The sequence below is a fragment of the Topomyia yanbarensis genome, chromosome 3, assembly GCF_030247195.1.
Source record: "Topomyia yanbarensis strain Yona2022 chromosome 3, ASM3024719v1, whole genome shotgun sequence".
NCBI lineage: Eukaryota > Metazoa > Arthropoda > Insecta > Diptera > Culicidae > Topomyia > Topomyia yanbarensis.
Window position 1 is genome coordinate 161885164 of NC_080672.1, and position 70521 is coordinate 161955684.

At 36.4% G+C, this 70521-nt stretch overlaps 3 protein-coding genes and 1 long non-coding RNA gene across 4 annotated transcripts; 2 read left to right on the plus strand and 2 right to left on the minus strand.

The window, feature by feature from the left end:
• Positions 1–4919: 4919 nt before the first annotated feature.
• Positions 4920–7167, minus strand: LOC131691320 (2-(3-amino-3-carboxypropyl)histidine synthase subunit 1). Its single transcript, XM_058977612.1, has 3 exons — positions 6736–7167; positions 5751–6529; positions 4920–5688 (listed from the first exon to the last, which is right to left on the minus strand). Exons 1-3 carry the CDS (start codon positions 6986–6988, stop codon positions 5356–5358), a joined length of 1365 nt encoding a protein of 454 aa, XP_058833595.1. The 5' UTR covers positions 6989–7167; the 3' UTR covers positions 4920–5355.
• A 31424-nt stretch (positions 7168–38591) lies between these two features.
• LOC131691692 (uncharacterized) lies at positions 38592–39508 on the minus strand. Its single transcript, XR_009305829.1, has 3 exons — positions 39337–39508; positions 38868–39108; positions 38592–38810 (listed from the first exon to the last, which is right to left on the minus strand). It is a non-coding gene; the product is annotated as an uncharacterized LOC131691692 (long non-coding RNA).
• A 1503-nt stretch (positions 39509–41011) lies between these two features.
• On the plus strand, positions 41012–41428 carry LOC131687352 (DEAD-box helicase Dbp80-like). The gene has a single exon (XM_058971432.1). The coding sequence runs from the start codon at positions 41012–41014 to the stop codon at positions 41426–41428; it is 417 nt and encodes a 138-aa protein (XP_058827415.1).
• A 17526-nt stretch (positions 41429–58954) lies between these two features.
• LOC131694168 (protein hold'em) lies at positions 58955–60572 on the plus strand. Its single transcript, XM_058982647.1, has 3 exons — positions 58955–59871; positions 59927–60080; positions 60146–60572. The coding sequence occupies exons 1-3, from the start codon at positions 58983–58985 to the stop codon at positions 60513–60515; spliced, it is 1413 nt and encodes a 470-aa protein (XP_058838630.1). The 5' UTR covers positions 58955–58982; the 3' UTR covers positions 60516–60572.
• The last annotated feature ends 9949 nt before the right edge of the window (positions 60573–70521 follow it).

Consider the following 70521-nt stretch of genomic DNA (forward strand, 5'->3'; position numbering starts at 1 on the left):
AAGCTAGACAATTTTGAACAAATATGATTTTTGTTTCCCGAAAGAATCAGTCTATCATCGATATGAACTTCTTACATTGGAAGTTAATCATTATCATTGATTTATAAATATGACTATCTCAATACATTTCGCTGGGAAATGCCAACGAATCGTTAATAACTAAGTATAAAGTTTAACGTACAACAGAAGAAAAAATTCTCTTTAATCTCTTTGATCTTCCGATTTATATTTGGCGAATAACTTACACACATAAGGAGATATTTTATATTGTGTTTTTCATAAGTTAATCGCGTTTCTTCATCAAGAACAATAAGGTTTCCTGTAAATTTTCCTGTAACTTTCCTTTTGACATCAAGGTGATATTGGGAACAATATGAAAGCTACAAGAAAACAATGAATATTTGTAAATAGTTTAACCATATTTTTATTTTCTTTCATGTAAATCTCAAAAGGTTTACAATATCGCCTCGATGTGAGAAGGAAAGTTACAGAAAACTTCATGAACATTTGTATAAACCTTTTGTTCTTGGTGGAGAAATGCGCATAACTTATGAAGAGGTCGTCATCAATAGAATAGAATATTTTGTATTTCAGTTTATATAAACTTATTTGTGTTTATGAAATATGTTACAATCTTTTTTCAGTGTAAATTTTTAACATGCAGAACTATTCACGGTAATCGAGCATTTTTTTTTATGGAAAACTGCATGCAAAAACTTCTACGCCTTGATTATTTTTCAGTCAAAATGATCTCATTGACTGTGGAAAACGTGTAGTCTTCCATGCCGGTGAAACGTGTAAAGTTTCATTGGAATCGAAGATGGTCAGTAACGAATTTAATGATTTTTGGACGGATCTTCGTGGAATTTCACTGGTAATCAATTTTTGGAGAGAGGTGCTGCAAGGAATGGAAAAGGTTGAAAACAAATGTGCGTGCGGCTTGTAATAATCTAGAAAAGCGTTTACGAGCCGTTATCAAAACTAAGGGAAAAACACTTTCACAGAACTAAATACATTTCAACTTGACTGCCTATTTTACTTGTAGGTAAAATCCGGTTTGGGTTTAATGAGTTGTTTAAGTGTATCACTTTTACATTGCTACCCCATAGAATAAACATGGCGCAGCTCAATTTACAATCTCATTGTGGGATCATAAAAAGCAGAATCTGTAACTGAATTTATGTTCCCAAATAAATACAAAACACTATAAAAGCGGGGAAAATACAAATAACGATTATATTATAAAATATATGATACAATTGATACATCGTAAATCATTTGAATTTTGAATGCAACGAGTAGATAAGATACTACTGTACTTCCTATAATCGATGATTAATTGTGTTTGAATGCGCCCTGGAAAATTATAATTTAGCTGATTCATGCACCAAACCGGATTAAGCATTCGCGAGGGCAAGCGTTCCTCTTCTCTTGCATTCTCATTGTTGGGTGGTTGTGGCTGATACGAATACAATACGCCTGAGACGCAAAGTGCGCAGCGTCAAATTAAACCAATGCGCCTGCGAGGAAGCAAAGAGCTAATAGTATTTCGTTGCTGAGTGGTAATTTAATCAAAGACAAATATTTTAATTATTAAGTTAAATAATTTAATGGCGTTTTCGATTGACCCCGAAACTGAGTCAGGTTCTAACCCCAGCCGCTGTCAGTTCATACATTTTGACAGCAGTTTGGCTTTGATACTAACTCAGTTCCTAGGCTTACCACCACTCCGGGTTTCACCCGGACTCTCCGGTTTTCGGGAGCGATCTCCGGGCCTCTGGGTTTTATATCAATTTCTCCGGGTTTGGTGGGAAGAAGCATAATTTTAACTTTTTTGAAATTAGTCTTTACAAAATATTTAAAAAATCTATGTGCTCTGGTTTAGATTTATTTTGTCCGACTAACCCTTCGTTTCAAGGTGGCGAAGAGGATTTCACCAAACATCGCAAACCAATGAGAATGAAAAACAAATCAATTTTACTACAAATTAAGGAAAGTAATATTTCGCCATATGCTAGGTCAACATTAAACGATTTTTCCGGTGTTGTTGCTACTCCTGCAGCGACCCTTAACTGTTGGCTAGCGACGTGAGTTTTGCCTCTTTGTTGGGACCTCTGGTTATCAATGTCCAACACCACATAGTGCAACCTATGTGATGCCGACGCCCTGCCTCCTTTGCCCTTCCTTTCCTATTAGTTGTGAAGGAGAGCAATGCTCATTCGATTAATCTACCACAGCGAGAATAGCTGGTGCTTTTGTATTCTGGGCACTTAGCCGGGGGAAATGAAATACTACACTTAATTAAACCGACAAAACCGTTCTCAAATATAAAAAAATGTAAAGCTTTCTTTTAACGCCATGTAAGAGTGGTGTGCAATAAGTTTGGCAAGAACATAACACTCTACGGTGATTGTAAGACAAGTTTGGTAATGTAAGCGTACATTTTTTACTCTGTTTAGATCATTAGGTAATAAAAAGCGATGAAAGCGTTCTAAAATGTCGAGCAATCGCTTTGATTTCAATTTCTGTCTAGTTTCACTCATGATCTACCATCCCCCAGGTCAGTGAAAATCTCCGAGTCAAAGCTACTCCAGAGGTGGCAAACCTATCATTTCCGCTTCAAGCAAAAACGACATAAGTAATTCTTGAAATTTGAATCAAATCCTCCATCCAAATCCAAATATTTTCTAGTGCGTGATTTTTAAATATTCATCTTATGCTAAAGTGGCCAGATCCTATCTGAATGAATACGGGACTCGCTCAAGAAACCTATTTAAGATGTACTCAGATATTTGCATCTATTATTACAGCGATATATTTTTCGCAACTAGGGTGGGTGCTCCTATAGTTGAGGTGTACCAATAGTTGCACTAGTGGGTTGTACTCCTAACTAAGGTACCAACCTTCAACAAAATTTTTTTATTGATTCGTAGCACTGCTCGCATTATAAGATATCAAAGCTCTGTATCAAGAGCGCTTCGTACAATCTTTATATTTCGAGATATTTTGAATAAAAATCAGCATTCTAGGAAATTCGGGAACCTTTCCGTGATGTCTAGTCAAGCGGGACAAGTTGTTTAAACCCGGCACCGTCTCGCCTGTCATCTTGTATATCCCAAAATCTGCAGATATATTGCTTAAGGTGTGAGGATCAATATTGCCGAAGACTGCAAATTGATCCGAGTTTACAGCAAAAAGATATTATCGTATAAAATTATGTGTTGCCTGTCTTTCTCGCACAGACTCAGAATAGGCAATTTTTAAAAAATCGGTTAGTCTTCAAAGTTAAATAACTTTGTTGGGGAACCTCCAATCAATATACAATCTTCAACAAAGCTGTTCGTTATAAAATAAGCTACGCGACCGTAAGTTTCGAGGTATGCAGAATTACTGTGGATTTTTTATTGGATTTTAAGTTTTTGTTTTCGAGATTCCATATGTATTACCATAGAAACTTGAAATCTCTTGCGGGTGAACTAGAGTTATTGAAAAAACTCATATTTAGCATATGATCTGTGCATCCAATTACCATTTGAATTAGCAGTGTTCCGGAAAAAAAGTCAAAATTGTTGCCTGTCTACTGATCACTTTATCTTTGGCCACGCTAGTACAAAAATGATTATAGAATTTGTTATGTAGGAATTTGTATCGGAAGTTATGGAAAATCCACCTAGAGCAATGAGCCTATTTTCGGCATGTTTCTATAATCACCCTGCCCATTTGAAGTCGTTGTTTAGAGCAGAACTTGCCATCTTTATTCAACACATTGAGTCAAATGGTAGGGTAGCAATAGGGGCAGTCGAGTTTTCAGGGCAATCGTGCTATTAACTTGGTTCTAAGCAACAAAGCGAAGGGATTGAAGCACTAACTACGCTACCAATACTAGCCAAACATGTCAAATGGTCCTAAGTGCAAATGACAGTTTCTCTTTGTTTACTTTCTCTTTCGCTAATAACTCGGTCGTTTATACGTTTGTTCCTTAATTTTTAGCATAATATGCTAGTCGAAATCAGAGTTTTTCGATATATTCTGAAACAACATTAAAAAGTTTTATGATGAAGCCGTAATAATCGAAAGAAAAAGTAAACAAAGAGAGGCTCTCATTTGCACATAGGACTATTTGACATGTTTGTCGAGAATAGTCCAAATTTAGCAATGTGTCGTCGCTCAACGAGTTTGCTAAAAGTTCCGACTTCGTCATGAATTCTTCACAGTTTCGTCGTCGTGTATTGTCACTAGTTTAATTATGTTTTGTTTAGCTTAGTAGAGTTTAGTTCAAATACTTGTACGCATCCCATCGATTGTAGGCCGCCGAGCGAGGCACTCTCCCTAATAGGGTGAAAATAGGCACTGTGCCCTACGCAGGGAAAAACGGAAATACACGTAGCATCCGCTTGGGTTTTAGACAAAGCCCCTCTGCTGAAAGTGTCAACTTTTGTATCATTTTGCCAAACAAAAACAAAGTATTTAGGATGGCAGAGCCGGCGAATAAGGTTGAAAACACGTGTGGTGTAAAAGGCAGTACCGTCTTTACGCATGGGCACACTGGGCCAGGGCCAGGGGCCCCCAGCTTAGGGTGAATATAGAATCATTCTGAAGGCTATGTTCCAAAAAATAGTAGAACTTAATAGTTTATAACTCTTTAGCGTGTGGGTAACCGTGGATCACATTCGCACATCGCACCTTAACCCATGTGACGTTTTAAGAGCATCAGAAAATCAAGCGGAGTGATGCTAGGAAACGAGACACTGCATGACCAGGATGGCATTGGACCAATTCAACAGTTGAAGTTTCAATTCTTTTTGAGCAAAAACAATGAAATGTTTTCTAAGCCGCAGCGGCAACCGACAAGGTGCCAAAATTTTCACAAGGAAGCTATACAGAAATTCGGAACACAATCCTTGTTTGGCAAACGATCCGCGCATGTTTTTTTATTTCTTTATCACATCAGCGATTGTGAAAGGACAAATCTGCATGAATTCAGTTTAAAACTATTTTTTCTCCACTGAGGAGAAAATGTTTTAAAACCGCGTTTGCGCGTGTAGAGCACAAAACCTATACCTAACTAAATTAGTTATGAAATTTGCGTTTTGACTTCGTCTCACACAGAACTCGCGTTTGCTCAGGAAGTGTTTACATTTTTTGCAGCTAGCGTCGATCCGGCGCTAGCTTAATCCCTTCAGTAGATTTGTTGGATTCTGATGAGACGAAGTCGAAACTCAAATTTCAAACCTAATTTAGGTCCATTTTCCGGTTTAAATTTACTGGGGAATAGAAACAAGAAACAAATTTACTCAATCGTTTTTATAGTTTTGAAATAAAACTAAACCTGGTATGCGATATCAGATAAATGAACTAGACTAAATCCTGCACCTTTGCTTTATTCTTTTCCTCTGTACATCTCCCACAGCAACCTCCATCCACCGAATTTTCGCAGATATCTAGAGGTTTGTGATTGGGAGTCCATTCGCCTAAGCTTTTGTTAGCGTAAAAGTCCATCGGGTAGGCATCAGAGCTTGAGCGTGGCGGATGATTGTCCTTGAGTTGAGTTTCTTGTCCATTAGCGATATCTTGATCGTCCTGCAGCTTCCATTCGACGTCTCCCAGGGCTACAGATAGCTCGTACGGCGACAGGAGAGGCTTCGGGAACGCGGAGCCCCAATCTATAGAAAGCCGAGGACATGCAACCTGTAAGTGGGTGTAACCATTTGTCTTCGTTTTCCTGTATTATGATAATACAAGAAACATACCTGTACGAAAGCATCGATGTCTTTGAACAACTCCAGCTTGTTAGGGAATATTTCCGACAGCAGAATAAAAACCGCCTGCTTATTATGAAACTGCAGTCTTCTTTGTAAATGCTCCATCACCTTGGTCGAACCCTGTCTTCCTAAAGTTCCAAGAATTAGACCAAACTTTTTGGCATCTCTACTGATATCAATGGCTTTTTTCCTGGTCCTTCGCATTTCGCCATGATCATAATACTCCCGCGTAAATTTTTTTTCGTAAGGATCGTACTTGTATGCTTCGAGTGACGGATTCGCAATCATTGCAGCTTCTAAATGAAACCGGCCATCGCCCAAATAGATAAGCACTCGCTCGTCAGTAAGACGAGGAGCTGTACAACCTAAAATCTCTCCAGGGCTTAGTGGTTTAGATTGTGGAATCGTTACGTCATATTCCGCATCACGAAGCTCTTTGGCTACAGCGTGAAGTGTGGCAACAAATTGAATAGTACTAACCAATGCTAGTTTGTGGTCCTTCGTAAAATTAATCTTTACACTTTCGACAAAGTGAAGAGCGTCTATTTTGATATCTACGAATACATACAGCACTTTAATTCCAGCTGTTTGGTCTACTGGTATGAGACAGCTATGACCGTAATGCACTAACAGATCTGCTCCCAAGGCTTTGGCAGTAAAATCGTCAACACAACACGCTCCATACGTAACATCTCCCATAATTATTGTGTCTGACTCGGTAAATCTTTCAATTATGTCACTAATTACTAGCGAGAACATTAAAAGACCTGCAAAATTTAAGAACACTAACAATATATACATTCGTACTTTGTGAAACTATTCCTTGACCTAAACTACACATGTAACAGGATACCGCACGATTAATGAATTACAGATTGTAAACGAATCTGCTAGGATACACTGTAGATCCGGCCAAGGAAATTACCGCAAAATTACTTCGTTTGCTTAATCATAATTGTCCAAAAACACTGACCTTCGGGCATTTGTAGTGCCACACGCTTCGCCTTCATTTCACGGATACGCCAGATTGTCTTGTGAATTTCGAAGTTGTAATTTGATGGCAGCACGCTAATGGCTGTATTTAGTTCCGAATCGTTGATCAGCGACTGTGGGATTTTATTGATCATTCTGGTCGCCCCCTTGAACACTTTCCTGATTGGTTTGGCTTTTACGATCTTTACATCCGGCGAAATGTCCACAGGATGTTGCACCTTTACAGTTGCCATGTAAGCTATTCAATTTGAGCGTAGCGTAGCGTCCACTTGGTATTTTCTAGATTTCAGGTTTTCCTATATTTCTGAACAACGGACGTCCGATCACTAGAATCTTTTACAAAGCTAATGTTTGCAAATTGACATGGCATACGTGAGCTGATGGCCACAAGCTATGACGGCAATGTGTAGTCAAAGACGATGTTCCAATTCCAAATATAAAGACACGCGGAGAGAAAATCAGTCTGCACGGTTTCAAGCATAATTTTTGAATACAGCGAAACAAACATTGGACCCAAACAGAAAAGGCGATCACATTATCAAAGTTTTGATTTAATTGTTATTTAACCCGAACAGAAAACAATATCAAAATTGATCGTAGAAACGTTGAATTTACAACAGATTTATTTGTTAACAACAACTTTTCTTGTAACATCGATGTACTTATGATTCAGTCCTTCATGCTTCCAAAATCTACAACGGAACAACAATGTAAATCGATGTTTTTGATTTCAGAATGTATGGGAAAAGATAATTTTTTTCATTGTTACATACCATAACGACCCCCCTTTTCCATGTAAAAATCGGGTTTACAATGAAATTGGATGTAGAAACAACAAATGTGATTATATGTCCATTGTAACTTTTCCAGAATAACATTGTTTTTCGTTGTAAAGTAACAATAAAAAATGATGTATTACTGATGTGCATTTCTATTCGGGAAAAACCATACCGATTTTTGCATCAAGGAACGAATAATCGCGATCAAGATCAAGAAATCAGCGTTATAAAGAAAAATAAAGTTAACATGTTACCTAAGACATGACAATAGGGGGAGGGTCGTTTTGGTTCAAAATTTACGTCAGAATGTTCCAGCTTTAGGGACAGATCACTTGCGATACATTTTTAAAAATCAGCCAAATTAAACGCATTTCTTTCCATCTAAATAGAAATTCATAATGTATTTTGCGTTGCGTGAAATGTATTTTGCGTTGAGTGTAAAACATCAAAACCCTACAAAAAAGTTAGCCCTACATTCAACAAAACGTCGAACAAAGTTAATCAGCGTAGGATGTTTGTTAAACAAATTTTTCTGAAAGCGAGTGAAAAGTTCATTGAAAAATGGAAATTAAATATATTTTTTTCTAATTTTATGCAAATTTGTTATTTATTCCTAGAGTGATTTGCTTCAAGTTCCAGTTCCAGATTGGTTGATTCTGACTTTTTGCACCGTACGCAATGTTACCACAGACTAACAGACATAACACAATGAGGGAATTCTTCCAAAATCGATCCGGCAATTTTCGCAGAACACTAGCTCCACCTTTTATTCACGGTGTCAAACACTGACTCGCTGGTGGGTTACCCCTCAGGATTGGGAACAATTTTTCACTAGTGGTCTATCCCCCATGTTCGGACTGAAATCGAACTCAATTTTTGTAGCAGCCTCGTCGTGCAGCTCAAACTGCAAATTTATTTTGAATTAGAGTTCACATCATAATAATTAATCAACGGTATAAACTTACAAGAAGTAGCTCACTCAATTCTCGTACACACCGTTTGCTGACTTCTATACTAGATTTAGGTTTTCTTCTAGAAATTTAGGGTTAGTTCTCGATGCTGGCAAAATGTAGTTGGTAAGTATCATTATATAATTTTAATTTCTATTTACTTACAGGTAACCTCAATATATTCCACCACCTAAGCTTTTATCCGAAATACTGAATGTTTAGTACATTAAATATAATCAAATGTTCGTTTGGCTAGCTAAACTGCACCTAGCACATTTGTTATTATGGTTCTTGCTCCTATCTAATTATCAACAACTTGCGCATCAACTGTCAACTCGCATTGACCGGGGGAAACACCACTTGCATTCTCGGGCTGCCCAGCGGTGGTAACATACCCCTGCCCGTAACATCCGGTATTGTCCTCAGCATTTCCGGAGTTACCACTTTGAATTTCGAGAACCGCAAGATTTGCCACGGCCCGCCTGTAGACTCCACCCGAGGTCCTCACCATAGCCTGCCTGATCTTCCCATCGGATCCTTTCAATACGTTTTCCACAATACATTGTTTACGATTCTTTCCATCAACCACAAACACCAGATCGCCAGTTTGCAACGGTCGTTGCTCTTCAAACCATTTTGAACGTTGATTAATTGTCGGTAGATATTCTTTGTACCATCTTTCCCACATACGGTCTGCTAAGTACTGGGAGCGTTTATAAACGTCTCTTAGGGCATCCGCGAAGTCCACCGAGTCATCAATTTTCAGGTCTGCGCTTGTCACCGAACCTCGCAGGAAATGATTCGGAGTAAGTGATTCCGCTTCTGCCGACTCTTGTGGAACGTATGTTAGCGGGCGAGTATTTATCATATCCTCCGCTTCCGCTAGTGCTGTCGTCAGGATTTCATCCGTCAGCGACCTTCCGTAGTTCAATCCGGTCATTGCCTCCTTGACCGATCTCACCATCCTCTCCCAGATTCCACCCATATGAGGAGCACCAGGAGGGTTGAAGTGCCAGGTCGTCGTGGAACTTGATATTTTTTCTGCACATCTGCTTCCGATTAGTTTCTTTATCCTTTGCATCTCACTATCAGCTCCCTTGAAACATGTCGCATTGTCTGAAAATATCTCGTCCGGCATACCACGTTTACAAGCAAATCTCCTGATGGCCATCAAACAAGACTGCGTTGTGAGACTGTGTATCACCTCTAAATGAACCGCTATAATCAAATGTTCGTTTGGCTAGCTAAACTGCACCTAGCACATTTGTTATTATGGTTCTTGCTCCCATCTAATTATCAACAACTTGCGCATCAACTGTCAACTCGCATTGACCGGGGGAAACACCACTTGCATTCTCGGGCTGGCCAGCGGTGGTAACACCCCATATGCTTGTTCATATGTCAGTGACGCCATAATTGCAAATGTGGCCACAGTCCCAACTATAAATATATTTAAAATAACCGTTAAAGCGGGCGAAGCATTGTTTTCGAGTGTTATGACTGTTAGTCTGTGATGTTACCACCGACAGGCCGACATGACAACTAAAACAACTTCGCTGAAAATTTTTGGCAAATAATCTCCATTTGTATAATGAGTTACACATCATTACGTAACGTGTCTCTCGTAAAAGAACACTAATGTCCTCTAGTAAAAGTCAAGATGAGTTTGACTCGAGTTTGATATACAGTCGTGATTCGTTGGTTGGGCCACACCTCTGTCCATCTAACGAATTTGATTCGTTAGTTGGACCAACTGACAGACGTCAAAAACTCTCCAAAGGAGACGTTAGTAGTGTAAGTGCATCTATTCACATCTCTAATAATTGTCAGATTGAATGTCAAAGTAAATTTGGCATAAGATTTTGACAATCAGATGCTTTTTAGTTGGACAATGGTCCAACTAGCGGATGTCCAACTAAAAAGCGATCTAGTTAAAAAATGTCCAACCAGTGAATCACGACTGTATTCAAATGAGCAGAAGTTTTTCGTATTCAAATAAGCGAAGCATCTTATATTATCGTTTCAAGTAGAAAGTACATGACTAATTTTGTGCTCCGGTTGACTTCATGAAAAGCAAATAAAAAAACACATTTTTCAAACACATTGATTGATAGACCATTCCATTTTCGTCGTTAGAGAATGGAACGATTTACTATCAGATTCTAGGGGCAGATCACTCTAGGAATGTATAACAAATTTGCATCAACTTAGAAAAAATGCATTTAATTTCCATGTTTGCATTTACTTTGCACTCCCTCGCAGAAAAGATTACTTAACAATCGTCCTACGCTGATCCACTTTGTTCGATGTTTTGTTGAATGTAGGGCTGTTTTTTGCAGGGTTTTGACGTCTTACACGCAACCGAAGACTGCATATCAAGAAGACTGGCAACTCTGTCCAGAATCTGGAGACAGTAACAGCAACGCCACTTGCGGGTAAAGGTGGTACTTCCCATAGTGATGCACACACACATATACACTTTTACATAAAGCTTCCTACCTTCCTCCAATAGAGGCGCTGTAACCTCTGTCGCTTCTCGATTGTATGGGGGAAAGAAAGAGATATCAGTCTTCTTAATATGTAGTCTTCGACGCAACGCAATATACATTGCACGCAACGCAAAATGCATTACGAATTTCTATTTTGATGGAAAGAAATGCATTTAATTTCGCTGATTTTTAAAAATGCATCACAAGTGATCTGCCCCTAGATCAGATTGCAAAGATTTTTCGTCGAAAATGCAGTGTATGCTAGGGGAAGATCACTCTAGAAATATATAACAAATTTGCATCAAATTAGAAAAAATGCATTTAATTTCCATTCTTGCATCAACTTTGCACTCCCTCGAAGAAAAGTTTGTTTAACAAACGTCCTACGCTGATTCAATTTGTTCGACGTTTTGTTGAATGTAGGGCTAATTTTTTGTAGGGTTTTGACGTCTTACACGCAACGCAAAATATATTGCACGCAACGCAAAATAAATTATGAATTTCTATTTTGATGGAAAGAAATGCATTTAATTTAGCTAATTTTTAAAAATGCATCACTAGTGATCTGCCCCTAGAGTGTATGTCATTTATACTGAATTTAAAATATTCCCCAATATTTTGTCAAATATCGTTCTCTCTCAGCTTTCAATAAAACATTTTTAATTTCGTAAATTATCTTTTAATTTCAATAAAAAAATAAAGAGGGGAACCTAGAGGAGAACGATAATTTCCTTTATTGAAACAATAAATAAACTTTATTGAATTCAATAAATAAATTTATTGTCTCCCGACCAATAATTTTACTTATTGAATTTGACTGTGAATAAAATTGGCGGATCGATGTTTTTGGCAGAACTCCCTCACAGTGTTATGTCTGTTAGTCTGTGGTATTACCACAGACTAACAGACATAACACTGTGAGGGAGTTCTGCCAAAAACATCGATCCGCCAATTTTATTCACAGTCAAATTCAATAAGTAAAATTATTGGTCGGGAGACAATAAATTTATTTATTGAATTCAATAAAGTTTATTTATTGTTTCAATAAAGGAAATTATCGTTCTCCTCTAGGTTCCCCTCTTTATTTTTTTATTGAAATTAAAAGATAATTTACGAAATTAAAAATGTTTTATTGAAAGCTGAGAGAGAACGATATTTGACAAAATATTGGGGAATATTTTAAATTCAGTATAAATGACATACACTCTAGGGGCAGATCACTAGTGATGCATTTTTAAAAATTAGCTAAATTAAATGCATTTCTTTCCATCAAAATAGAAATTCATAATTTATTTTGCGTTGCGTGCAATATATTTTGCGTTGCGTGTAAGACGTCAAAACCCTACAAAAAATTAGCCCTACATTCAACAAAACGTCGAACAAATTGAATCAGCGTAGGACGTTTGTTAAACAAACTTTTCTTCGAGGGAGTGCAAAGTTGATGCAAGAATGGAAATTAAATGCATTTTTTCTAATTTGATGCAAATTTGTTATATATTTCTAGAGTGATCTTCCCCTAGCATACACTGCATTTTCGACGAAAAATCTTTGCAATCTGATCTAGGGGCAGATCACTTGTGATGCATTTTTAAAAATCAGCGAAATTAAATGCATTTCTTTCCATCAAAATAGAAATTCGTAATGCATTTTGCGTTGCGTGCAATGTATATTGCGTTGCGTCGAAGACTACATATTAAGAAGACTGATATCTCTTTCTTTCCCCCATACAATCGAGAAGCGACAGAGGTTACAGCGCCTCTATTGGAGGAAGGTAGGAAGCTTTATGTAAAAGTGTATATGTGTGTGTGCATCACTATGGGAAGTACCACCTTTACCCGCAAGTGGCGTTGCTGTTACTGTCTCCAGATTCTGGACAGAGTTGCCAGTCTTCTTGATATGCAGTCTTCGGTTGCGTGTAAGACGTCAAAACCCTGCAAAAAACAGCCCTACATTCAACAAAACATCGAACAAAGTGGATCAGCGTAGGACGATTGTTAAGTAATCTTTTCTGCGAGGGAGTGCAAAGTAAATGCAAACATGGAAATTAAATGCATTTTTTCTAAGTTGATGCAAATTTGTTATACATTCCTAGAGTGATCTGCCCCTAGAATCTGATAGTAAATCGTTCCATTCTCTAACGACGAAAATGGAATGGTCTATCAATCAATGTGTTTGAAAAATGTGTTTTTTTATTTGCTTTTCATGAAGTCAACCGGAGCACAAAATTAGTCATGTACTTTCTACTTGAAACGATAATATAAGATGCTTCGCTTATTTGAATACGAAAAACTTCTGCTCATTTGAATACAGTCGTGATTCACTGGTTGGACATTTTTTAACTAGATCGCTTTTTAGTTGGACATCCGCTAGTTGGACCATTGTCCAACTAAAAAGCATCTGATTGTCAAAATCTTATGCCAAATTTACTTTGACATTCAATCTGACAATTATTAGAGATGTGAATAGATGCACTTACACTACTAACGTCTCCTTTGGAGAGTTTTTGACATCTGTCAGTTGGTCCAACTAACGAATCAAATTCGTTAGATGGACAGAGGTGTGGCCCAACCAACGAATCACGACTGTATATCAAACTCGAGTCAAACTCATCTTGACTTTTACTAGAGGACATTAGTGTTCTTTTACGAGAGACACGTTACGTAATGATGTGTAACTCATTATACAAATGGAGATTATTTGCCAAAAATTTTCAGCGAAGTTGTTTTAGTTGTCATGTCGGCCTGTCGGTGGTAACATCACAGACTAACAGTCATAACACTCGAAAACAATGCTTCGCCCGCTTTAACGGTTATTTTAAATATATTTATAGTTGGGACTGTGGCCACATTTGCAATTATGGCGTCACTGACATATGAACAAGCATATGGGGTGTTACCACCGCTGGCCAGCCCGAGAATGCAAGTGGTGTTTCCCCCGGTCAATGCGAGTTGACAGTTGATGCGCAAGTTGTTGATAATTAGATGGGAGCAAGAACCATAATAACAAATGTGCTAGGTGCAGTTTAGCTAGCCAAACGAACATTTGATTATAGCGGTTCATTTAGAGGTGATACACAGTCTCACAACGCAGTCTTGTTTGATGGCCATCAGGAGATTTGCTTGTAAACGTGGTATGCCGGACGAGATATTTTCAGACAATGCGACATGTTTCAAGGGAGCTGATAGTGAGATGCAAAGGATAAAGAAACTAATCGGAAGCAGATGTGCAGAAAAAATATCAAGTTCCACGACGACCTGGCACTTCAACCCTCCTGGTGCTCCTCATATGGGTGGAATCTGGGAGAGGATGGTGAGATCGGTCAAGGAGGCAATGACCGGATTGAACTACGGAAGGTCGCTGACGGATGAAATCCTGACGACAGCACTAGCGGAAGCGGAGGATATGATAAATACTCGCCCGCTAACATACGTTCCACAAGAGTCGGCAGAAGCGGAATCACTTACTCCGAATCATTTCCTGCGAGGTTCGGTGACAAGCGCAGACCTGAAAATTGATGACTCGGTGGACTTCGCGGATGCCCTAAGAGACGTTTATAAACGCTCCCAGTACTTAGCAGACCGTATGTGGGAAAGATGGTACAAAGAATATCTACCGACAATTAATCAACGTTCAAAATGGTTTGAAGAGCAACGACCGTTGCAAACTGGCGATCTGGTGTTTGTGGTTGATGGAAAGAATCGTAAACAATGTATTGTGGAAAACGTATTGAAAGGATCCGATGGGAAGATCAGGCAGGCTATGGTGAGGACCTCGGGTGGAGTCTACAGGCGGGCCGTGGCAAATCTTGCGGTTCTCGAAATTCAAAGTGGTAACTCCGGAAATGCTGAGGACAATACCGGATGTTACGGGCAGGGGTATGTTACCACCGCTGGGCAGCCCGAGAATGCAAGTGGTGTTTCCCCCGGTCAATGCGAGTTGACAGTTGATGCGCAAGTTGTTGATAATTAGATAGGAGCAAGAACCATAATAACAAATGTGCTAGGTGCAGTTTAGCTAGCCAAACGAACATTTGATTATATTTAATGTACTAAACATTCAGTATTTCGGATAAAAGCTTAGGTGGTGGAATATATTGAGGTTACCTGTAAGTAAATAGAAATTAAAATTATATAATGATACTTACCAACTACATTTTGCCAGCATCGAGAACTAACCCTAAATTTCTAGAAGAAAACCTAAATCTAGTATAGAAGTCAGCAAACGGTGTGTACGAGAATTGAGTGAGCTACTTCTTGTAAGTTTATACCGTTGATTAATTATTATGATGTGAACTCTAATTCAAAATAAATTTGCAGTTTGAGCTGCACGACGAGGCTGCTACAAAAATTGAGTTCGATTTCAGTCCGAACATGGGGGATAGACCACTAGTGAAAAATTGTTCCCAATCCTGAGGGGTAACCCACCAGCGAGTCAGTGTTTGACACCGTGAATAAAAGGTGGAGCTAGTGTTCTGCGAAAATTGCCGGATCGATTTTGGAAGAATTCCCTCATTGTGTTATGTCTGTTAGTCTGTGGTAACATTGCGTACGGTGCAAAAAGTCAGAATCAACCAATCTGGAACTGGAACTTGAAGCAAATCACTCTAGGAATAAATAACAAATTTGCATAAAATTAGAAAAAAATATATTTAATTTCCATTTTTCAATGAACTTTTCACTCGCTTTCAGAAAAATTTGTTTAACAAACATCCTACGCTGATTAACTTTGTTCGACGTTTTGTTGAATGTAGGGCTAACTTTTTTGTAGGGTTTTGATGTTTTACACTCAACGCAAAATACATTTCACGCAACGCAAAATACATTATGAATTTCTATTTAGATGGAAAGAAATGCGTTTAATTTGGCTGATTTTTAAAAATGTATCGCAAGTGATCTGTCCCTAAAGCTGGAACATTCTGACGTAAATTTTGAACCAAAACGACCCTCCCCCTATTGTCATGTCTTAGGTAACATGTTAACTTTATTTTTCTTTATAACGCTGATTTCTTGATCTTGATCGCGATTATTCGTTCCTTGATGCAAAAATCGGTATGGTTTATCTTTTAATTTCAATAAAAAAATAAAGAGGGGAACCTAGAGGAGAACGATAATTTCCTTTATTGAAACAATAAATAAACTTTATTGAATTCAATAAATAAATTTATTGTCTCCCGACCAATAATTTTACTTATTGAATTTGACTGTGAATAAAATTGGCGGATCGATGTTTTTGGCAGAACTCCCTCACAGTGTTATGTCTGTTAGTCTGTGGTAATACCACAGACTAACAGACATAACACTCGAAAACAATTCTTCGACCACTTTAACGGTCATTTTAAATAAATTTGTAGTTGGGACTGTGGCCACATTTGCAATTATGGCGCCACTGACATATGAGCGAGTATATGGGGGATAGACCACTAGTGAAAAATTGTTCCCAAACCTGAGGGGTAACCCATTAGCAAATGAATGTTTGCGACCGTGAATAAAAGGTGGAGCTAGTGTTCTGGGATCGATGTTTTTGGGGAATTTCCTCATTGTGTTATGTCTGTTAGTCTGAAATAATACAGCGCAAATTCGTTAGTTGGGTCACGACTGCGCCCCAACTAGCGAATCGTATCCGTTAATATCGCTAATCGTATCTGTAACATGCCGTTCACTGTAAAAGTGGTGTGGGTAATCTCCAAGAAGTTAGCAACCAACCAGTTAAACTCATTCCGGAACCGGTTCGGATTTCTGAATGGAATCAGTATGGTTTCCAACTCAAATGCAACAACAGATTCCGACTCAATCGGTTTCAGAATCGGTTGTTGCATTTTAGCTGGAATCCATACTGGTTCCATTCAGGACTCCGAATCAAATTCCTAATGGTTTGACCGGGCAACATCTCTGCGACAGAAACTAATTGATGCTAAATGAAAGAGGCGCAATATCTAACAAACCGTAACTCGCCGAGAATGGATGTTATTCTGGTTGCAGTTGAAAATCGAAGTGTTGAACTTGTGCCTGTCGCTTTTTTCCTATTTGCAGAGTGCGCATCTTGTGTACATGTTAGAGAATCAACTTGCACATCATCTGCACCAGTAGGGATCTTTAGTGGGGTGCAGGCTAAGGCATTTTCTGATGCAGATTAGTACCGTGAGTTAATATATCAGTCCTTTTTTCAATTTTTAGGCCCGAAACTATTGAAAAAAACATTTTTTAATTTGTTTCCTTTTAGGACAATAACACATTCAAACCCATGCGACTTGTACGACTCTGTATCTCCATCATTATCAGATCTACCATAGTTTGCAGATGAAACTTGGGATGGCAGGCTGCTAGCAGATTGCAAAAGTACCAGATCATAGACTTTTCTACGGCTCATGTACGTACACGTCACATGATACAAATACTACATCACGAGCTGGTGGAAAATAATAAACTAAGACGGCAAAAGCAAATGGGATTGTTTTCAACCAGGAAGCTGCATTAGTGTTCGTGAGGCCAGTCGACTAGAACTCAATGCTGTGTGGGGTGCTGTCCCGGTTAACAATGAGGCGAACGAGATATTTGCATATACGTCATTTAGTAGGACAACTGTCAGTTTGCTGGTTGAATTTAATTTGGTTTTTCTAAATTTAAAAATCAGAAAAGAATATTTAAGGTTTAAGAATGATATCAGTGTACTCGTAAGGACACCCGCTATCAATACATATGAAAAACTGACACAATTTTTCCAAATTAAAGATCCCTGTTGCGCTTTAGTTGCACAAGCTGAAAACAGGAGAAAAACCGAAAGGCGCAAGCTCACTATTTCGATTTTCAATTGCAACCAGAATAACATTTTATGAACGAGAAAAGTTATCTCTTTCGTCTACTGCTATGACTTATAATCTGTGATTAAGGGCAGGTTCAGGAGTGTTTTAGTTCCATAATTTTGACAGTTCTATAATATTCATAATTTTGACAGTTCTATAATATAAAACTGAAAATGTTAAAATTAGAACTTGCTGTCCCCAGCAGCAGTTTTGGCGGGTGTTCTATTCAGTTTAAATTTCATGTCTCGCCATGCCTTCAGCATTTCTGCATTCAAATTTATTTTTCCCCAGTCTATCGGGTCTAAGTGTCCGTGCTGAGTACTCTTCATGTATTTAAAACACAGTTCTAAACGTGTTTTAAAATCAGCAACAAATAGTACGGCATCGTATAACAGTTTTAAATTTTAAAACAAAACTGTTCGAAATTATAAAACAAAGCGCTCTGCTGGGTATGTGAATGTTTCAGTTCCAGTTCTACTTTGAAACTCCTATACAAAATAAAACGCTCCTGCCCTAATGGTTTGTCCGGAATTTCCCTTCAAAGTGAATTTTGACTGTATGCTTATTGGCCCTTTTCAAAAAACACGCGTGATTTATCTGTCATTGTCATTCCAATCGAGCAAGCGATCTGTCAATAGACTTATCCAGCTGCGTTAGTATTGTGCCGTTTTGACGTTTAAATTGGGAGGAAAACAAATCATTTGCACTGCGAATTGGGAGGAAAACAAACCGCTTGTGGGCTTAAGGGGAGGGCGGTAGTATAAAAATGCGAGATCTCGGTGTGCGTATTTTAAACGTCAGATATCTCAATGGCCCTCGTTCCAGCAGGTAGGGATGGGCGATACTGAAAAAAGTATCGATACTTCGGTATCGCGATACTTTGGATTATTACGATACTGAGTATCGATGTATCGGAGGAAAAGTATCGATACTTTCGATACTATCGATCGGTAATAAACAAATGCATATTTAAAATTTGTTAAAATCCGCAATTTAACAAAAAAAATAAGTTGTGTTTATCTATGAATGTTAATTGGAGAAACCTACAGTAATCCAAAATGATAATTTATTCTGAAATTTAAAAAAATGGGAAACTGCAAAATTAGAAAAATGAGGAAAAACAAACATTAGAAACTGTAAAGAATGCATGATGTCAACAACAGAAAAGATGTACCCGTTTTAGTTTACTTACTATGCAATAGTGCCTTTCATTAGGATTCCATGGTTGGCTATGTTTACTATAACTTTAAAATATTTGTATTGGACCACAGAGAACAGACATCCATGATCGAACAAAAATATTTAAAAAACGTGTGTAAACATTTGAATTAATATACGAAAAACACTAGCGCCGCCACACCAACCTATCCCAACTATCCGTCAAATCGATTCCGGAACCGGTTCGAAATCCTGGATGGATTCAGCGTGGAATCTAGCTCAAAGAAAACAACCGATTCCGACTCTATCGGTTGACACATTTGAGCTGGAATTCATGCTGGAAGTCCGAATCGGTTCCGGACTAGTTTGACTGGGTAGAGGAATAACCGCTGTCAATTCTGTCGAACTCAGCTACAAAAAAACATGACGACAGTAGCGCACCTGGTTTAGATATCCAAACTACCTTCGAAACCGTTAGAGATTTTACACAAGTTGAATGCTGAAGATGGACGTCTGTTCTCTGTGATTGGACTGTCACAATTTTTTTAACCATCAGTAATTGTGGGCTGCAAAGCCAAGCAATATAATATTAATTTCAAATGGTTTAATTTTAAAAGAATAAATTGCCACCCTGGGTCGGTGGTGTTCCTCGTGCTGTTTCCATAAAACAATTTTCTGATGTCCGTGCCTCATAAGGGAAGAGCAATAGTATCGTAGAGATCAGTCATTTTCGCACAGATCTGAAGTCAAAAAGCGCACCGCTTGCTAATAGCATACAAACAAACAATACTACCCGCGCCGCTCTAACGTGTACGCGTAACATATATATAATTCTCCCATTACGAGAAAACACAATCGCGATTGACTTTTGGCAGACCCGTCTTAGAGCTACAGTGCGCGAGGTGGAACAGTTAATCAAGGTGAAAATGGAACTTGTTCTTACAGAAATTTCACACATACAACTATATCATACGCGACAAGTAGGGCTAATAACGTTTAACTCCTTAGCCGAGGCAGAAAGCTTCGTAGCGAAGAACAACATGCAACACGACGGAGAACATCAAAACGTCAAAAACAAAATGCCCGTTTATATGGACCTTGATCTGACAGAAATTCGCCTTCACGATTTGCCACCTCGCACTAGTACTGGTTATATTAAAAGATTCATATCCGTCACAAATGGCCCTTTGGAGAAACTTTTTTCCCTGGCATTCTCAACGGTGTTCGGGTGGTGCGAATGCGGCTGAACCAACCTATACCGTCTTACTGGACTTTCGAGGGTGGATCATATCCTATGCACATATTCTAGGCAGACGCCCACGTGTCAGTTCTGTAATCAGACGGCACACTACGGTAAGCCATGTACCAAAATAATTAAAGAATTCATATCTTCTGAAACCAACACCGCCAAACAGCCTTCGACATCTGCTGATACACCACAGACAGCTGGCCAACAAATTAATACCGGACGAACAATATTCCACGATATCGCCAAGCTAATAGTTAACATACCTAGGGAAGAAATAAACAAGAAATAAGACGGCTATGCAAAGTGTGTGTGTGTATGTGTGTGTGAAACCTCTTCCATCTCCCACTGGCTGGCGGCGGTTTACAGAAAAAAGATACATGCATGCAAATAATTTGATTCCAGGGTTTGGGTAGGTGCTAGCTCAATTGATTTGCTGAATCCATTAACCATTTCGTATACAGGGCAAACCGTTTTCCGAGGCAATCGTTCCATCAACCAGCCCCGCCTTAATGTAATGTTTGTATCAAATGGATTTTAACATTACAATAAGACTTTCGATTCCTTACATGACGTAAGAAATTGACACGTATTTAGTGTATTTAATTGAATATAATATAATTCATATATAAATTAAATTATATGTATAGAACAATATACCAGTTTATCTATTTTACCAATGATACACAGAGAACTTCATGCAGTCTTCGACAGCATATCTCTCCATCCTCACCGCACGCATTGGATATACTCGGTCCATCCACCCGACGAATACTCACCTGAAGTATACTCCAGAAAATACATAAAAATCACAGCAGAATAAGAGGCCGAAATAGAAAACATGGAAGGTCTGCATATGTCTGTTTCAGTATGCACCGAGGAACAAAAACACGCAGAGCCCACACAGCCCCTAATCACGTCGCTCACACTTCGCCGCGATTCCCATGCACCCCACAGAATACACCTCCAGCAAGCACCCAACGAGTTAACAGGCTGAATACGCCCAACGCACAAATTCTACAGCGGAAAGAACGAGACAGGGAAAAAACTGCCATCGATGATCAAATAAAGCTCTCCGTGTAGTGTGCATACTACCCACTTTTCAGTGGGTTCGTCCGTCTCGCTTTTGTAATAGCTTGGTTCTTCTCACTCTCTCGTTCGCAGCAACAGCGTTCGTACAGAAGTAATAAGCGGCGGACGTGGAGGTGTATTCGTGATATTCGTACGTTCCGTTTGTCTCCCCTCCTGATGATGCTTCTACGAGGAAGAAAAACCTTCGAAAAACGCTTTTACGAGTCGTCCCACGTCAGGAATCTATGTTCTTCAACGTATCCCATATTGTCCGACGATCCGTTGGTACTTTTTCCCAGCTAATAAACACTCAGAAACGTCCCGAAATGGCAGCAATTTATGAAAGAGTTTTTCACTTCACACGCGACGAACCGACCGACTGAAGTTTCGAAATTTTCTCAATAAGACGGCTATGCCAAAGTCAACCGAAAACACAAAAAGTACCAAACATGTAACAGCGAAAATCAAAGCTCCAGCGACGGCGACATGGACGTAAACACGAGCGAGAGAGAAGGCAAATGGAATAATCAGCAAGCTGCAGAGGGCCAATCTGACCATTGCTCCTAACCAAGAAAGAAATTAATTCAAGAAACGGAAAGCGTGCGCTCGCAATAGACGGCAGCAACAATATATGGCTTTTTGTTCTATTAGTTTTGATGAATTGTAATTTATTTCCTGAATTGTATATTATATTCAGAAAAGTCGAATGGTCGTTGGGGTTAAAACCTTAATAAATAAATAAACAAACAAAAAATTAATAAATAAACAAATAAATCATTTATCAAAATCAATGGCTGTGGGTTCAGACTTGGGTTGGCCATCATGGTGTTGCACGTAACTCGTAGGAAGAATTCTTATTGCCAAGTATTGTGCCTATGATTGCTTCAAACACCAAAACTCGTTGGCGCTCAATATTTTCAATATGGTTTTAATGTTGGCCTTGGGAAAATTTACGGATCTGACTTATATAGATATTCCATAATTGCCCAAGACAACACAGTTCATTTTTCCGGAATATAAAATTATGAAATTCGATAGGAGTCTATGGTGAAATGGTATAATGCGACTTTATTTTTGCCATAAGGTCATTTCCACCGGAACTTCCGGCATTGTCGATACATTGTGTCCAAAACCTGTTTTAATCCACCTAGTGGTGCAATTGTGCCTTTCTCATTTGTCCAAACTACGATTCCATGGCTGGTTATGTTCAATAAATGGTGGAAATGTATATTACACATTCAGTACGATTTGCACATACATACCATGGATCGACAGCCACGATCTTGAGATGCTATGTGTCAACACTGAAACATCGCTTGAAACCAGCGGCGGATCAAAGAAGAGGATCCGGGGGGTCCGGACCCTGCCGAAAATATTCAACTTGTTAAGAAATTTTAAACTAGTTTCAATTTTTAAGTAGCAACCCCTCACTGGATACTCCTACCTACGCCTAAAAAAGTAAAAAAAGAATCGACCGGCATTAGCTTGACGATTTTTAGAGTAATTGCATAACCTTTCTATATGAGAAAGGCAAAAAGCTGCCAAAGTCCAAAAAAGTCAATTTTCGCCAAAAAATTTTTTTTCGAGTTTATATCAAATCTCGACGTTTCATTTATTTTAAAGACATTTGGCATCAAAAATACAAATTCGTTTTGGAAATTTTCCCCTATTCTCACCTTAGAGAATTTTTCATTTCAGTTTATATGGGAATTTGCTGTGTGGTTGCACTCTTCAACCGGTAATTCCGGAACCAGAAGTCCAATCAACAAAAAATTCAATAGCAGCCGATGGGAAGGTTGTACCTTTCATTTGAGACCAGATTTGTGCAAAGCGGTCCAGCCATCTCTGAGAAACAGAGGTGACATTTTTTTTCCACATACACACATACGCACACTCACACACATACACTCACACATACATTTTCCGATCTCGACGAGCTGAGTCGAATGGCATATGACATTCGGCACTCAGGGCTGGGATTAGGTTGACGATTTTTAGAGTGATTGCATAACCTTTCTATATGAGAAAGGCAAAAATACCTATTTTAATTGGTTTTGTACCAATTAGCTACCATGCCGTTTATATGAGAAATGCCTATATGACTGCCAACCTGTGACCAGAATCAAAGCTGAGTTCGGAATGGAATCTAATATAAATTTTATGGTAATATTGAATCTTTTATTTGAATTCAAGTTTGTGAAAATCGAACGTAAATTCCATGAGAAATAGGTGCGACATTAACTCAGGTATTTGGAACCAAATCATTGGTTTTATCTGGTTGGACGTCCTGGAAAGTGTCCTGGATAGACATTCTGGAAAGTATTCTTTATTTTGCAGTATGTTGACGTTTGTTTTAAAATATACTACGAACACATTGTAGAAAGAATTCATAAAAGGATTGAGTCGTGGTACCTAGTTTCCGAATAACGCGAGGAATGCGAACATTGAGCCAATTTATTCTTATTCCAGCGGTACCTTTCTCGACTACTCTTGAATCATCTTTGCGCAATGTTTCCCAGTTAGTGACGGAAAAGGGAGTAAACACAGAGAGGCTCTCATTTGCGTTATACCCATTTCACATATTTATCCAGAATTTACTGTTTGACCGCAGGCTTCAACTCGAAAGTCCGGAATGGAAACTTTGATTCAACGACCGAAAATAAAAGACGCAGGGACAGAACTTGCTTCGTTACACTTTAAATATAATAGAATGTAAGAATCGGAAATAAACTTCAAACGTAAAAATCGGACTTAGATCTTTCCGCATAAGAATCACTTAAAAAGTTCTCAACCGCAAAACTAGGCTGACTTGAACCTCTAGTATAAGAACCGGTTAAAATAAATAACACGTAGGCAGGGGCTTGCATATATTTTGACGTTCACGATTAAACAATACTTCATTGTAAGAATCGGATATAATTTTGCGGTTTTGATACTGAAGTTTTTTTTATCCGACGTTTACAGAGGAGAGCCCCAGTTTGATTTTTATGCTCGAAAGAGAAAAAAAAATCAAGCGATATCACGCGCAAGTATCGTTCAGAAAGTATCGATACCGATACTTTATGGCACATGGAAGTATCGATACAAAAATACTCGATACTTAGTAGAAAAGTATCGATACCGTCAATATCGATACTAGTATCGCCCATCCCTACCAGCAGGATTCGAAACGATTTTATTCGGATTGAGTGTTTTGACAAGTCTCGTGCAGCGTCTTTAGCGGCCCTTACACGTTCAATATTCCATATCAACATTTGAATAGGGCTAATAAGATTTGTAAACAAACTTTTGTTTTGCTGATTTCTCTTAATTTGTTATCATTTCAACACAGAAAACATTTGAAATTGATTCTACCAAGGGTAAAGATGTTGATTCATGTGTATTTTTCATGAAATTCAACTCGGTAGCGGAATAATAAGCGAAATAGGTTTGTTTACAAAAGTCTCATTAGCCCTTTTGAAGAATTACTATTGTATTTTTGTCAATACCAGTATTGACGATATTGTTGCAATATTTCAGTCCCGTTTGAAATCCACATCGTCAATACAACTTTTTTCCTTTACACCAGCCCGGGGACAACTTGACAGATAGTGCTTGTTTCATATATGTACCACCGATTTGATGGTGGCGCTAGTATGCCTTTTCTGTACGACTACCACGAACAACGACACGAAAAAGTTTCAAGAGAAAAGCGTGTTTCGTTACGTGTGTTATGAACGCCGTCAATGCGGCTAGAACAACATTTAGAAAAAGCGTATTCCAAAATGTGGATAAAGAAAAATATTATTAGAGAATAAATTTATCCCTGATAGGAAACCGTCAGCAAAGTTACATAAATCTTATTACAGATTTAGCTGGAAGGTGTTGTTTTTAGCAACCGGCTCTCTTCCTTCCTAAAAATGTTTTGGTTTTCTTGTTGTGTGAAGTTTGTAATCGGTAAATCATTGGTGTTATAAATGAAAAACTTTTTGGCCAATGAAAGTAAATCACCAAGCTTAACAATTCGTGAACCTGCGACATCTTGTTTCAAGTTCATTAAGAACGTCAAGAATCCTAGCATTTTGATTGGGAGAATAAACAATATATATAGGATTTTGTACACATTTAGCAAAATTGGTTTTGAATAAAATTTGTGTGCTTTTATCAGAATTCTGGCATCAAACCAGTAGTGCTCGGTTTCAGCAAGAATGCTGCCAGGAATGTACAATTTTGTTCGACTTCGGCCAGAGTTTTGTTCGACTTTTGCAATAATTCTGTCCGGAAGATGTTGCGATGGTTTTGGTATGGATCCCTTCAGAATTATTCTGGCATTTTCCTCGGCTCTACCGGAGGATTTCATGCCTTAGGAGATGTTGATTAGTTTCGGAAGATTTTCGGAAATTCCAATATAAGTGGTAGTGGCTTGATTTTGAAAGTCATCTTCTTGTATTTCCGAAAATCGATTTATTTTCTTTCGGATTTTTTAAATTCCAAATGGAATCTATGTTTCTGTTTAAGTATGGGGGAATGAAGACAGTTTCTAATGTGAACAGCGAAATAAATTTGATGAAAGAAATGCTTAAATTATTTTTTAGATATGGAAAATAGTAAATGGGATGCGCCTTTTTCAAATTTTGCTCCATTCGAGCCGCCATGACATCACCAAATCACCACAAAATTTGCTTATGAGTTCAATATATGGGAGCTGTCAAGTTGTCCCCGGGCTGCTTTACACATACAATACTTTTGTACTACCGTGAATTTACCTACCTAAAAGCTCACCTACCAAAAAGCTCACCTACTAAAAAGCTCTTCAAATAAAAAGCTCATTTGTCATGGAGTACCATCTTAAACAGTAGAGGCGTTAAAGCTGGTACTCTGAAAGTTGAGCTTTTTATTTTATGGTGCCATCTATTAACAGATAGTTCAAACACCAGGCATCTTAACCGACGTCTGCGCTACCTAGGAACACATAGATAAAACAAATTAAACACTATAAATGTTTTGTATGACCCCATTATGAAATTAATTAATAATTAAGAACCATATTTTTAATGTTGAATACCTAATATGTTGTAATGCGAATACTCAATCAACTTTATTTTTATAAAATTCGAATGCGTTTTGGAACGACACAGTTGAGCAAAATGAAAACCCAAATAAAAGCAATAAATTTGGTTGGATTTCTTTTGTAAAATACCGGACAAATGGACACGAGAGGTGTAAAATATGTGATACAGTACGAAAACATGAAAAAAATTGGTGAAACAACTGCGAAAATTCTAATTGCCTGCTTAGAACACTGAGGGAGTTCACAACTTTCTCATTGATTTGAGAAAGGTATCATTGCATCCGATACTAATAACTGTAGTATACGAATTATTGCTTGATTCTCAGCAATATATAAATTTAGGTAAATTCTCGTCAATTACATTGGATATTGTGCCAAATATAACGCCGGTATTCGTCTATTTTATCTATTGAATTTTTGGTACCCAGCGTCGGAAATTTCATATCTTAATTCTTTTTACAATGAAACATTCTAAAGTGCCTATTTTGTTTTCTCACACTGATTTGGGCATAATATAAGGAGTCACGAAGTATTACATAAATAACTAAGAGTTTCAACATGGTTTTACTATAATAGGTTAACAATGTGTTCTATACTGGAAGTGCATTATAAAGAATTCTAAAATGGTGTTATCGCGTATAAATAAATAACATTCCAGAAATCATTGGAACTAAAGAGACTAGAATAACAAAGAGACGTCATATTAATTCAGTGAAAGCAATTCAACTTGCAACCAAACTACGGGTCACGAGCAACACTGTAAATGTGCAAGCCTTCCAAAGCTTGCTTGTTGTTATTCCGTTTGTTTCTTCTAGCCAAAATAAGAATGTGCTGCGACATCTGGTCTGTTAAGTTTCTCGACCAGCTGAAACATAGTTATATCCGCAGGAATGGTATTTTTCAGCAGCAAAACCACATTAGGCCAAGAACAATTGCGATTTTTTTGATTGCAGACGGATCCACAACAGAAAGAGGTGTGGTTGAAGTCTTGTACATATGTTCCTGTCTTGTCAGTTTGCTGTTTTGTTTAGCTGATTCAGACCAATAACATAACTACTTTGATTTTAAATGTTTGCATAATTTGATATTCGTTACACTTTCTCCGAATTTCGTCCTCCCATAAACCATGCCATTTTCTCTTTAGCGTTTCTTAACAAAATGGTATTGCAATAAATTTGGTTTGAGGATATAACTTTTATCTTTAAAATATTTACTAAGACAAGAAAGACAAGAAGGAACTCGTAAAGAAAAACATAATTTCCTAAGAAGTGCCCACGAGAACCGATAAGAAATATACTAATTCTGATAGCCACAAATGTCCTCTACAAAACCTGTAGTATGTCATATTGCCTAAATTGATTTTAGTATTTTTTATAATTTTTTAATGTTGTCCACCACGTATGTACATACCATCTACCAACCAAAAAGCTCTACTTCATAAAAGCTCACGTACCAAAAAGTTTACCTAGTATACTGAATATTATCCACTAAAGGAAAAGAGTAATTTTCCAAGAAGTGCCCACGAGTAGAGTAATGACATATAGTGATTCTAGTAGCTACAAATATGCTCTACAAAACCTGTAGTATGTCATATTGCCTAAATTGATGTTAGTATTTTTTATGATTTATTAAACTTTTTTTTTCCCGTCCACATTAAAGAAGGAACTCGTAAAGAAAAACATAATTTCCTAAGAAGTGCCCACGAGAACCGATAAGAAATATACTAATTCTGATAGCCACAAATGTCCTCTACAAAACCTGTAGTATGCCATATTGCCTAAATTGATGTTAGTATTTTTTATGATTTATTAAACTTTTTCTCCCGTCCACATTAAAGAAGGAACTCGTAAAGAAAAACATAATTTCCTAAGAAGTGCCCACGAGAACCGATAAGAAATATACTAATTCTGATAGCCACAAATGTCCTCTACAAAACCTGTAGTATGTCATATTGCCTAAATTGATTTTAGTATTTTTTATAATTTTTTAATGTTGTCCACCACGTATGTACATACCATCTACCAACCAAAAAGCTCTACTTCATAAAAGCTCACGTACCAAAAAGTTTACCTAGTATACTGAATATTATCCACTAAAGGAAAAGAGTAATTTTCCAAGAAGTGCCCACGAGTAGAGTAATGACATATAGTGATTCTAGTAGCTACAAATATGCTCTACAAAACCTGTAGTATGTCATATTGCCTAAATTGATGTTAGTATTTTTTATGATTTATTAAACTTTTTCTCCCGTCCACATTAAAGAAGGAACTCGTAAAGAAAAACATAATTTCCTAAGAAGTGCCCACGAGAACCGATAAGAAATATACTAATTCTGATAGCCACAAATGTCCTCTACAAAACCTGTAGTATGCCATATTGCCTAAATTGATGTTAGTATTTTTTTTGATTTATTAAACTTTTTCTCCCGTCCACATTAAAGAAGGAACTCGTAAAGAAAAACATAATTTCCTAAGAAGTGCCCACGAGAACCGATAAGAAATATACTAATTCTGATAGCCACAAATGTCCTCTACAAAACCTGTAGTATGCCATATTGCCTAAATTGATGTTAGTATTTTTTATGATTTATTAAACTTTTTGTCCCGTCCACATTAAAGAAGGAACTCGTAAAGAAAAACATAATTTCCTAAGAAGTGCCCACGAGAACCGATAAGAAATATACTAATTCTGATAGCCACAAATGTCCTCTACAAAACCTGTAGTATGCCATATTGCCTAAATTGATGTTAGTATTTTTTTTGATTTATTAAACTTTTTCTCCCGTCCACATTAAAGAAGGAACTCGTAAAGAAAAACATAATTTCCTAAGAAGTGCCCACGAGAACCGATAAGAAATATACTAATTCTGATAGCCACAAATGTCCTCTACAAAACCTGTAGTATGCCATATTGCCTAAATTGATGTTAGTATTTTTTTTGATTTATTAAACTTTTTCTCCCGTCCACATTAAAGAAGGAACTCGTAAAGAAAAACATAATTTCCTAAGAAGTGCCCACGAGAACCGATAAGAAATATACTAATTCTGATAGCCACAAATGTCCTCTACAAAACCTGTAGTATGTCATATTGCCTAAATTGATTTTAGTATTTTTTATAATTTTTTAATGTTGTCCACCACGTATGTACATACCATCTACCAACCAAAAAGCTCTACTTCATAAAAGCTCACGTACCAAAAAGTTTACCTAGTATACTGAATATTATCCACTAAAGGAAAAGAGTAATTTTCCAAGAAGTGCCCACGAGTAGAGTAATGACATATAGTGATTCTAGTAGCTACAAATATGCTCTACAAAACCTGTAGTATGTCATATTGCCTAAATTGATGTTAGTATTTTTTATGATTTATTAAACTTTTTTTCCCGTCCACATTAAAGAAGGAACTCGTAAAGAAAAACATAATTTCCTAAGAAGTGCCCACGAGAACCGATAAGAAATATACTAATTCTGATAGCCACAAATGTCCTCTACAAAACCTGTAGTATGCCATATTGCCTAAATTGATGTTAGTATTTTTTATGATTTATTAAACTTTTTGTCCCGTCCACATTAAAGAAGGAACTCGTAAAGAAAAACATAATTTCCTAAGAAGTGCCCACGAGAACCGATAAGAAATATACTAATTCTGATAGCCACAAATGTCCTCTACAAAACCTGTAGTATGCCATATTGCCTAAATTGATGTTAGTATTTTTTTTGATTTATTAAACTTTTTCTCCCGTCCACATTAAAGAAGGAACTCGTAAAGAAAAACATAATTTCCTAAGAAGTGCCCACGAGAACCGATAAGAAATATACTAATTCTGATAGCCACAAATGTCCTCTACAAAACCTTTAGTATGCCATATTGCCTAAATTGATGTTAGTATTTTTTATGATTTATTAAACTTTTTCTCCCGTCCACATTAAAGAAGGAACTCGTAAAGAAAAACATAATTTCCTAAGAAGTGCCCACGAGAACCGATAAGAAATATACTAATTCTGATAGCCACAAATGTCCTCTACAAAACCTGTAGTATGTCATATTGCCTAAATTGATTTTAGTATTTTTTATAATTTTTTAATGTTGTCCACCACGTATGTACATACCATCTACCAACCAAAAAGCTCTACTTCATAAAAGCTCACGTACCAAAAAGTTTACCTTGTATACTGAATATTATCCACTAAAGGAAAAGAGTAATTTTCCAAGAAGTGCCCACGAGTAGAGTAATGACATATAGTGATTCTAGTAGCTACAAATATGCTCTACAAAACCTGTAGTATGTCATATTGCCTAAATTGATGTTAGTATTTTTTATGATTTATTAAACTTTTTCTCCCGTCCACATTAAAGAAGGAACTCGTAAAGAAAAACATAATTTCCTAAGAAGTGCCCACGAGAACCGATAAGAAATATACTAATTCTGATAGCCACAAATGTCCTCTACAAAACCTGTAGTATGCCATATTGCCTAAATTGATGTTAGTATTTTTTTTGATTTATTAAACTTTTTCTCCCGTCCACATTAAAGAAGGAACTCGTAAAGAAAAACATAATTTCCTAAGAAGTGCCCACGAGAACCGATAAGAAATATACTAATTCTGATAGCCACAAATGTCCTCTACAAAACCTGTAGTATGCCATATTGCCTAAATTGATGTTAGTATTTTTTATGATTTATTAAACTTTTTGTCCCGTCCACATTAAAGAAGGAACTCGTAAAGAAAAACATAATTTCCAAGAAGTGCCCACGAGAACCGATAAGAAATATACTAATTCTGATAGCCACAAATGTCCTCTACAAAACCTGTAGTATGCCATATTGCCTAAATTGATGTTAGTATTTTTTTTGATTTATTAAACTTTTTCTCCCGTCCACATTAAAGAAGGAACTCGTAAAGAAAAACATAATTTCCTAAGAAGTGCCCACGAGAACCGATAAGAAATATACTAATTCTGATAGCCACAAATGTCCTCTACAAAACCTGTAGTATGCCATATTGCCTAAATTGATGTTAGTATTTTTTTTGATTTATTAAACTTTTTCTCCCGTCCACATTAAAGAAGGAACTCGTAAAGAAAAACATAATTTCCTAAGAAGTGCCCACGAGAACCGATAAGAAATATACTAATTCTGATAGCCACAAATGTCCTCTACAAAACCTGTAGTATGCCATATTGCCTAAATTGATGTTAGTATTTTTTTTGATTTATTAAACTTTTTCTCCCGTCCACATTAAAGAAGGAACTCGTAAAGAAAAACATAATTTCCTAAGAAGTGCCCACGAGAACCGATAAGAAATATACTAATTCTGATAGCCACAAATGTCCTCTACAAAACCTGTAGTATGTCATATTGCCTAAATTGATTTTAGTATTTTTTATAATTTTTTAATGTTGTCCACCACGTATGTACATACCATCTACCAACCAAAAAGCTCTACTTCATAAAAGCTCACGTACCAAAAAGTTTACCTAGTATACTGAATATTATCCACTAAAGGAAAAGAGTAATTTTCCAAGAAGTGCCCACGAGTAGAGTAATGACATATAGTGATTCTAGTAGCTACAAATATGCTCTACAAAACCTGTAGTATGTCTTATTGCCTAAATTGATGTTAGTATTTTTTATGATTTATTAAACTTTTTTTCCCGTCCACATTAAAGAAGGAATTCGTAAAGAAAAACATAATTTCCTAAGAAGTGCCAACGAGAACCGATAAGAAATGTGTAGTTTAAGATGGTTAAAAATCCTCGTCTAACAATGTTACAGCGATAGCTCAATAAGATAAAGCGTCAGTCCACTTAGTGTCAACGAAGCTTTCTTCAGAAGATGGCGAGAGCAAAATGGTATTTCTCATCAATCGATAGAATTTAAATGTGAAGAGAAAGAGATTTTTTCTCCAGCTAATATTTTATCCATCAAACATCAGTCTATTTCTTTTAGTAAACAAAGTTAACAGTATTAATATGACTAATTTCGTGACGTGTGAATATGCAATGTAATCAGTACAAGTAATACTTAAAAGGAAAGGCATTAAAAAGTCGAAATTTATGAAATGCACCCTTTTTATATTTTTTACTGGTACCACAGGATCTCGACAATGTGGAAAAAATGAATTACAATATGTTTTATGCCATTATTTTTTGTTCTGATTTGTTGGTCAAGTCTCCCCGCAGTGGGGAGATTTGACCAAAAAAAAAGTTCACAGATAAACTTATAACTTTTGAAAAAGTAAATTAAAAAATCTGCAGAAAATCATGAACACGCACAATACCTTTGCATATTATATCTCATTGACTTTGGAAGGATTGAAAACTTTTTTAGAGATTTATGCAGGTTTTGCTGAAAACCTGGTCAAGTCTCCCCATGTTCCCCTAATTTGGAGGGTATACCAAATTTGTGACGAAGTGTGACGAGGGGGAGGGTAGGGTCAGAAGTTGTGCGACGTAGCATTAAGTTTAAAACCCATTGTTTAGAGAAAACAATTTAATGATCTTCCATTTCCAAGAGAAATGAATTTAAATTCAAACATGCGGTTTTTCATGAGGTAAATTTTACGATTCGCGGAATTACAAGTTCGAAAAAACACGAAAAGATTTTGTATGAGGATTTAACTTGCTACATTAGTTAGCCAATGTTGCTAACTACTAAACTTAGTTTGAAAACTGAATTAAATTTTCACTTTGGATTCAAACAAACAAAATTTAGTAATTTAGATGAACGTATGCTGTTTAGAATCATTGCCAGCCGCAGGATTGTGAACTAAGAGAACTTCTCTTCATGCTCCCCTTGACATATAAAATTCAAAACAAAACTATCAACACTATATTTGTCATGAAATGGGCTTATTTTGCACGCACTTTGCTGTTATAATGAAAATGTTGATAAAAGTCGTCAAACATTTTGAAAGGATTATTTAAAATAATAAATAATTTAAAATAATTGGAAAACATAATTATTTTTTTTCATCACCCGGGAGCTTTGCATGGGACGAGGGGGAGGGGGTAGGTAAATGCTACGTTATTTACGAGGGGGAGGTTAGAATTTTGTGACCAAATGCTACGAGGGGGGAGGGAGGGGTCAAAAATCGTCGAAAAAAGGCTACGAAAGAATTTATATTGAAATTTCAACCATATGCGATATGGTCCGTAATTATTCTGTTTTTGTAATCATGGTCATTCGTAATAGTTGATTAGCCCAGAGCATATCGGTATCCCCTAAGACGTAGACTCTGTTCCAAAAAACCGCATGAGGCTAGATTATTTTGAAGAAAAAATACATTTCATAATATTACCCTGCCGTTTTACGCACAATTGTCCCATGTATATAGGCAAACCCATAGAACATGGGACAAATATGCTTATAACGGCATTACAGTATTAGCTCAATCGGGAAAACCGGCAAGATGCCAACAATAATAACATGGATGGACAGCAAACTGTCAAACCATAGATACCATAAATCGATAGAATTGAAAACGTAATTCGTGCAAATGTTGTGTTGTGGAGGGAGGAAGGGTGAGTCAGGAGAAACAAACATTTATAAAGCTCTTTTTATGATTTGAGTTGTCCTTACGTATAAACAAATTAGCTACCAAAAAGCTCACCTTCAAAAAAGCACCCTTTTGAGAAGTTCACTTAATATAGCGTAAAGCACAAAACGCTTTGCTCTATTTTTTGGGCCTGCCCTTAAACGAATGTGTTGCCACCTATGAACAGATAGTAAAAAACACAAGGCGCTATTTCCCAGTTAAGCTCAGCCGGAAATGAACTGGAATTCCGGCTGGTTCCAGTTCGCATTCCGGCTCCAGTGACACAACCGATTCTAGTTAGAATCGGTTGTGTCACTGGAGCCCGTGTACGAACTGGAACCAGCCAGAATTCCAGTTCAATTCCGGCTGAGCTTTACTGGGTTTTTGTTTCCCAGTTAAGAAGGGCAAGTTGCAGGCTAACCAGGGGGTCTTGGCTAACTCGGGTTCGCTAACTGCCTTTCAACTTTCCAGCAAATAGGGTGCTATCTCAAATGCAGCATTTAGGCGATTTGCTGCTGATACTTTCAGCAACCCTAGGTGTGCTTAAATCGGTTACCGAACGCGCCATTTAATCGACCTTAATAGCCTATATTAATATTGCAAACAGTTCAACGCTTTTTCTTGAAAAGGAAGTTACTGGAAGTGACACCATTCAAAGAAAATCAATCAGTGATCGAAACTCAAAGCTGCAAAATGTATTTAAAATTATTAAATTCCCCAGCTTTACTAGAGCGCGTCAACATTCAAGCAAGGTCTAGCACGTTACGCGGAAACGTGTCGAATGTCGCACTTGTTCGACTTCCATTTGTCTCGGACATTATTAAGGAATCGATTTCTGCAGTTTTTTAGAAGTAATTAGTTTAAGATTCCATCATTGGTGCGACCTGTTGATGTGTGTGCAAATAAATTAAATTGTATTTTTGCTATATAAATCGACAAAATGATAGTATCGCCCTTTCGGCGATTGTTTACTTTTTTTCGTTACGCGTAATTTATTTTCGTACGCTGGGAAATTTTTTTCGATTGTTGTAAATTTGTTAATTTGTCAATGAATGTCTCAAGCTCCATCTTATCTCTGATTCATCACAAGCTGCTATACTTGGGGGTACATGCATTGATCTCATGTTTGCCAGAAACGTCAACTGTCGATAAGTTGGATAAAGCATAAGATTCGCTCTTGGGCTGTATCCGAATATGTCAAATATTGGCACAGCTTACAAAGTTGCGTTCAAACAAAAACATTTCAGTTCAAAGAATTTGCATTTTTCCAAGCACAATTGCAGTATTCTAGTTGTAACAAACGACTAGCTCAATCGGGTTTTATTTCTGCCACACTGCTCAGAGGAGGACTCACAACCTTAACTTACCTGATAACACTTTTAACCAACGTAGCAGATCAACATTTAAGACAGACATAAGGCTCAGTGAGAAGAAACTTATACAAAACTACAGAAATATTCTGGTTGCAGTTGAAAATCGAAAGACTATATTATATTTATATATTTAGCTTTTCTTGCATGGCGTATACTAGTGCTGTCGTCATGAACTGTTGGGGCCATTGCTGCTTCGATGGTGGGTAAGGAGCTGGGACCTTTTGTTGCTGCACACTGGGGGTTGGTTTGTAGGTGTGGATAGAGCTATCCTGAGCATGGACGAAGCACACCCGCCAACTCGGTATGTGATGTGACACATATTATTAAAAAAGTCCAAGAGAAGACTGATCCACTGATCAGCAGACTTCCATTTCAGCTGTAGTGGTCCTCCAAGAAACCAGTGAGGCACTACTTGTTTGTTTTCATTTGTTTGAAAGACACCATGCGAGTGACTTATGCCAAAGGAATTAATTAATTTTATTTTTGATTTTCGACACCTATTATCGGGAAAGTTGAGTAAGGGATAATTAGATTACGAACCGTTAACACGCGCGTTGTCGCTGATCGTCGTGACTTGATCGATACCGTCTGATGGGTTGACACCGTTCGTGCTGTGAATGGTGGACAGTTCACGTGGACCGACGGACTATCTGAATAGCCGCCGGAATATCGACACGTGAGATTGCTCGCCCCAAGACCGTAGCCGAAAACAACCTCTTTTGCCGTTGTCCGATTTTGTGTCGACTCGGTGCCCGTTCGCCGTAGATTAAGTAGCTTGGCGTGGGGAACTTTCACTCGCGTCGCAGAACTTTCACCCAGTGTGGCCAGACTGTTCAGTGTTCACTGCTTAAAAACTTCTGTCACCTTGAAAAGAATTCACTCTTATAATAAAACGTTTCGTTAAGTTCGATTAACTGTTATCAAAAAGCTTCGACGGCTGTATTTATCCCATTTGACGTCTCGGCTGGGAGATGCTAGAGGAAATCGATGTCGAAACGCACAGACTAAGAAACGTACCCGGTCTGAGTCAAGGTTGGTAATAACGGTCGAGAGAAGGATTTGATGGATTTTGGTATCGTGGGGAGGGGGGGGGGACTATACGGATGTACATGTCGAATAAAATATAATTAAATTTAAACTATATTAATGTATTGTTATTTTGGGTGGTAACACTAGTCATTTCAGTTAATTAAATAAGTAAATAATATATTAGAGATCAATAATAGACCTTTCTCGTCCGAGATAACCCCCTTTTTTCTTATTTTTATTCAAAAGACTACACATTTTTAAGAATATTGCCGTTGAAATGAGACTATTTGGAGCTATCGTTATTTTTTAATGATTTTTTAAAATTTGAAAAATGCAAGAATGTTGAGTATTTTTTTCACCTTTGCAAGAATGGTGGGACTCAAAATGTGTGTTTGGGCAACACTGTTTTGAATATTTTTGCTTGAGCTTCTGGCAACGCGGCAAATTAAGTGGTGAGTCGCGGTACAAAGTTCATTGGTTATGTAAACAAACTAAAGTGAACCTTTCGGTGGAGAACATTGCATGATAATGTTTAATCTCACTTTTTTGACAGTTCAGAGAGATTGTTTACATGGTCTTGGAATTTTTGTTGATTCGATCATAGTATGAGAAACTTGGTTTGGTTCGCTGCCAAATGTTAACACTTTCCAAACAAGGTAATTTTTTATTTGATGTCGGCATCATACATTGTTCCGTTAAATTTAACATTTTTACTTTTCTTGTACATGATTCATTGAAGAAGTCGACGAGAACATTTCAAATGGGCCGATAAACAAAACGTAAACAATTCCGGTTAATACTTACTTCAAATGGACACTAACAAAGCTTTAAACATACCTTAAATAAGCCGGTTCTGAAGCCTGGCTGTTGGCGAAATAATAGATTATCGAAAAGGCACATAAGCAAAATAACTTGTTTTGCTTATGTTCCCTTTCACTTCCCTTCAAAAATTAACGGTTCATATACACCAAACAACAAAGCGGAAAAAATTGTTAATGGGCCCTTTTCTTAATGAAAAAGACTATACTTGAAAAGGGAACAAAAACATCGCCACACCAAGAAAGGGATCAAAATAAATGTCACATAATCTTTTGCTGTAAACAAAAGGGCTCACCCGCACGCACTATAAGCTATCGTCTCGCCGAAAAGGGATTATAAGAGAGGGCACAAAACCAGTGCGATATTTCAAAAGGGACCAAAAAAATTATCTGCAAAAATCGTTCAAAATGCAATTTTTTAATAAAATCTGGTATATTATTCGGAAAAAATGGTTAATTTAACACGGCATTGAGCTGTTTGGTCCTTAAATCAAGCTCCTGTTCATAAATGGGAATATAAAGTACGAGGTAATTTTTCAGACGCCATTTTCTCAACATGAGCATATTGTATATGAAATGCCTTATGAAATGTTGACGTCGAAGTAAGGAATTTCTAGCCAAACATTTGAAAAAGGCCTACTGCCAAATGCAAACAAATCGAATTTTCATGTTCTCTATTAAAATCCTGGGACAAAACCTGTGGATAGATGTTTGCTTTTTCTTTTTTTCTGTTCATTTGATCTCTTGTCTTGCATAGCCACTCTTTCTTCCTCACATATTTAAAATGGAGTGGCTACATTTGACAGTTCCCCCTGACTGCATTTGACGGTTCCCTTTGGCTGCATTTGACAGCTCCCCCTTGCTGCAATTGACATTAGGTTTTTTCGTATCCATATGTCACGTCCCAGTTAAAAACTATCTATCTGGCCATGTACATAAACATAACGCAACAATGGGTTATGAAGAATTTTGATAATGATTTTATAACAAATTATAAAAGAGCCCGGCTGATATAAAAGTCCTAACTAGCAATACGTTTATTATAAAATGATTATGAGCATTTTCATCAGTCGTGTCGATTTAGAAATTATGGGCACAGTATGTCTGATGAGAATGATCATTTGAAAATGCATTCATCAAATCAATACTAACACACGAACGGGTTCCGGCCGTATTTCGTCCCAAACATGATCAAGTACATTGGGAAATATCGCGCTTATCTGTAAAATAAATTATAATGTAATATATGTTGTGTCATTGCCCAATAATTTGAGTTTCGTTGCCGTGGTTGCCAAAATATTGCGCTACAATGTGTTGGAGCGAGTTAAATGTTTCGACTAGATAATACGTGGTAGAGTAGTGCTTGCATTCTCTAGAAGCTTTGTATCTACAGATGCGTATTATAGTTAATGACATTTTAAGTTAAGACCTTTGGGCGAAACATTGTTCTTCCTATAGGAAGAGCTTCGAGTAAATGTCGCTACTCAGAACTCCAACTTCATCCCTTTTTAGCAGGTTACTCTCGCAGGTTTTCGATGAATTCCAAAAGCCGCTTTTGATTATTTTTCTAGCATTTCATTAACAAGCATTGAGGTTGTTTACATGTCAGTATAGTAAAGTATTTTATTAATTTAGTTTTATATCTGATTGATTGAGGCGCTGAGGTTTAACCTTGACTGTGCAACCTGCAAGTAGCATGAAACTGGCTATTGGCTCGCTTGGCAGGTTTCCCATGTTATTTGGAGATTTGTGCCTGCAAATACAAACAAAAATATCTATCATCACGAAATCGATGAATCTTACTATTTACCTCCTTGATGGGCGTTCCTATCACTTATATTGGATTGCCTTCCACTAAAATTTTCAACTGGCTTCACCAACGTATTTAGGAATTCTGCTCTTGTTTACGCCTCAATGCTGAAAAATCAAGTTTTTCGCAGATTTGTCGACCAAGCAAATCGTGACAAATAGTGCATCGTTCAGATAGCAGAAGATTCACAGACGTATCACAAGGCTCATCCATACCACCAATGTCCACTCCAGTGATAAACCTGCCATAAAGTTTTGATCGAAAATAGTATTTTGAGTCAACGCAGCTTGTTCCAGATCGGGTAAGCGGATTTGCGGCAGGTTCCCTTGAAATGGATGCTTGGAGTAAATGTTCCGAATTGCAGTTCATATTGTGATTTTCTCGGTAGAGCTGTCGCATCCATTCGAGACAACGTCTCTATAATATTTCGTCGAAATTGAAAATATGTCAATGAAAATATTTCGAGTACCGAATGTTCAGTCGAGGTAGATTCTGCTTGTGTTGGCTTCCAGGCAAATTTGGTTCTATAATCACTGGTGAATAATCAATCTATGCCGATTATCGATACATCGACGCTGGATTAGTTTTTCACTTCGCGAATACCTTAACCGATTCGAAGATCGAGCCAGAGATGCCAGGTACTTTTTTCAAATGTCTGCAACAATAATTTTAAAAGTCTGGGAAGAACAAAAAATGTCAGGAAAGCTAGTGTAACCAAAAGCCTTTATATTCAAAAATCTGCAAATATCTGCAACAAAACTAAAAAATCTGCAAATATCTGCAATCAAACAAGAAAATCTGCAAATATCTGCATCATCGAAAAAATCTGCAGCTTAAATTAAAAGTCTGCGAATTTGCAGACTTGTCTGCAAATCTGGCATCTCTGGATCGAGCCGAGAACTATTCATCTAATTTCATTGGTAAAGCTAAGTATGCACCTCTTGCGAAATGAAATTTCCTATACAAAACCTATGCATAAAAAACGTCGCGAAATGCTCGCGAAAAAATTTTTCGTTTCCATTTCGTAAGCGGTACGCAGCTCTCGCGAAAACGATAACGAAATTTGCAGTTAGCCGAGACACGTTTCGACAAACGATAAGTTTAGTATTACTTCCGCGAGATAGCGCTGCTTTCTATGTGCTGTCACCATGGCAAGCTTTTTCCTTGCGAAATAATGATCAGTGGTATTATTCCGCTCGGAGGCTCGCGAAATTTTGACAGTTTGCAAAAAAATAAAACAAAAAAAACAAAATTTATTGCGTATTTTTGTATTTTACATCGCAAGCTGGCAAAATTTCTTAGTATAGAATTTGTGATGCAATTGGAATTCGAACGGTAAGTTATAAAATATGATTGGAATTCTTTAATTTCTAATTTAAAATATTTTCTCAATATGTAGTGATTATTAAATATTATTTAGCTTATTTACAGCACGCCCGAACAAACCCGGATCACTAAGGATAAAGAATCAGAGCCGGCGGCTGACAGTCCAGAGAAAAAGAATGCGGAAACCTTCTAGTCCACCGGCAGTAAGACCAGCGACGGTTTTTATTTTTGCGTTCGGTAGCTACAAACATTCTGACTTTAGCAGCTCCTGAAGTAAAGCTGCAAGCAAAAAGGGAGAACAGCTTCCTTCGCGGAAGATGCACAGGCATTCATTTAGTATCAGCTTTAAAATTATTCATGGTTAATCTTTTAGCACGGCGTATGCAAAGTTGCTAATGAACATTATTCGCAAAGGTCTAGTAGAATCAACTTGATCTGGAGGTACAGCGAAAGGATCCTTCTTTACCAATATACTCGATTAAAACTCTCGAAGCTTTGCACCCGAAGCCACAACTGCTTCAGGGAGTCTGTGCTATTGGTTTCAACGGCTTTTCCAAGATTCAGGAGACGGCTCTACCTACACTGTTGGCTGATCCGCCAAGAACATGGTCGCACAGAGTCAGTCGGTAACAGGAAAAATCACTACCTTTGTGCTGGCAATGTTCAGTCGAGTCGACCCGTTAAAAAACTACGCTGGTGATATGCCTTTCCCGCACGTATGAACTGGCAGTTCAGACTGGTGCAGTAGCTGCCAAAATAGCAAAGTTTTGTCCGGAAATCAAACTTCGTTACGCCGTTCGCGGTGGGGAAATCGCCAAATGGGCGAAACTAATCATATCATCATCGGAACACCCGTCAATCTGATGGGCGGGAGCATTAACTTCCGGGTGTTCGATTGCCGTTTTTGTACTGGACGACGCGGTCGTCATGATCGCTACTCAGGGCCACCAGGATCGGTGCATCCGGATACACAAGCAGCTGTCGTCGTCCTGCCAAATTATGTTCTCGGCCACGTACGAGCGGGAGGTGATGGAGTTCGCCGAGTAACCAATCCGATCGTGTTTCGTCTGGTGCGGGAGCAAGAATCACTCGATAACATCAAACAGTACTACGTCAAGTGCCGCAACCAGGACAAGAAATATCAAGCAATTTCGAACATCTACGGTGTGATTACCGTCGGACAAGCGATCATTTTATGTCATGTGATGTACAGGACAGTTGTAAGCTCCAAGTAAACTTATTTTCGGCATTATTAATCGATCGAAACAAACACGCAAAGCGGCCAATTGGTTGTCCGGCAAGATGTCCCAGGATGGTCACTCGGTAGCGGTACTGTCCGGTGATCTAACGGTGGAGGAACGGTTGGCCGTTAGTGATCGATTCCAAGCCGGACTAGAGAAGTTACTGATTATAATGAACGTTTTGTCCAGGGGTAAGTTCCACCACTTGATTCTGGTTACAGAACCAGGTTACGGAGAGATTCCTTCGCCTTAGGTAACGACGTCGAACAGGTGACCATTATCGTCAACTTCGACCTGCCGATGGATCAGCAGGGACGAGCCGAATGCGAAACGTATCTGCATCGAATTAGACGCACCGGTAGAATCGAAAGTGTGACTCATTCGTGTGAAGCAATAGATTATATTTCTCGCCTCTTCTTTAGCAGTATGGAAACGCCATCATGATTTGCAGATCAATTGAAAGACACTTCTAGAAAAAGATTCAGCTGCTAGATGCACAGAACTCGGACGAAATTTTAAATATCGGATCGTATAGTGTTTTAGACCAGCTACTGGTGAAAGGCGCAAGAGCTTTTTTGGGTCATATTTGTTTCGATTCTGAATTTAGAATTTTGCTTAGCTCTATCCAGTTCTAGCAAAACATTGAAAAAGGCCTAACTGTAAATTGTAACAAATTGAATTTTCATGTTTTCCATTATCAAACACGTACATAACGCAACATTTGATTATGAAGAATTTTGATAACAATTTTACAACAGGGATCTTTAGGGGTATACGGGTTACAGAACATGTAATGGAAGCGATATGTTAAAACGGGTCAATCATTGTAATTTGTAATTTTATTGAGCACGACAATTCATTGTGCTAAACGTTCTCGTAATGGTAATGTCACAAATTATTTCGATCAGCCTTACCGACAGTTCGTACTGATTTCAAATTTCCTTCTTTTACAAAGGAAAAGGTCCTCCAGGCAGACGACATGGCCATAACCTTTCGATATGCACTGGAAATTTAGTGCAAAGTAATTAAATTAGTGGAAAATTAAATTAGTCAAAATCAGTGAAAAGTTGTTACTTAAGCCATATTGAAAAATTTCTCTAGATTTATTTAGTAGTGCTTAAGCATACAAAAAGCGTGATAGAAAGTGGAAGGCTAAGCAAGAAAGTATGTGCATCAATGCAATGGAACTATGTACAGAGTTTAAGCGCGTACATGAGTGCGTGTAACGTATTCTATTACGAATAATGATATGTTGTCCTATATTGCTATATCGTCGCTGTTGTGCTATCTTATGACAAGCGCCATTTAACTCATTTCGAGAAAAACGATTTTTAAAGTTTGAGATTAAATATCTTGAAACTGATAAATGGTATAAACAATTCAAAGAAGACAATTGATGCTTGCATCTATTCGTGTCATAGGTGTGTATAGATGCATGGAAAATTTTCCATAGAAAAAAATCATCAATTATTAACTTTTATTCATATCTTTGGTTTAATTTGGCCTATAAACAATCGGTGCGATGCATTTTGAAGGAAATGAGTTAGAGAATCTAGCAAAAATAGTTACTTTTGGTTACAGTGTTGCCAAATATGCTATATTTCCAGTTTAAAAGTTTGGGGTGTAGTTTCATCATTTACTCTTATCTTCAACCGATGGAATGCTTATTTTTATGAATAGCTTTGATGTGATCCTAAGAACCATTTTTATTTTTGATGATATTTAAATCTTAAACATGATTAGAATTTTTAAGATGCAAATATGAAATATAATATATTTTATGAAGCCTTGTGTATTCCTGTGACTTTTGTAGTCGGTCGCCCATGCAATTCTCGCTCTACAAGCTAACCCTTAAATGCGTTGGTATGCAGGAGTGGGTGTATGAATAAGATGAGCTTATTTTGATATGCCTGGTGGTTGAAGGGGATACGAATTAGAGAGTGGTGCGACTGAGGGAAGTGGAATGGGATGAGGGCCTGAAAGGAGTTTGCTAAAGGGGTGATGGTTGGGGTGGTAATGAAAGGGTGTTATACGACATGTTGGGGGGGGGGGGGTAGCCCCTTGCCACACACCCCTTGCTACGCCCCTATAAAAAGCAAAAAAACTCTTAGTTAAATAAAAATTTAGGTTCTCGATTAGGGATAAGGTTGTCGGTTTCCAGAGTGCCTTCATAACCTTTCTATATGAGAAAGGCAAAAAACGCGATAAAATTCATATAGTTGCTAAGTGAATGTTAAAACTATATTTAAATAGAATTAAATTCATTAAAGTTCAACTGAGAAAGCGTGGAAAAGCGGCCATCTTGGAAAACGAAAAAAGCTGTTTTTTCCCACACCGTTGGAAAAATCGTCATGAAAATCAATCATTAGTACTCTACCAATGCCTCGAATACATTGATTCATTTTCATGCAGATTTTTCCAACGGCGTGAGAAAAAACTGCTTTTTTTTCGTTTTCCAACATGGCAAGCTTTCTTATTAAATATTTAATGTTTGATCCCGTCTGCTATGACGGAATAAACTAAGTGTAATGAACAAAAAGAAATCCTTTTGATATTTGAATGTTACCCCATATGTGTCTGCTTCCCGGGCAAACCATTTGGAATCCTGAATGGAGTCACCCTGTCAAATCATTCGGAATCCTGAATGGAGTCAGTATGGATTCCAACTCAAATGCAACAACCGATTCTGAAACGGATTGAGTCGGAATCGGTTGTTGCATTTGAGTTGGAATCCATCTGACTCCATTCAGGAATCCGAACCGGTTCCGGAATGAGTTTAACTACCCTCTAAGAACGGTTGGTTTCAAAATCGTCCAATGAAGGAAGTTCGTTGGACCAATTTGGACAACGTCCAAATAACCGTTCAACAAAACTCCATCGTTGGACTCGTGTTGAACGATTATGAAACAATTTCTTGGACGTCTCAGTGGGTGGGCAGTATCGATACCAGTTCAAATGCAACAACCGATTTCCAAACCGATTGAGTTGGAACCGATTGTTGCATTTTAATTGGAATCCATACTGACTCCATTTAGGACTGCGAACCGGTTCCGGAATGGGTATAACCGGTTTAACTGGGTTGTGTCTGAGCGTATATAGAATCTTAAAAGACTGAAGAATCGCGAATTGCTTCCGAATAATTAATCGGTTGCGCAACTGTATGCCAAAAAACATATCTTCTGCAGTCATATTAGTCCGGAATCGCAACATCAGTAGAGAGTGCAAGCCCAAGTAACAATTGAAGTTTTATTGTACACTACACTGCCGTGATACGCATAACAGTCCCACCTGCATAGGAAACCCATAGCAAATGGGACTGTTATGCGGATCACGGCAGTACAGGTGTAATCTAGGTTTTAAGAAAGCTGTGAAGTGTCATAAAACTACAATCGTTACTAGGAAGAGTTCGCTCTGGCAATGCTTCCGTATTCGGTTGATTATCTTCCATTAATAAAAGTCGTAAACACTTCATTATTCTTCTAGTGATATCCAAAGCTTACAATATATAGGTACTTTTATCTTCTTGTTCGACTTTTCAACACACCTTACTCATCACCATTACGGGAAGACTTAAAGATAACCACGAAGCCTATCTTGTAATTTTCTCTTATGATGTTTCAAGATAAGATGAGCGATTTTCAATTCCGCAACTTGGTCATCAGTGACAAATTAAAAAATAGATTAAAAATTTATTCAAAACATTCCGAATATGAAAAATAAATATACAAACAACAGCTGATAGCGCTTTTCAGCTGTCAAATGCGACGTCTGACGGCAAACGCACAGAAACTAATCTGTCAAGTTTTCGCGAGCAAATGTCAAAATTCCGCACGGAAGAAGCAAAAATATTTCGCGACCTCATTTCGCAAGAGGTGCATACTAAGCTTAATATTGAAAAAAAAGGTTTAGAATCTAAATCGCTGATGTATCTTCATGAAAAAACTAAAAAACAGAAATCTAGAGAAAATTTTCAATAGGACGTAAGTAACATTGAGAGCCTCTCTTTGTTTACTTTCTCTTTCGTTTATCACGACGTCATTACAACACTTTGCACAAATTTTCCAGTACATATCGAAAGCCGACGGTTTTTACTAGAATATTATGCAAAGAGTAGAGTTTCAGTAGTTGTAGTTGAAATGGCCGAGTAATGAACAGAAGAGAAAGACCCCAAACGGAATCTCTCATTGTTACTTACGTCCTATTCTAAATTTTCTGTAGAAATTTTAAAAGTCCGTGTAAACAAGTCTTAGGTAAACAAGCACACCGAACTGTCAGAAAAGTGAGGTTATACATTTTCCTACAATGCTCTATATTTTTGACAGGTATATGAATGACAATGTCGCATATACAGGTCTGGCAAAGATGGCACTTTGGTATTCGTAAGATGAATCGTACATGAGTTGTGTGAGTGATCACAGTATAAATCGACTTGCTTTCGTCATAGCGGTCGTTCCGCTCCCATTGAATCGTGTGACCGCTATGACGTCGACCCGTTGTGCTTCTGGATTGTTTACATATTTTTGGTTGCCAACACTAGCAAACCGTGTGTTCTGCCACACCTATATATACCTCATTGTATGAATGAATCATTTCAGCATCAGTGATGCCAGGTCTATTTAAACAATAGCCTGCAGTAAAAATATAAAAGTCTGCAGATGGCTACAAAAATCTTCAATAAATGCGACGTAGAAATGTAGTATGTATGTAATTTAAATGATCAAAAATGTTGAAGGCTGGTGTATAAATTGGCTGGCATAGGCTTTGTTCTGCTAAATATTTGTAATCTGCAAAAGATCTGCAGTGAAAATGCCAAATCTGCAGATTGACTAATATATATGCAGATCTGGCATCCTTTTAGTATTCCCCACAGGAATTTCATCCAAATGGTGTAAAAATACGGGAAACAAGGCAAGATAAGTATTCAGAATATGGGGTTAAATGAGCAGCTTGCACTATTTTTGATTTTTTCAATAGTTAGAGGTACCAAATCATCGCGGCAATAGGCAGTAACGAATTGGGGATAAAAAAGGAAGCATCCTATCATATAAAATTTTTTGACGAGAAAGGTCTATTGGTATTGGAACATGCTAAAAGGTTACTCGATTACGTTTACCCACGTATTCCCCACGCACATTAAATGCCATATGCTCAAAGTTCAGTTCAAAGAAATGTCAGCTCGATTGGCGTCACCCGGCGGATACGTGTTCCCTTACAATGCCATCAAATAAACATTTAAAATTACATGCAACCATGAATGTGCAATTTTGAAAATAATAAACTAAATACTACTGCTTATTAACAATAAAGAAGTGACGAATAAAAAATTAGTCACATAGCCAAGGTTGTTCATTTTCAAAGATAGCATTGTTGACGAATCACTATATAAAAATAAGTGATAAGGGACGCGGACGAAGATAGCTGACCACCGCCATTAAATCTAACATATTTCATTGTTCCATTATTTTCTTGTCATTTCGTTTTTTATTTCGATTATAGAGGTTTTAACCTTAAGGTCATTCGCCTCTTCGGGTTAGAAAAATCTCTTATGAAAAATTTCTAACTCTATGTGTGGGGTCGAGACTCGAACCCAGGTTGTCATTTCGCTTGTCTTTGTTAGATTATTTAGTGTAATGTAAAACACATCTCGCAAATGAACTTTCTGAATCTCCAGTCTACCGTAGAATCGTCATTTACACATGTTGAATGATACCATTTGGTGCATGCATCACAAGCAACCCATTCTCGGCCGTTCGTGGTTTCGATCCTGTTATCGCCACATTTAGGGCATAAGTTTAAAACGTCATCAGAATTTGCTATGAGATTGTGAAGCAAGTAAGTTCTGTATTTGATAGGTTCGAAATCTAGATCAAAAAGAACTTTGTTCAGTAGATAGCGTTCTGTATTGTTGATTACGTGAAGACCACAATGATAACTATCGTTTTGACAGTTTATTCTCATTTCACCGATACTTAGAGCTTTAAATGTGTTGAATATATCTAATAACATTTTATTTGTAAAGCATTTTTTTACTCTTTCTAATGTATTTAACAACTTGTTGTACATTTCATGGGGTGAATGTCTGAATTGTGGATCAAAATAGTGAAACACCATTTTTTTCGCATCAATTATTGCAATTGTAAAATGATTGTTGTACAACAGCGGCAACAAAACCAGTGAATGATTTAAATTTTTAATGACGAGATCTTTCATATCGTTAAGTGAAATATTGTTGCATTGATTTTGTATAAGACGATCGACATTACTATCCAAGAAGATATCATAGCGTAATTATTATTGCATTTCTTGGTATCATTTTCGATCCTCTTTCACTTAATATATAGCTTGATAAGATTCTTAAAGATTTAAGATGAAATGGTCTTGGGGATAGCAATTCATAAATCGGTTGCAAAATGCTCATATGTTGGTAATTCAAATTCACTGAAATGAACATTACTGTCAAAGGAGATATCATAGCCCGATTATTATTGCATTTCTTAATATCATTTTCGATCCTCTTTCACTTAATATATAGCTTGATAAGATTCTTAAAGATTTAAGATGAAATGGTCTTGGGGATAGCAATTCTTAAATCGGTTGCAAAATGCTCATATGTTGGTAATTCAAATTCACTGAAATGAACATTACTGTCAAAGGAGATATCATAGCCCGATTATTATTGCATTTCTTAGTATCATTTTCGATCCTCTTTCACTTAATATATAGCTTGATAAGATTCTTAAAGATTTAAGATGAAATGGTCTTGGGGATAGCAATTCATAAATCGGTTGCAAAATGCTCATATGTTGGTAATTCAAATTCACTGAAATGAACATTACTGTCAAAGGAGATATCATAGCCCGATTATTATTGCATTTCTTAATATCATTTTCGATCCTCTTTCACTTAATATATAGCTTGATAAGATTCTTAAAGATTTAAGATGAAATGGTCTTGGGGATAGCAATTCTTAAATCGGTTGCAAAATGCTCATATGTTGGTAATTCAAATTCACTGAAATGAACATTACTGTCAAAGGAGATATCATAGCCCGATTATTATTGCATTTCTTAGTATCATTTTCGATCCTCTTTCACTTAATATATAGCTTGATAAGATTCTTAAAGATTTAAGATGAAATGGTCTTGGGGATAGAAATTCATAAATCGGTTGCAAAATGCTCATATGTTGGTAATTCAAATTCACTGAAATGAGCATTACTGTCTACGGAGATATTATAGCCCGATTATTATTGCATTTCTTAGTATCATTTTCGATCCTCTTTCACTTAATATATAGCTTGATAAGATTCCTAATGATTGGAGAAAAAATAGCCTTGGGGTTCTTGATTCATAAATCGATTGCCAAATGCTCATATTTGATAATTTCAATTTCACTTAAATGAACATTACTATCCAAGAAGATATCATAGCGTAATTATTATTGCATTTCTTGGTATCATTTTCGATCCTCTTGCATTTCATATATAGCTTGATAAGATTCCTAAAAATCTAAGATGAAATGGTCTTGGGGATAGCAATTCATAAATCGGTTGCAAAATGCTCATATGTTGGTAATTCAAATTCACTGAAATGAACATTACTGTCAAAGGAGATATCATAGCCCGATTATTATTGCATTTCTTAGTATCACTTTCGATCCTCTTTCACTTAATATATAGCTTGATAAGCATCTTAAAGATTTAAGATGAAATGGTCTTGTGGATAGCAATTCATAAATCGGTTGCAAAATGCTCATATGTTGGTAATTCAAATTCACTGAAATGAACATTACTGTCAAAGGAGATATCATAGCCTGATTATTATTGTATTTCTTTGTATCATTTTCGATCCTCTTTCACTTAATATATAGCTTGATAAGATTCTTAAAGATTTAAGATGAAATGGTCTTGGGGATAGCAATTCATAAATCGGTTGCAAAATGCTCATATGTTGGTAATTCAAATTCACTGAAATGAACATTACTGTCAAAGGAGATATCATAGCCCGATTATTATTGCATTTCTTAGTATCATTTTCGATCCTCTTTCACTTAATATATAGCTTGATAAGATTCCTAATGATTGGAGAAAAAATAGCCTTGGGGTTCTTGATTCATAAATCGATTGCCAAATGCTCATATTTGATAATTTCAATTTCACTTAAATGAACATTACTATCCAAGAAGATATCATAGCGTAATTATTATTGCATTTCTTGGTATCATTTTCGATCCTCTTTCACTTAATATATAGCTTGATAAGATTCTTAAAGATTTAAGATGAAATGGTCTTGCGGATAGCAATTCATAAATCGGTTGCAAAATGCTCATATGTTGGTAATTCAAATTCACTGAAGTGAACATTACTCTCTAAGAACAAGTCGTAGCGCAACTATCATTAAATTTCTTGACTGTATTTTTTATATTTTTGCATTTCATATATAGCATGATAAGATTCCAAAAAATTAAAAAAAAATGGTCTTGGTGATTCAAAAATCGACTGTAAAAAATATTTGATAATACAAATTCGACAAATTCACTGAACTAATACTTTCTAAGCAGAAGTCGTATTGCAAATATTTCTACGTTTCCCCGTAACGTTTTTGATCTCCTTGTATTTCACATATAGTGATTCAAAAATCTATTGTAAAATGCTCACATTTGAAATGCAATAATAATTGCGCTATGACTTCTCCTTAGAAAGTAAAGTCAAAATATGAGTATGTATAATAAATTACTTTATCGACACTGTCAAATGCGGCCTATGTAAAAAGAGCTTTATAAATGTTTGTTTCTCCTGACTCACCCTTCCTCCCTCCACAACACAACATTTGCACGAATTACGTTTTCAATTCTATCGATTTATGGTATCTATGGTTTGACAGTTTGCTGTCCATCCATGTTATTATTGTTGGCATCTTGCCGGTTTTCCCGATTGAGCTAATACTGTAATGCCGTTATAAGCATATTTGTCCCATGTTCTATGGGTTTGCCTATATACATGGGACAATTGTGCGTAAAACGGCAGGGTAATATTATGAAATGTATTTTTTCTTCAAAATAATCTAGCCTCATGCGGTTTTTTGGAACAGAGTATACGTCTTAGGGGATACCGATATGCTCTGGGCTAATCAACTATTACGAATGACCATGATTACAAAAACAGAATAATTACGGACCATATCGCATATAGTTGGAATTTCAATAAAAATTCTTTCCATAACATTTAATTGGCTTAGGAGTCTTCCGATAACTCTGAGCCGGCTTTTGGATCAAATTAGGGGAACATGGGGAGACTTGACCAGGTTTTCAGCAAAACCTGCATAAATCTCTAAAAAAGTTTTCAATCCTTCCAAAGTCAATAAGATATAATATGCAAAGGTATTGTGCGTGTTCATGATTTTCTGCAGATTTTTTAATTTACTTTTTCAAAAGTTATAAGTTTTTCTGTGAACGTTTTTTTGGTCAAATCTCCCCACTGCGGGGAGACTTGACCAACAGAATTTTAAAAAATCAGAGCAAAAAATAATGGCACAAAACATATTGTAATCCATTTTTTCCATATTGTCGAGATCCTGTGGTACCAGTAAAAACCTGTTTTAATCCACCTAGCGGTGCAATTGTGCCTTTCTCAATCATGAACACAAGAATGTTTGCGTTGTTTATATTCATTAAAAACTTTCAAATGCAAATATTACATGACATGACAAATATACAAGAAAAGAAATCATTATTCGAGTTCTAAAATTTTGTAAAAGAAAAAACAGCCACGGCAATATTGAACTGAAAAACCTGTTTTAATCCACCTAGCGGTGCAATTGTGCCTTTCTCAATCATGAACACGAGAATTTTTTAATTGCTTATATTTATTAAAAGCTTTCAAATGTATACATTACAATTTTATTATACATAACTTGACAACTTTTTAGAACTCGAATAATGATTTTTTTTTCTCGTATATACGAGAAAAGAAATCATTATTCGAGTTCTAAAATTTTGCAAAAGAAAAACCAGCCACGGTAATATTGAATTGAAAAATGGAGCAAAGTTAAGTCCCAAAAAGTCGATTTTTATAAAATAATTTTTTTCGAGATAAAATAAAATCTCGACGTTACATGTTTGGCATCAAAAATACGAATTCGATTTCTAAAATTTCATGGGGTCCCCCCTTTGAACAAAAATTTTGAGTTCCGGCTTATATGGAAATTTAATATGCGACCGAACGGTTCAGTCTATATTTACGGAACCATATAAGCGATCCGTGCGAAATTTTACATACATCTGTGGGGATAATATAGCTATCATTTGGGACTAAGTTTGTGAAAATCGACCCAACCATTTCCGAGAAACTGATATGAGTTTGCTAGTTTTGAAAGATTTCCGCTTTTCCCGGGCCCTTCCGAAACCGTCTATGGTGGTCAATGTAGTCAACGAAAGTTTGGTTGGCCGTCGGTGACCTAGAACAGCAAATTTAAATTGTTTGAGAGACATTTTAGCTAAATCTTTACCTTTTTTGCTTTCATCGAAGTATCGGTTTGAATCGCAATTTGCTATGTGATCGCACGCCACAACCCGTAGCTCCAGAACCGGAAGTCAGATCGGAATGAAACTTGATAGCCATTTACGGGTGCGTAATACCTTTCATTTGAGACTAATTTTGGTTGAATCGGTCTAGCCATCTCCGAGAAACCGATGTGACTGTTATTCTGAATTTGGATACTTCCGCCGGGGATTCCGGAACCGATGATGGTGGTCAATGTGGCCAAAGAGACTTTGAATGGATGTTAGTGACCTAATACTACAAATCGAAGCAATTAAGGTCATATTTTGGAAAAATGTTCGCCTTTATACATTCATTGCAGAATGTATTAAAATCGACATTTTCTGCGTGATCGTGCTCACCACCCTGTAATTCCGGAACCGGAAGTCGGATCCATTAGAAATTCAATAGCAGCCTATGGGAACGTTGCACCTTTCATTTGAGACTAAGTTTGTCAAAATCGGCTCAGCCATCTCAGAGAAAAATGAGTGACATTTTTGGTCACATACACACACAGACGCACATACACACACATACATACATACACACATACATACACACGCACAGACATTTGCCGAACTCGTCGAACTGAATCGAATGGTATATGTCACTTGGCCCTCCGGGCCTCCGTTAAAAAGTCGGTTTTCAGAGCAATTGCAATACCTTTCTATTGAGAAAGGCAAAAATATAAAAAGGTTGCATTTCATAAATTTCGACTTTTTTAATGGCTTTCCTTTTAAGTATTACTTGTACTGATTGCATTGCATGTTCACACGTCACGAAATTAGTCATATTAATACTGCTAACTTTGTTTACTAAAAGAAATAGACTGATGTTTGATGTGGGATTTTTTGTGACGTGATTAACATTAACAGTACCCTCATGTGTTCCATATGCCAACCAATGTATCAAACGTTTCAAAACCATTTTCAATATGGTTCGTTCAACAATAAATTAACCATTGCCTAGTATAATATCGATCATAATCAGTGTCGTTTTTTCATGATCGACCATACAAACAACGGGTTGTTAAGAACAGTCACCATACCATAATGTGCTGTTTTGCATATACATTTTGACAACATAACAATCAAGAACCATACAGATTATGGTGGCATGCATATTTTCGGTCTAGCGATGGATAAAATATTAGCTGGAGAAAAAATCTCTCTCTTCACATTTAAATTCTATCGATTGATGAAATAACATTTTGCTCTCGCCATTTTCTGAAGAAAGCTTCGTTGAGACTGAGTGGACTGACGCTTTATCTTATTGAGCTATCGCTGTAACATTGTTAGAAGAGGATTTTTAACCATCTTAAATTACACATTTCTTATCGGTTCTCGTTGGCACTTCTTAGGAAATTATGTTTTCTTTACGAGTTCCTTCTTTAATGTGGACGGGACAAAAAGTTTAATAAATCATAAAAAATACTAACATCAATTTAGGCAATATGGCATACTACAGGTTTTGTAGAGGACATTTGTGGCTATCAGAATTAGTATATTTCTTATCGGTTCTCGTGGGCACTTCTTAGAAAATTATGTTTTTCTTTATGAGTTCCTTCTTTAATGTGGACAGGAGAAAAAGTTTAATAAATCATAAAAAAATACTAACATCAATTTAGGCAATATGGCATACTACAGGTTTTGTAGAGGACATTTGTGGCTATCAGAATTAGTATATTTCTTATCTGTTCTCGTGGGCACTTCTTAGGAAATTATGTTTTTCTTTACGAGTTCCTTCTTTAATGTGGACGGGAGAAAAAGTTTAATAAATCATAAAAAATACTAACATCAATTTAGGCAATATGGCATACTACAGGTTTTGTAGAGGACATTTGTGGCTATCAGAATTAGTATATTTCTTATCGGTTCTCGTGGGCACTTCTTAGGAAATTATGTTTTTCTTTACGAGTTCCTTCTTTAATGTGAACAGGAGAAAAAGTTTAATAAATCATAAAAAATACTAACATCAATTTAGGCAATATGGCATACTACAGGTTTTGTAGAGGACATTTGTGGCTATCAGAATTAGTATATTTCTTATCGGTTCTCGTGGGCACTTCTTAGGAAATTATGTTTTTCTTTACGAGTTCCTTCTTTAATGTGGACTGGAGAAAAAGTTTAATAAATCATAAAAAATACTAACATCAATTTAGGCAATAAGACATACTACAGGTTTTGTAGAGCATATTTGTAGCTACTAGAATCACTATATGTCATTACTCTACTCGTGGGCACTTCTTGGAAAATTACTCTTTTCCTTTAGTGGATAATATTCAGTATACTAGGTAAACTTTTTGGTACGTGAGCTTTTATGAAGTAGAGCTTTTTGGTTGGTAGATGGTATGTACATACGTGGTGGACAACATTAAAAAATTATAAAAAATACTAACATCAATTTAGGCAATATGACATACTACAGGTTTTGTAGAGGACATTTGTGACTATCAGAATTAGTATATTTCTTATCGGTTCTCGTGGGCACTTCTTAGGAAATTATGTTTTTCTTTACGAGTTCCTTCTTTAATGTGGACGGGAAAAAAAGTTTAATAAATAATAAAAAATACTAACATCAATTTAGGCAATATGACGTACTACAGGTTTTGTAGAGGACATTTGTGGCTATCAGAATTAGTATATTTCTTATCGGTTCTCGTGGGCACTTCTTAGGAAATTATGTTTTTCTTTATGAGTTCCTTCTTTAATGTGGACAGGAGAAAAAGTTTAATAAATCATAAAAAATACTAACATCAATTTAGGCAATATGGCATACTACAGGTTTTGTAGAGGACATTTGTGGCTATCAGAATTAATATATTTCTTATCGGTTCTCGTGGGCACTTCTTAGGAAATTATGTTTTTCTTTATGAGTTCCTTCTTTAATGTGGACAGGAGAAAAAGTTTAATAAATCATAAAAAATACTAACATCAATTTAGGCAATATGGCATACTACAGATTTTGTAGAGGACATTTGTGGCTATCAGAATTAGTATATTTCTTATCGGTTCTCGTGGGCACTTCTTAGGAAATTATGTTTTTCTTTATGAATTCCTTCTTTAATGTGAACAGGAGAAAAAGTTTAATAAATCATAAAAAATACTAACATCAATTTAGGCAATATGACATACTACAGGTTTTGTAGAGGACATTTGTGGCTATCAGAATTAGTATATTTCTTATCGGTTCTCGTGGGCACTTCTTAGGAAATTATGTTTTTCTTTATGAGTTCCTTCTTTAATGTGGACAGGAGAAAAAGTTTAATAAATCATAAAAAATACTAACATCAATTTAGGCAATATGACATACTACAGGTTTTGTAGAGGACATTTGTGGCTATCAGAATTAGTATATTTCTTATCGGTTCTCGTGGGCACTTCTTAGGAAATTATGTTTTTCTTTACGAGTTCCTTCTTTAATGTGGACGGGACAAAAAGTTTAATAAATCATAAAAAATACTAACATCAATTTAGGCAATATGACATACTACAGGTTTTGTAGAGGACATTTGTGGCTATCAGAATTAATATATTTCTTATCGGTTCTCGTGGGCACTTCTTAGGAAATTATGTTTTTCTTTACGAGTTCCTTCTTTAATGTGGACAGGAGAAAAAGTTTAATAAATCATAAAAAATACTAACATCAATTTAGGCAATATGGCATACTACAGGTTTTGTAGAGGACATTTGTGGCTATCAGAATTAGTATATTTCTTATCGGTTCTCGTGGGCACTTCTTAGGAAATTATGTTTTTCTTTATGAGTTCCTTCTTTAATGTGGACAGGAGAAAAAGTTTAATAAATCATAAAAAATACTAACATCAATTTAGGCAATATGACATACTACAGGTTTTGTAGAGGACATTTGTGGCTATCAGAATTAGTATATTTCTTATCGGTTCTCGTGGGCACTTCTTAGGAAATTATGTTTTTCTTTACGAGTTCCTTCTTTAATGTGGACTGGAGAAAAAGTTTAATAAATCATAAAAAATACTAACATCAATTTAGGCAATAAGACATACTACAGGTTTTGTAGAGCATATTTGTAGCTACTAGAATCACTATATGTCATTACTCTACTCGTGGGCACTTCTTGGAAAATTACTCTTTTCCTTTAGTGGATAATATTCAGTATACTAGGTAAACTTTTTGGTACGTGAGCTTTTATGAAGTGGAGCTTTTTGGTTGGTAGATGGTATGTACATACGTGGTGGACAACATTAAAAAATTATAAAAAATACTAACATCAATTTAGGCAATATGACATACTACAGGTTTTGTAGAGGACATTTGTGGCTATCAGAATTAGTATATTTCTTATCGGTTCTCGTGGGCACTTCTTAGGAAATTATGTTTTTCTTTACGAGTTCCTTCTTTAATGTGGACGGGACAAAAAGTTTAATAAATCATAAAAAATACTAACATCAATTTAGGCAATATGACATACTACAGGTTTTGTAGAGGACATTTGTGGCTATCAGAATTAATATATTTCTTATCGGTTCTCGTGGGCACTTCTTAGGAAATTATGTTTTTCTTTATGAGTTCCTTCTTTAATGTGGACTGGAGAAAAAGTTTAATAAATCATAAAAAATACTAACATCAATTTAGGCAATAAGACATACTACAGGTTTTGTAGAGCATATTTGTAGCTACTAGAATCACTATATGTCATTACTCTACTCGTGGGCACTTCTTGGAAAATTACTCTTTTCCTTTAGTGGATAATATTCAGTATACTAGGTAAACTTTTTGGTACGTGAGCTTTTATGAAGTAGAGCTTTTTGGTTGGTAGATGGTATGTACATACGTGGTGGACAACATTAAAAAATTATAAAAAATACTAACATCAATTTAGGCAATATGACATACTACAGGTTTTGTAGAGGACATTTGTGGCTATCAGAATTAGTATATTTCTTATCGGTTCTCGTGGGCACTTCTTAGGAAATTATGTTTTTCTTTACGAGTTCCTTCTTTAATGTGGACGGGACAAAAAGTTTAATAAATAATAAAAAATACTAACATCAATTTAGGCAATATGACGTACTACAGGTTTTGTAGAGGACATTTGTGGCTATCAGAATTAGTATATTTCTTATCGGTTCTCGTGGGCACTTCTTAGGAAATTATGTTTTTCTTTATGAGTTCCTTCTTTAATGTGGACAGGAGAAAAAATTTAATAAATCAAAAAAAATACTAACATCAATTTAGGCAATATGACATACTACAGGTTTTGTAGAGGACATTTGTGGCTATCAGAATTAGTATATTTCTTATCGGTTCTCGTGGGCACTTCTTAGGAAATTATGTTTTTCTTTACGAGTTCCTTCTTTAATGTGGACAGGAGAAAAAGTTTAATAAATCATAAAAAATACTAACATCAATTTAGGCAATATGGCATACTACAGGTTTTGTAGAGGACATTTGTGGCTATCAGAATTAATATATTTCTTATCGGTTCTCGTGGGCACTTCTTAGGAAATTATGTTTTTCTTTATGAGTTCCTTCTTTAATGTGGACAGGAGAAAAAGTTTAATAAATCATAAAAAATACTAACATCAATTTAGGCAATATGACATACTACAGGTTTTGTAGAGGACATTTGTGGCTATCAGAATTAGTATATTTCTTATCGGTTCTCGTGGGCACTTCTTAGGAAATTATGTTTTTCTTTACGAGTTCCTTCTTTAATGTGGACAGGAGAAAAAGTTTAATAAATCATAAAAAATACTAACATCAATTTAGGCAATATGGCATACTACAGGTTTTGTAGAGGACATTTGTGGCTATCAGAATTAATATATTTCTTATCGGTTCTCGTGGGCACTTCTTAGGAAATTATGTTTTTCTTTATGAGTTCCTTCTTTAATGTGGACAGGAGAAAAAGTTTAATAAATCATAAAAAATACTAACATCAATTTAGGCAATATGACATACTACAGGTTTTGTAGAGGACATTTGTGACTATCAGAATTAGTATATTTCTTATCGGTTCTCGTGGGCACTTCTTAGGAAATTATGTTTTTCTTTACGAGTTCCTTCTTTAATGTGGACCGGAAAAAAGTTTAATAAATAATAAAAAATACTAATATCAATTTAGGCAATATGACGTACTACAGGTTTTGTAGAGGACATTTGTGGCTATCAGAATTAGTATATTTCTTATCTGTTCTCGTGGGCACTTCTTAGGAAATTATGTTTTTCTTTATGAGTTCCTTCTTTAATGTGGACAGGAGAAAAAGTTTAATAAATCATAAAAAATACTAACATCAATTTAGGCAATATGACATACTACAGGTTTTGTAGAGGACATTGGTAGCTTCGGACACCTAAGTGACAGCGGTGATCGCTGGGTGAGGTGACTGTGAGAATAGGACCCCAGTAAATAGACATATGTGGGATTGTCGCAATATATTATAATATACTTACTTGGACCTACTACTTGCATCTGGTATACTCTACCTGCGCACAAAACGTTACATAACGCAGGGCTGATTTATGGAACAACTTGTGTTCTCATTCAGCCCTTCCTTATGCAAATTTGCGATCGGCTAAGCGCAGTGTTTCTCGAAGCGCGATCGTTCATTTTGATCGAGAACGGCCGCGTGTAATTTGGGGTAAATGCGCTAATATTTTGTACACTATGGAGGGTTCCAGAAAAAGTTTTTATTTATGCGAGCTATCTGTTAATAGATGGCACCATGAAATAAAAAGCTCAACTTTCAGAGTACCACCTTAAAAGCCTCTACTGTTTAAGGTGGTACTCTATGATAAATGAGCTTTTTATTTGAAGAGCTTTTTAGCAGGTGAGCTTTTTGGTAGGTGAGCTTTTAGGTAGGTAAATTCACGATAGTTACTTTTGTCAATACTCTCAAGTATTGACAAAAATATTGAACGTGTAAGGGTCGCTTTTAATTTTAACTATTCGTCTCTCTCCCTATTCTCTCTGTGTGTATAGTGCTATTTTTGATCGTGTAATTTAAACATTCAAATTCAAATTAACGCGATGTCCTCGGATATTGTGGTAACGAAGCGAATTTGCCAAATTGATCAGGAATCGCGAAATTTCATTCTAATTGGTGTAATCATTGCTAAAAGTGATCCGAAATTTTTCGAATCTTCTTCCCTGCGTCAAGGAAAAGATTCCACAAGCGCACGTGGTGTCATGACTTTGACTCTTCGTGACAGCGAACGGGACACTATAAACTGCACCATTTGGGGCTCCCAGCTGATGATCGAATCATACGATAGTCTGTTCCACATAGGTGATGTGGTCAACATAACGAAACCAAAAGTACTTGCTTCCTGTCATGACCGTTCTGAACAATTCAATCCTAGATCGACATCTTCATTTAGTTTGTCCTTGGGTGAGCAGGACGAGAGCAAAATAAAACTCCACGAAGGGTCCAGACTCGACTTGATGAAAAAATTAGTATCTGTGGCTACAGTTCCAGCATCGGAGACATATCCTTTGGCAGATATTTCGGCTGGTGGTCAACACATAAATGGACAGAGCGTCAACATACTTGTGGTGGTACGAAGCGTTCGACCGAAAAAGCAAATTGTGATTGCCAAAACAGGAAAGCTTAAATATTTGCGAGAAGTCATTTTAATGGACGCCTCCCACGCTGGAATGTCAATGAAGTTCTGGAATAACGAATTTGTTGAGCGTATAGATAAATGGGTTCCGTTAACAACAGTGCTACTTGTGATGGACGTTAGAGTAGAGTTTGATCAGTACTATAAATTTGTCTGCTTGGGAATGAGCGGACGAACAATTATCACTGAAGACCCAGCAATTGAAGATGCTGATAAGCTGCTTGTTCACGCAATGAAGCATCCATGCGTTCAAGATTTTGATGCAACCTATTCTCTTTCATCCAGCGCTACTGATCGTTGAGTTATTTTCTGGTTTCTTTATTATCCAAATACGAATTTTTTATTTTGCAGCTGTAACGATTACATCCGTTATGACGGTTCAGCAGATTCTGGATCGCTCAGAAGGGGATTTAAAAACGGAAGAGGAGCAGTTCACTGCCCTTTGCTATGCAGTGATTACCAAATTCGATTTAGATGGTTGTTCCAGAATAACTGGCCGTAAATGGTATGTCATTTTTATCTCAGATTTTTTCTTTCTTTAGGTCCTCATTTACCCGTTGTCTTTTCTAGTGTAAACTGTAAAACATTCCTCCGCATTTCGGATTCAAAATGCCAAAAAGAAACTTGTCAAAGCCATCTACAGAACATAAGCGTATATTTTGACATTCCAGTTGACATAACAGATCATACCGGAACGCTGACGAACTGTCGGCTGATGAGCCAAGCCGCCGAGAATACCCTAAACTGCAAAGTTGATTCATTTTTGAAAATGGGTGATGCTCAAAAGGGCAAGCTTAAGTGGCGTTATCTGTTGGAGCGCTGCTCTTTGAAACTTATAGTTAAGCGAAAATCACCGATTCGATTCCAAACTTTGTACTCCATAGTGGAGTGCTCGTTGGCAAATCCCCAAGAAGTTGAGTCGAAAATCAAGGTTTACTAAGTACGTAATACGCATTTCATTGTTATAACAAAACTATAAACACATTTTGACCCCATAGGGATCATTAGGCCTTAGAGTTTGCCGTGACTGTTGATCCTTTTCAACGCAGCTGAGGTAAAGGATATAAATGATTTATTTTACTGTTTTGAGTGCAAAATGATAAATAAAAGTTCTAGCTGTAGTTTCTTCAGTTCTCGATAGAGGCAAGCTGTTTTCGTTAGCTCCCGGGTTTTTTTTCCGTTTTGGAATCGAAAAGGAACTACCAAGCTTTGTGGCGAGTTTTATCGCTGTGCAGTGATGTCACTATCCTCTGTGCAGTAAAGAGAAATTGAAATTGCTCCCCACACTCTGCCAAGCAAAACGAGAGCGCTTCTCATTCGTTCATTTACACCACCGTATTTGATATGTGTGAGAGCATGTTGATGGCAGAGGTAAATTTCCGTACACCCAACACTGGAACGATCTAGAGTGTGGAGAAGTCCTTAGAGTCCTCCGCCCGAGTCGCTGCGGTGTATTCACTGGCGTGTGATCTTGGTTTGTTTTCGTCTGGCAAGCGGCAGTGCGGGTGCGATTGATTTGATTTGCACTGGTTGCGTTGTGTTGTGAGGATGATGGTGGGTTATCTCAAGCTAATATGATTTTCTACTGATGATTTGATACAAGTTGTTTGGTAAAGCTTACGAGTTTATAGAGTGTTGTTACACTACTTGGGGGAACTTGAAGTATTCGAGCTAACAAGGGGCAAACAAGCAGCCTTATTCTGCGCGTCGTGTGACGTGAGGTGACTAAACTCACCTCACTTTACGTGACTTTTCTCCCGATTCTGAGAGTCGACTCGAGTGAGGTGGGATTCCCCATTGCGATTAAATGGGCGTCTCGCGTCATCCGAAGTGGGTGAGAAAAGTCACTTAGAGTGTGATATTAGTCGTCTCACGTCACACGCCGCGCAGAATAGGGCCGAAGGAAAACGTCTTACGTATCAATGTATCGGCTGGTATAAACAAAGTTTTATTATGATCCGTAGTATCAGATTAATCGCATAAGAGATGTATTATTACTGCCCATAATCGCAAGACAGTCCCATGTTGCAAAACAAGCAGTGGAGAAAATGCCGATTGAAATTTTTGATTGGTTTTTCTTTTCTATGAGTGTTTTTTATATTGTAATATTTCTCAAATCAATGTGATAAAATAACGTCTACCTACTGTAAATGATATAAAACCATGAAAAATATTGACTATATATTGTATAAAATAGCACGAGACTCTTATGTGGTTACTTTTTGTGATAGTTAAAAAAATAATCGCAAGTTAGTCCCATGTCTGAGCATTCTATTAGGAACTCTTACACAAGTTTATTTAGTAATGACATTACTGGAACTGTACGAAAATTCCGTCATTACAAGCCTGACACTACCATTAAAAGTGACATTACTGCTCAGTAATGACATTACTAACACCTCGTGTAAGGGCCCCTTTTGACAGCTGTTCGGTTTGAGTTAACAGCGCAATTAAAATTTATTCGAATCAGTTCGCAAAAGTTATGTTGTTATCTCTTTGAAGTAGACAAGTTGAACAGTTCCAGAATGTTTGCCTTGGAATATTTGAAAGCGTACGGTAGTGACGACAGCTCGGAAGATGAATTTTTTGGATTCGAAGCGGTGCAAAACGAAAATGAATATTTTTCTCAAGGTAAAAATTTCTTCAGAGAAGCTTTCGGAGAATGTTTGCCGCATGGAAATATACAAGGAAATTTAGAAAATGACAGTTGTGGTTTTATGGAGCACGATTCGGATGGTAGTTTTTTGGAAAATGAAGCGAATTTGGAAAAAAGAAAGACAAACAGAGTAAATAATAAGGAGAGGACAAAAAAAGAAATAAGCAAAAATCTTGTTGTTAGAAAACGAAAATTGGCGCATAAAGTAAAACGGATCGATTACGGATGCCGTAGAGAATGTGGTAATAAAATTTCAAAAGATGATCAAATGATTAGTAATTCACAATTCTGGGAATTGGATGATACAGATCGGGCAAGCTATATACGGGAAAGAGTTGAGAGAATCTCTGTGAAAAAGCGTCGTTCAATGAAAAGTCGTTTGGAACTAAAGAAACGTAACAGCTACAGCTGTACTTTAAAGGTAGGAAACGATGAGGTAATAACCGTGTGTCGAAAGTTTTTTCTCAACACGATTAGCTATGGAGGACATTGCGGGTAAAATATTCTTGAATACACTATTAAGTCTTGTTTAACCTTTTCAAATATTTCTCTAGAAACATGTTGTACCGTTGCACTGATGCAGACGTGGAGTTCAAGAGATCTACCTCAAGACGTGGAAAGCATAATCGCGGCACTGCCAAACGTGAAGCTGTGCAAGCTCACATTTTGTCGCATAATCTTACTATATCGCACTACCGGCGAGAACATGCGCCCAACCGTTTGTATCTGCCATCCGATCTTTGTGAGAAACGAATGCACTAAGAGTTTTCAGAAACGTGTAACATGAAGGTCAGCTATGCTTTCTACTGTCGAGTTATGAAAGACATGAACATATCACTAGTTAAACTAGGACATGAGCAATGTGAATGTTGTGTAGCTGCTATCCAACATCGCAAGCAATCCGGTCATCAGGAGCAGTTGACCGAACAAAATTTTTCATGTGCGGGATGTGTAGCATTTACACAGCATATACGTGCGGCGTGCGAATCACGATCAGCATATCGGGAGGATGGTGAAATTGTTTCACCGAAAACAGTAGTACTAGCTGTGGATTTACAGAAGGTTTTAAATATGCTAAGCTGTTATATCATAGTTTAATATTCATGCATTACAGGTCATTCAGCTACCTCGATTGGAAGGGCTTAAATCCGTGGTTTTTTCACAACGACTACTTGCTTTCAACGAGACATTTGCTCCGGTAGGAAAGTATTCACAGAAGTATCCCGTCATTGCGTGTGTTTGGGATGAAGCAATTAGCGGTCGGTCGGCAAACGATATACTTAGTTGTTTTCATCAAGTCCTATTAAGATTCAAAGATCTGGACAAGGTTACACTGTGGTTGGACAATTGCTCCGCTCAAAATAAGAATTGGAACTTTTTCATTCATCTCACTCTATTGATTAATTCATCTTTAGTCCAGTTGGAAGAAGTTGTTCTTAAATATTTTGAGTCGGGTCATACATTCATGGCTGCTGACAGCTTTCACGCAGCAGTTGAAAAAGGAATGCACCACGGCGGGCTTGTTATTACCACACCCGATTTCATCTCTGTCGTCGGTAAAGCCAAAAAAATGTTGAGGTGATCAGTTTGTACCCAAACGACTTTTTTCAAAGCTCAATAACAGCTTCGCAGTACACACTGAATTTATGCAGGCCTCGTCCATACATAGAAGCCATAAAAAAGGTCGTCTTGAAAAAAGGAAGCTACGAGTTTGAATACAGCAGCAGCCTTGGTACAAAAGCTCCAATAAATCGTTGCAATCTTTTTTCGAAGAAGCAGCAAAAGCTGGTGATTGATAATTTTGATTTGGATAAAACTGAAAAAAGACGAAAATCACCTTGTGGAATCGGTAAGGATCGTAAAACGACATTGCTGAATACATTACGTCCGCTATTAGACGAGACAAAAGCAGATTTTTGGACTAACCTTCCAGAATCGAAATAAGATGTAATAATCGAATTACTGTCTCCCACTACTTCTTAAATAAACAAAAATGTGTTGGAATATCTTTTTTCCTTTGTTCGTTTTGTTTTCACATATATTTTTTTGTAAAAAAAATATTTCAGCAATATTTTGTTGTGCATGTAAAATGGGACTGTTTTCCGGTTATTTTCAACATGGGACAAACTTGCTTGTGATTATTTTAATGTTTTTTCAGAACAATTCTCTTCCCTTTTATTTTTTTTTTGAAACTAGATGTAAAAATGTATGACTTCAAAAGAATATCTCAAAAATGAACGAAAGTCACATGGGACTGACTTGCGATTATGGGCAGATTAGGACCGGCCAATTTTTCGTTGGACTGAATAACTCAATGATAATTTTACTTATTTTGATTGCGAATTTCGCGACGCCAACAAGTGAAGTGATCCATTACAAGTAATGTCCTATTATTACACACGTTTTCGATTACTATCAAACGCGATAATTGGGTCATTAAGCTATATACAGTTTCCCATTCCATTCGATAAATTTTAGGTCCAATATACATAATAAAACATCATTTCAAAAAAAAAATCCTTATAATACGTAAAAACGATTTTTTTGTTTTTTAAAATAAATCTTATATAAACTTGGCAACCATACATAGGAAAACTGCGGTTGTTTACATCTGGCCCATCAAGACAACACCCAAAATGAAAAAAAACTATATTCATTGTACACGCTCACTCATAAAAACTCAAATTTGAGTTGCCAGCCACCCAATTTCATTAAAAGTGCACGTAGTAAAAAATTGAGTTTTTCTCTTTTACTCAGTTTTGAGTTTGGGATAAAAATGTCAAACTTGAGTACATTTTACTCAAAAGGCAAAAACGAAAAATAATCATTCCGCATTTTAATAAAACTACAAATATATTCATTGTTATTTTACCTGATCCTCCAGGCCGTTGTCCATGCGTTTACGACGACAGGAAATATAATCCGAGGGTCTTTCTCTACATCTACTTCATGGCGATCGGCATCTTGAAGAAATTGCAGAAACTGCAAAAAACTGGAAGTTAGATTTGGAAACAAGAGAATTCAATGAAACCTACCTTCTAGTTTTATGAACGATCAGCTCTTGTTTAAGTTTAAGTTGACGTCTGACTCTGCACTTTTTTGAGAACAAGTAGTTTTTTCACTCAGAACTTTGAAAATTTAATGATTACTCAAGAGATGAGTTAGTTCTACTCAAATTAAAACTCATTTTTTGACATATTGCTATGACTTTTGAAATTGAGTACTCCGAACTCAAATTTTGAGTAGTTCTGAATGAGCGTGTACGGTGTTTTTATGTCAAATAAAAATAACCCTGTGGGAAAACCGGGAAAACATGTGTTCATTTTTTCTGACAGGGCATCATTTGTCGTGAAATTCGAAATGTCAAATCCTTCTGATAGTGTCAAATTCAGACTGTCAACATATTTCTTTATTTTAAATTTAAATTTAAAAAAATTAAATTTAATTTATCCCAATGAAACTAAGAATTTTGTTTGGTCGAGGATTGAAGCTATTTTTATTTATGGTTTAACTTACAGTGGGTCCAAAAAGTACCTGTTTGTTATCTGATTTGACCCTTAATTTGCTTTACTTGCTTTACACATGTTAAACTGGCCTATGTCTAAAAATACAGCTAGATAATTATTTCTTGGGTTTGCTGTATCTGTAGGGGAGACTGAGGAGACTTGATCCCCTTTTTTTATTTTTCAGTCCAACTCCGTGGAATGATAGAAAACTATGTATTTTTTGTAGTTTTATTTTGTTTCTAGGGATGACTAATAATCATAAAAAAATTACATGGAAATATTATACTGGACATGAGCTATGAGCATTTCTGGAAAACAACAAAAAAATGGAAAATACTTAGATTAGTGGAGACTCGATCCCTAATTTGGGGACACTTGATTTCTTTATGAAAACGTGTTTAAAAGAGCATGTAGGGTAATAAGCCTATTTGTGCCCTGTTTCTACTATCATCCTACCCATCTGAAGCCTTTGGTTAGAGCAGCGTCTGCCATCTTTGCTCAACGCATTGACTCAAATGGTATTGCGATAATGGGGGTACTCGATTAGAGATTTTGCTGCGCTCAAACAGAAGATTTTCACCATTCTCAAGACAATTTTGTTATTATATTGGCTCTTAATGAGAGGCGAATGACCTTAACGTTAAAACCTCTATAATCGAAATAAAAAAATAGACCTTAATAACAAATCAAAGAAGCTGAAATAATAAAATTATTATTGTAATAATGTGGTGCCCTTCTTAATAGGGCAAAAACGGGTACATTACCCCATTCAATTTTATAAATGGATTGTAGTATTGATTAAATTGTTATCATTGAAGTTACTACATATTACGCATCTCTCACCTGATTTTTTTACGAATTCCCCAAATCTCCGTGCAATTATTTGAAATCTGTCTTTATTATGGTTGAGGAACGTCAAATGTGGGATGAATGGTTGCTACGTATACTGTAGTAAACAATTACAGTTATGTTTCTTTACGATGAAGCGTTCATTTTTGACATTTTTTTATGACAACAATGACTTCAATTGTTCTGGTGTGAATTTGGTTATTTTCAGTGGTGTGTATGAAGTATGGCGAAGGGGATCAAATCTCCACGAATTTGAAGGGATCAAGTGAACCCATAGCATCTATTTCAGCAAACTTTAGTAAAAATATAGTTGAACAAAAGAATCAGCTCAATCATAACGTATTCATATAATTGACATTCTCCTCAAATTCTGTATGCAGAAGTAGAGTATATGGTGGGTGATTTTATCAATTATATAAAAGTTTGAAAATTTAGAAAATAAATCTTGAGTTCTTCCGAGATTTTTTTTTAAATCGGTAAAATTTTGGTTACACAAAAGTCCAATTTCTTTTTTCTGTGGTAATGAAATTTATGTTTAGATAAAACTACGTAACTTTATAGTATATTCGATTAATGTATTCTGATTCGCCTTTGAGTTACAATGATGGGATCAAGTTTCCCCGGGGATCAAGTCTCCTCAGTCTCCCCTACGCAGGGAAAACATATGCTTTGTGCTCATGCTAGTTTTATAATCTTGAAGAAAGGTGCAGATCGTTTTTAACTCACTACTTACAAGCTCAAGTTTTACTGAAGAATCATATATATGTACCGAGTAAATAAAATTCCGACCACAATAAAATAATTGTTTTTAACGCATGCTTTTATAAAGTCCACATAAAACAAAGGATTTACTTTGTTACTTTTTTTTTCTGTAGCGCGTTATTAAAAATAATGACATGCCAATTTAGAAGCGCTTCTATTTGTCCGGTTCACTGCTCTTAAGGGGTCACAGGATGTTGAAAATGATATTCCAAAAATGAATTGCGAAAACAATAAATATTTATTCATATTGTATCGATTTTGTTGGCTATTCTCGGCAAATTTGGGACTAAGAGAAACGAAAGCAATGAAATTGAAAGACGGATAGGTATTCTAGAGCGAATCAGTTATAAACTTAGAACGGAAAACTAGAACTAGGCAGGCTCATATGGGCATGATCGAAAGGAAATGTGAAGAATTCTTTGCCTTCTGCAGAGTAGGAGTTGGGCGTTGCACCCAAGTCTACCGCATGGTCTATGGTAGAACATAACTCATCATCATGTTTTACCGCCGACGCCGGTAATCTTACGTACGTCGCTTGCTGTCGTTCTAAGGAGTCTAAAAAGCTTTGGTTTATGGCTCTGGATCAAAAATTACGGGACATAGATAATCCCCGACGAGAAAGTACTGCACAGCCGTCATCTTATGATGAAATTACTCGAAAAAATCTTTTTTGCAATTCATTACGTATGTTATATATCTCATTAATCCTCCTGAATTCACACTTATGACCCACTGAACGAGTAGCCGCTGATGCTCTAAGACGATTTCGCTCGACTTTCAGAGTACTTAGTGAACTAGCGCAACTGTCGTAAGTTTAAACAAGATTTTGATTCATCTCTTTATTGCGTCAAGATAAATTCCCGAAATATTCATGTCGTGCTCTATAGTAATGTAACCCCTTAATAATCAGTTCTGGAATCTTTTGACGGCATTTTTCTTCTGTGTCATCATTTAAATAAATTAAAATTGATTTTATAATTCATAAAACCTATAATATTAGGTTTATGTAACTTGCCCAATTTCTATTTTGGTCCTTACAACAATACAAATGAATATTCCAAAAATTTTGAGAGGTTATGACAAGATTGATTTGCAGAGGATGTTTATGATCTCACCGAATAAAAATCTTCTTGTGTAAAGATTTTGATTCATCTCTTTATTGCGTCAAGATAAATTCCCGAAATATTCATGTCGTGCTCTATAGTAATGTAACCCCTTAATAATCAGTTCTGGAATCTTTTGACGGCATTTTTCTTCTGTGTCATCATTTAAATAAATTAAAATTGATTTTATAATTCATAAAACCTATAATATTAGGTTTATGTAACTTGCCCAATTTCTATTTTGGTCCTTACAACAATACAAATGAATATTCCAAAAATTTTGAGAGGTTATGACAAGATTGATTTGCAGAGGATGTTTATGATCTCACCGAATAAAAATCTTCTTGTGTAAAGATTTTGATTCATCTCTTTATTGCGTCAAGATAAATTCCCGAAATATTCATGTCGTGCTCTATAGTAATGTAACCCCTTAATAATCAGTTCTGGAATCTTTTGACGGCATTTTTCTTCTGTGTCATCATTTAAATAAATTAAAATTGATTTTATAATTCATAAAACCTATAATATTAGGTTTATGTAACTTGCCCAATTTCTATTTTGGTCTTTACAACAATACAAATGAATATTCCAAAAAATTTGAGAGGTTATGACAAGATTGATTTGCAGAGGATGTTTATGACCTCACCGAATAAAAATCTTCTTGTGTAAACCTTGAACCTATAGTTAATTTCGTGACGTGACAATGTGCTTTTGTTTTCATTTCGATCCGAAAAAGGAATACGATCTTCATTTATCCCAAAAAGCAACGTAAACTTCGTATTCTGTACATATATTAATCAATTTGCCTGTATGTATTTATGCATACTCTTCGAATCGAGTACACTTCTGTGATACTTATTCTTAGTCCAATTATGTGATTCAAATTTTCCGATAAACAGAAATATAGGAATTTATTCATGATAAAATAAGTTTTAATGGATATTTAGTAATATTACAGCAGACAATACTCATTATCATCAACATATTCCATTTTCTTCTCAAAATTTATCAATTTCGAATGCTCTAGTAATGCTAACAAAGTAAGTACTTAATAGTTTCATAGTTATGTACTTTATTATTATTTGTATTTATTACTTTTTATTTTTTTTTTGTTAGAAGTAGGGAAAAACCCCTTTGAGTGAAATTTCATTTAAATCTCTTCTCCAAAACGCATAAAAAACCTACTTGTCTTTTCCAAAATATGTATATGGGGCATTCCACGCAAAATTGCCCAGATCAATTTTTTTCTCGGTTTAGTAGTCAAAAATAATCGACACGTATTTTTTTATTTCAACATAGTAGGTGAGACTTTCGAAAATTTTTGTGTTGAATTTCACCATTTGAATAAATCCTACTTTTTCAATCGCTCGTACTGTCAAAGGTAAAGAAGGTACCCACAAGTGCCCAAAACATGAAATGTGCGCCTTTTGCATAGCTTTCGGATGAAGTATATTAATACTTACTCAACGTATTGGTTTCATGGAAAATATTGAAAAGTTTAAAACGTATCGATTTTTTGCAAACTTGGACATGATTTTTTTGCTTTTTTTATTGTATGAAATAGGAAAATCATTTTTCTTGTTGCCATAAAAATTTGAGAGTGGGCATTTAAATACTTACGGAGATAAGAATGTTTCAATCGCGCCTTGCGCGCGAAAAACGTACCGCCACGCGCTTCGCTCGTACTCAGGTTGGACTGTATGAGATTTTACACACTACCGCGTTGTGTAAAACACACTTTCAATTAACTTCATTATTTATTAGAAATAAATAAAAATAAACAGCAATAATTATTCAACGGACTGACTTGATTTTTTATGAGGATGCATAATATGTGTAGCCAGTCGATGAACCACGGAAAACTGAATAAAAAAATTCTCTCATTATTTTTAAGAAAAGTGAGTGAATTTTACATAAAAATATCAGATTTTTCGGATTTAATAAGGCTATTCCATATTTCAAAATTCTAATCATTTTAAAAAAATTTTTGTTCATCGAGTAAATAATAGTCCAAATTTTAAAAATTTTATTGAACTTCCTGTTTCAGTCAATTTTATCAAGAGTTATCAT

Bases quoted from the DNA above. Each gene is read 5' to 3' on its own strand.
- LOC131691320 (XM_058977612.1), bottom strand. From the start codon at position 6,988: ATGGCAACTGTAAAGGTGCAACATCCTGTGGACATTTCGCCGGATGTA. The intron at 6,530-6,735 runs GTCAGTGTTTTT...TAAATTTTGCAG, and splicing joins GGCACTACAAATGCCCGAAG to GTCTTTTAATGTTCTCGCTA. The intron at 5,689-5,750 runs GTATGTTTCTTG...ACCCACTTACAG, and splicing joins ACATCGATGCTTTCGTACAG to GTTGCATGTCCTCGGCTTTC.
- LOC131687352 (XM_058971432.1), top strand. From the start codon at position 41,012: ATGGGCGAAACTAATCATATCATCATCGGAACACCCGTCAATCTGATG.
- LOC131694168 (XM_058982647.1), top strand. From the start codon at position 58,983: ATGTCCTCGGATATTGTGGTAACGAAGCGAATTTGCCAAATTGATCAG. The intron at 59,872-59,926 runs GTTGAGTTATTT...TTTATTTTGCAG, and splicing joins TTCATCCAGCGCTACTGATC to CTGTAACGATTACATCCGTT. The intron at 60,081-60,145 runs GTATGTCATTTT...TGTCTTTTCTAG, and splicing joins AGAATAACTGGCCGTAAATG to TGTAAACTGTAAAACATTCC.